The sequence below is a fragment of the Myodes glareolus genome, chromosome 22 (genome assembly GCF_982192425.1).
Source record: "Myodes glareolus chromosome 22, mMyoGla1.1, whole genome shotgun sequence".
In the NCBI taxonomy this organism is placed as follows: Eukaryota; Metazoa; Chordata; class Mammalia; order Rodentia; family Cricetidae; genus Myodes; species Myodes glareolus.
This window is the reverse complement of record NC_142047.1, coordinates 59,895,364-59,967,452: the sequence shown is the minus strand read 5'-3', so window position 1 is coordinate 59,967,452 and position 72,089 is coordinate 59,895,364. Positions and strand designations below refer to the sequence as shown.

The window sequence follows — 72,089 nt, the reverse complement described above, 5'->3', positions numbered from 1 at the left end:
TGTAGCTAAAATGACAAGGAAAGTCAGTTGATGTAGTAATGGCAGGTTCATGGATAAAGGACCACACTTTTAAAATTGTCCACATAGGACTCAACCAGCACATCCATTCCATTACTATGGGAAGCAGTGGGAATGCTCATTTCACTGTCCCTATGCAGGTTTGATGGAGCCTGAAAACAGTACAGACTGAGGATAAGGAGATGGCCGTCCATGTGCTGCCTTCTGAGAAAGCATGGGGACCTAAAATGGAAACCCAGCATTCATATTTTCAAAAAATGGCACAGTTGAATGCATCTGTGACCCTATATGCTAGAACTTTCTATCTATCTATCTATCTATCTATCTATCTATCTATCTATCTATCTATCTATCTTCCTTCCTTCCTTCCTTCCTTCCTTCCTTCCTTTCTTTCTTTCTTTTTTTCTTTCTTTGTCTTCAACTCAATACAAAGTAAGGTCAGTTGGGAAGACGGAACCTTAGTTGAGAAAATGCCTCCATCAGAGTGACCTGAAGGGAAATATGTGGCGTGTTTTCTTGATCAGTGCTTGATTTGGGAAGGAGAGCCCTCTGTTGGTAGTGCCATCCTGTACTGGTTATTTTGGGTGGTATAAGAAAGTAAGCTAGGTAAACCATGAGGAGCAATCCAGTATACAGTGTTCCTCCATGACCTCTGCTTCTGTTCCTTTCTTCCTCCAGGTTTCTTTCTGAGCTTCTGTCCTGGCCTCCCTTCATGGTAGACATTTATCTGCAATTTGAAAGATATGTCTGCTTTTCTGAAGGTATTTGTGGTCAGTATTCTATCACAGCAAGAAGAAAGAAGGCAAAGACACCTGACAAGACAGCAGGGCACCAGAGTTCACTGGTAAGACAGTTTTCCCAATTGGTGAGCTGTTTAGTGACAGAATGTGGTTCATTGAAAACTAAGAGCAGACAAAACAACCAATTTTAGTCAGTGTTCACCAAGGACAGCGCTACTGGAAATAATACCCATGCAAACAGACACAGAAACACATACAGACACAAACACAACATGCATGCGTACACATAGCATACATCCACAAATGCAGAAACATATATATTTTGGGCTGTTTATATTAGTGGTTCACAAGTAGGGGTTCAGCTAGTCTTACACTTGTGGTCTCCTGATGGAAAGGACAAGCACATGGCAGTTCTTCAGTCTAGGAACCTGAATGTCTCAGCAGTCCCTGTCAGTTGCAGGACTCCCAAATGAGTTCCAGAGAGCTGCTAGACTTCAGTGTGCATTGAAATCCCAAAGAAGGGTCTAACAGCAGTGAAGGAATGCCTCAGGAGAGATGAATTTGCTGAAGAGGGCAAGGACAAATAGACAAAAATATGGAAGCTTCCCTCTTCCATGTTCTTTTCTGTGAGCTGACTACAGATGGTGTTTGCAAGATTAAGGGTGGGTCTTGCCACCTCAATTTACCCAATCAATCAAATCCCTCACCAGTGCCTGAATGCATGCATTAGAGATGTAGTGGAAATGACAATCAAAATTAGCCTCCACAAACCTACATATATGAAATAATAAGGAAATTTTAAAGACAACTTCAAGGTTAAGCAAGGACTCTCCATCTAGGTGGAGACTTGCCCTACCTCTGCCCTTAAGGATTGCTCCAGGGTGGCAGGTCAGGAAGTCAGCTAGGAGACCGCCTGTAGGAATGCGGGTTCACCTGCCAATCAAGCACTTTTCTCTTTCAGGGGGCCACTAGCCCCCTCCCCACCTCTATCCGTACCCAGTATGGTCCCTACAAGCCAGCCTGTCACCATGAGGTTCTACTGGGTTGACTGCCTTTCTGAGTGTTGACTTTGTAAGGCACAGCTGTCTTCTCCTCCCATCTTCTTCTTTAGGTTGTGGGCCAGAGCTCAGTGAGCTTTTAAATTCTCCCAACTGTTTGGGCTTCCTCTTTTTCTAAAGTTCTATTCACCACCAAACAAACCCATCCCTAGAAAGGATGACAAGGACGTGGGAACTTGCCCAACTCTCCTTTCCCTGCACTTCAGCCAGGAGATGATCCCCACAGCACAACTGCACCCAAGGCTTTATCCCACCAGCAGGTGACCAATACTTAGAAGTTCACGAAAGCACAAAGGCAGGCACCCCTCTAGTGCAAATCTAGGTGCTTTCCAAACCAGCTGAAGCTGGAACATTAGCCACCTCACAGGGTTTGACCTGGATATTTTCTGAGAGAACATGTTCCGCACACTGACTGTAATACATGCTATGGTCAGTAGAAGGCACTGACACTCAAAGAACTTCTGAAAATCATACTAACTGCAAGACAGGAAGGAGTCTAATTCACCATCAATACCACAGGAATAAAAGAATTCCTAGTTGACTCACACACACACACACACACATGCACAAATGCCATGCGTTTGGACTGGACAGGGGAGTCATTGAGAGGAGTGTCAGGCAAGCCTGCCAAGACAAGTGACAGATAGTCTACCACCATATAGTGGGGACAGCACCCTGAGGACATCAGCAGAGATAACTATACAGATACCTGGGGGACGGCTGCTTGTTTTCAAGGGTCACCCAGGTTTTCTGTGTGTCTCTTACGTAGTATTATTGTAACAACAGATAAATATATGTCAGAGCCAGGACTGTATTAAAGATTGTGTGTTTCTATGGGTTGCGTTCATCTCCTATGTCCCTCCCCTGTTTCTCTTAGACTCTTGTTGGGTGGAAGAACTATTGCATGGCCTGCTGTAAAAATTCTTATTGAGACTGATGAATCACGTTCTTGCTAATTCTTTTCCTATGAGCGCCTTCTCTGGGTATCATCCACTGACCATACTGGGCAGAGCTCTGTCAATCTCATCCTGAAGTTTCTTCTGCACATCATGGTGGGTTGCCAGTGTTGCACAATAAAGGAAATAGATGTTCTGGTGGGCTTACAGCCAGGGAAAATAAAAACAAATGATTGGGATGTGGTCTCAATATCAGATTGAGATCAAAAGAAAAGAATATTGTAGATAATGAAGATCAAAGCAGAACATCCCAGTGGAGCTCTCAACTGTCTAGGAAAGAACAGAGAAAGGAGATGCAGAGTCACTGGGACTGAATTCTACTTGGATGCCCACCTGTGGCCCATCTGTCCTGTTGGATCAGAGTCAACCACCACAAATGTGTTGCTCTACCCACCAAACCCTGTCCTTTCATACATACTTATAAACATAAATAAATGCAGTGGTTAATGCTGACTGACAACTTGACAGGATCTAGGATGGCCTAGGAGTCAAGACTGAACATTACCATGTGGGATTATATTCATTGATGTGGGGAGACCCACACCACTAGAAATGAATGCATATATTTTTGAATGACTTTTTTAAAAAGTCATTTTTTAAAAAAGCAAATAAGTAAGGCTTGAAAAACTTTCCCATACTGGATAATAACTGGAAATATGAAATAAATATGAGAATTTAAAAATTCTTCTGTAGTTATAACACTAATTATAGTTGTGTCACAGACCTAGCATCGACAATGTTATCAAAACAGGGGCCTGAAGAATAAAAAAGAAAAGGGCATATAGTTTCCCAGATGCTATTTACACAGAGCAGAATAAATTGCAGACTAAACTGTTAATCACAGTTCAATCACTTACTCCCTCCCACTGCTGGAGAGTGCTCTTCCTGTTTGGAGCCCAGATGTGAATTCCCAGGTAGAAATCCAGAATTAGTGGGACTGGAAAGGACTGAGAATCAGACAGATGACCTAACACCACTGAAGACTCTGAGCATGAAATTGTCTCTGTGACTGTTCTAGAAACTCTGGTCCATTTACACCAGTAGATGTCTAGAAAGCTCCAGTGGACACCTACGATATTTCCATGTGCACATCTTAATGGAATTTGGCAGAAATGCTTCCATCCTTTAAACCCACCCCATACATATCTGCTGATAATCTCTTCTTTCTGGACTCTTTTATGGGTAGAAAATCAATTTTTAATAAAGAAACCTTTCAGCCAGTCCTCAAAATTAACATAAAAATGATAAATTCTAATTTCATCATTACCACCACTGTGTAACAAGCCCTTTTTACAATACCCATCTACTGTCTCCAAAAAATCCAATAAAAGCCCACACATTCATTCATCTAATTATCTACCAACAGATAAAATTTTGACCAAATTTATACCAGAAAACTGTTACCAGGGATATGTCAATCACATTGCTGAAAATATGGAGAAAGGACAGGTAAAAAAAAATCATTTACTGGTAATAGTCTTTTTGCTCTTTGAAAATTTCTATAAAATACACCAATTTGTGAAAGTAAAGAATATAATGACATGTTGGTGTCAACTCACACAGATGAAAACTGATGTCAGCTCATTTTCAAACTAAAGTCCATGTCTCCAAACATTATTATGTTATCTGGATATTCAAATAAAGTATCATTTAATTCCACACAAAGGAATGTAATATGCAGTGATTTTATATTAAAAATGGTTAGCAGGAATGATTCCTCTTCCAATCACATTACACATGTTTTTAAGACAATGGAATCTATTGCCTTTACTTGATTCTTCAATTCATGTGACTATTTTCCAGAATAGGAAAAGGTATGTTGACTTCCTTACTTAACTTACCCACAAGAGAACTGTGGAACAGTCTCATTCACTCCCAGGTTGTCTTTCCTCCAGCTCTTTCCAGGACTATACAAACCCTTGTCTGAGATGAACTGGAAGAAGACACCACCAGATGTCACAGGATTTCTATAAAGAGATGAACTTGATAACCCTAAAATGGCTCTCTTAATTAAGATATCTTCTTCCCTGCTTCCATATCCAAACTTCCTCCATCCCAACCATCCCATTCTCCCAGGGTCTCCCCATCCTCCCCTCCTCACTTTTCTCTCCCCATGTTCCCTCACCCTCACCCTACCCCCACCCCCAAGATCCCAATTTTTGCCTGACAATCTAGTCTACTTCCAATATTCATGAGGGTAACTATATGTTTTTCTTTGGGTTCACCTTCTTATTTAGCTTCTCTAGGACCATGAATTATAGGCTCACTGACCTTTATTTATGGCTAGAATCCACTTATGAGTGAGTACATACCATATTCATCTTTTTGGGTCTTGGTTACCTCATTCAGAATAGTGTTTTCTATTTCCATTCATTTGCTTGCAAAATTCAAGATGTCATTGTTTTTTACCACTGAGTAGTACCCTAATGTGTATATGTTCCACACCTTCTTTAGCCATTTTAGGGTTGGCAAGAGACTTGACAGTGGAAGGGTTCCCAGGTGTCCATCTATTTGTCCCCAGCTAATTCCTTGGGCATCTGAGGAGAGGGAGCCTGAAGTGGTCCTATCTTATAGCCACACTGATGAATATCTTGCATATCATTATAGAAATTTCATCTGGTGATAGATGGAGATAGAAACAGAGACTCACATTGGAGCACTGGACTGAACTTCAAAGACCCAAATGAGGAGCAGAAGGAGGAAGAACATGAGCAAGGTAGTCAGGACCATGAGATTTGTGCCCACCCACTCAGACAGTGAGGCTGATCTAATAGGAACTCACCAAGGCCAGCTGGACTGGGACTGAAAAAAAAAAGCATAAGATCAAACTGGACTCTCTGAACGTGGCAGACAATGAGGACTGACTGAGAAGCCAAGGACAATGTCACTGGGTTTTGATCCAACTGCATGGACTGGTTTTGTGGAGCCTAGTCTGTTTGGATGCTCACCTTACTGGACCTGGACTTCCCACAGGGCAGGGAACCCTGACTGCTCTTTGGACTGGAGAGGGAAGGGGAGGGGAGTGGGGGGAGTGGGAGAGAATTGGGATGTAGGGAGGAGGCAAAAATTTTTTCATGTTACAGATGGCACCCATGTGGATATCTGAATCCACAGAAAGCTTGAGAAATCTTGGAAAAGAATAGAGTAAAGCATGTTTTCTTGGTAGCAGCAATTTCTCAGGTCTGCACTGCTTGCTAGAGGCAAGCAAGCACTCTCATTTAAGAGAGGCTTCCTGGCTCGGCTTTAGCTGCAAAACCTTGCAGCTCTTTTAAAAGGTCCGGCCACAAAACACTTAAATGGTGTTGATGAAAAGCTGAAGGCATGCTTTTCAGTTTTTAATCACAGCAAGAAAAAAGCTGTGCTGTTTTAAAATGCTGACTTTCTGGGCAAACTCTGACTCTTTCAGGCAAGTAGTCCAACTAAGAGTGGTCTGTGAGCAGAATGCTTGTTGGCAGAACCTTGAACCACCACAGAGTTGTGGCAATAAAAATAGCTTCAGCTGTCCTGTGCCATGAGGGTAGAATGCTAAAGAATGGGCTGGATCTAGTTGTCAAAGCCATGTCTTTACCCCTACTGATATTGCTTGGTAAATTAAAGACTCATGTTGTCAGAAAAAGAGAGATAGATATACAGTAGTGATTCAAAGATGGAAAAAATCTAAATGGTTTATTATGTGTTAAAAATATATGCAGGCAAAAGGTTAAAGTTCTTAGGGTAAAAAAGGAAAAAAGACAGTAGTTGGGTGTGGTGGTACACACCTTTAATCCCAATGCCTGGGAGGCAGATACACACAGATCTCTGTGAGTTCAAGGTGTTGTAGCACACACCTTTAATCCCAGCACTTGGGAGGCAGAGACAAGTGGATCTCTGTGAGTTCAAGGACAGCCTGGTCTACAGAGTTATTCCAGGACAAAGATATACAGAGAACCTGTCTCAAAAAGTAAAAGTTAAAATAAAAGAAATAGAGGTTAAAATAAAACTGGACAAAGATGGAAAATACACAGAGAATCTTGATACTGTGTACTATTATGGTCTCTTTAAATTATTTGAATTCTGAGGAAGGAGCAACAGCTGCTAAAAAATATTTGCTTATAAATGCTGCTGAATTAATCCAAGATAGATATTTTGAAAATAACCTTGGCTTCAAAACTGAATCAAAAGGTATGCTACTTTGGAGAAGAGATTTTGCTTTTGTTTCCACAGAAAATGAGAGGCTGTAGATTCATTCTGAGTTAAGAAAAATCGATTTGATGAAGGAAGACCACCCAAGAAATCCCAGGTAGGAACAGATGGCCTGGATGTCTGAGTTCCACATCCAGAACTGATTCAAGACTGCTGCCTGAGATGACCCAGACTCACAGGACACTCCAGTCAGGACTTGATTATAACTCTAAAATTTCTTTAGTTCCCCATAAGATTATCAGTGCCCCCAATCAGCAGGAAGTAGCCTGGAAAACTACGCCCACAATCCCAAAAAATGGACTATTGCTACGGACCGGCTCAGGGGAGCCACTCAGACTGTAAGGGAATCAGGGCGAAGGCACAGGAGAAATCAGGATACGGCGAGGAAAGTGACACACAGACACTCTCAATGTTGAGACATGCTGCTGTGATTTACTTACTTCAGTGCAGGATTATATATTTTTTTACAATCAAAGAACTTGATAAAGGCATACATCATCAAATCATAAAACAGAAAAGAACAGCATAAAATAGTTTACAAAAAGAATCTTTGAAGATGCTTTGACTTGGGCACAAGGACTTCTGCTTTCTCACACTTTTCAAAACAAACTCTCTCCTCTTGCCTTCAAAGAGATCACTGCCCTTGAGCTAGACCATCTTTATCAGCTTGCAGGTGGCTGGTTGGTTTGAGCTAAGTGACCTTGTGTGCCTGGGTGAGAAAGAAAAAGGCTACTATCTCCCTGGGAAAGCTTTCTGCTAGGAAAATTCTAATACATAGTCTTGAATCTTTCTGAAGTTTACTTTATATCACTAACTTCAACTTTCCTCCCTTCTCAATTCTCAGGCTCAGATATTGTCAATTTAGACTAGGTCTTTTTCTTCCCATAAGAAAGGTTTCATAGGCCTTCTGTTTACAATTGCACATATTTCTCAGGCAAATGCCTAAAGCTTCTAAGGTTTTTTCTAGTAAAATTAACTCCTTTCGTTTCACATCATCAAGCAATTGTCCTAATGATGATTCTGGCAATTCCCAGAACTGGCTACTTTTTCAAGGCTTTAATTAATAGCGGAGCAGAATTCAAAAATGTCCTTAGCAGTCTTATTTGTATCCGCAACTGCCTGGAATAGTCTAATCTGTTAGCAATATGCAAGAATCACAAAGAACACACAGACAAGGGAAAAGACACACATATGGCTCCAAGGACAGCCAGGTCGAGTCAATACTAATGGTGACTCAGGTAGCATTACACCACAACTGGTTGCCAAGGGACCGCCTGGAACACACAGCTCCTAGAAGCGCAAATCCCAATCCTGCCGGCAATATTTGCCCATCCAGTCAGCATTTCTGCTACACTGGCGAGACAGCCGTGGATGTAGCAGACTATGGATATTTTCCTTTGTTAAAAAAAGAAGGGGAAATGGTGCAGGAGAATTGTCTGTAATCTGTCAATCATTTAAAATAAATGCTTATTAGTCAGGCAGGAAGTATAGATGGGAAAACCAGACAGGAAGTAGAGGTGATGTAATGAGAACAGGAGAATTCTGGGAAGCAGGACATTTCCTCTGCCATTCCTGCCCAGACAACTGAAGAAGCAAAATATGAGCGGACAGCTGGAAAAGGTACCAAGCCATATGGCTAACACAGACAAGAACTATGGGTTACTGTAAGATGTAAGAATTAGTTAACAAGAAGCCAGAGCTAATGGGCCAATCAGGTTATAACCTAATGTAGACTCTGTGTGATTTTCTTTGGGAATTTCCAGCTGTGGGGTACTGGGCAGGACAGATACACCAATAAGCTGGCCCTTCATTTACAAACAGTGATTGCAGGAACATCAGTTTAGGAGGCTGGCAGAACTGTGGCAATGTCATGGATGGTTCACCACCTCAGTGAATATACCCATGGCACTGTGTGTAAAGTGGTTCATGAGGTCAGAATATATTTGCACACATAGGGACCAGCACACAACCAGTGTAATACGTATAACCTAGCTCATGAGATCTAAGGATGTGGGACATACTGAACCTGCCCCACCAAATATCCCATCACAGTTCCCAAAGCCTGGTTTGTGAGGTCAGAAGGATTGCACCTCTTGCTCATTCCATGTCAGTCCTCTCTCCATCTACAATCCTACCAGAGCCATGTGTCTCCAATCTGAGCTAAAGCAAAACACAGATGAGCCAAGAAGAACACAACTGGGAACACCAAACAGTAATCCAAAACTCCATGAACACAAAGGTATCAGAAACACTTCACTAGCAAACTAAATCCAGATAAACAAGCCCCATCACAAAAATGGAAGTTACATGGAAAACCCAGGAAAACATAGTTTGCCCCAACATGGTCAATCTCACAGTAGTGGCAAACAGTAAGAGTGACATAAATAAAATTAAACACAAAAAATACAAAAGAATGATTTTGAATGTGCTCAGGAAATTCACCAATGAATTTATCAGGGCACAAATAATTTGGGGATACACATAATTTTATGAATTAATTCAGAAAACAAAATCTTAAATGAAAAATTAAAGATATGGAAACAGAACTTATTAGACAGACATAAAGAATTAAACAATCCTAAAATCTAGAAAAATAAACAACCCAAGAAATGAAAAATACATAAACCTAACTAAAAACAGAATAAGAGCAACAAAATTAGAATGTATTCTACAGAAAACTGGGCAATAAGACAAGAGAAATTCAATCATTCAAATAAAAGGCTTATGATGATTTCATTTTTTTAGTATGAAGGAAGTATGTGAGCTCTTTGGAAACCATGAAAAAAATGCAGCTATGAATTATGAGAACAGAAGAATGAGAAGAATCCTTCATGGAAAATATGTTCAGTAAAAAGCATAGAAGAAAATTTCCACAGACAAGGGAAAGACATGCACATGCAGACAAGTGGCATACAAAAACACCAAAGAGAAAAGGACAGAAAAGCCACTTCCCCACTTCCCTGTTCATAGGCCATTCCCCAGAATCACAGGGCTGTACTTACCCTAACCCATGAAAGAGGCCTTTGTCCCCCATGCATGAAGGCCAGAAGTATACCATGCCCCCTCAAGGACATGGTACTCTCCAAGACAAGAACAGGAAACAAGGACACACAGAAGTCATTTTGTCCCATGTGGCAGGATAGTTCCTCAGTATTATCTTAGCATACCCCATGCATCTCTGTTTTCTAAGGATCACAGTTGGAGTTTTCCTGTGGTGCCCCATTTCTTCCCTTGTGGGGGCTCATGGCTGAATTCTCATGGCTCCCATAAGCTCCTAGGGAGTGGCACTATTAGAAGGTGTGTTTTGTTGGATTTGGAATGTCCTATTTGGAGGAAGTGTGTCACTGTGGAAGACAGCTTTGAAAACTTATATATGCTCAAGCCACACCAGTGAGACAGACCACTTTCTGTTGGCTACACAAGATGTAGAACTCTCAGCTACCTCTCCAACACCATGTCTGCCTGCATGTTGCCATGTTCCACCATGAGGACAAGGGACTGAACCTCTGAAACTGGAAAGCCAGCCCATGAAATACTTTCCTTTATAAGTGTTGCTGTAGTCATGGTGTCTCCTCACAGCAAAAGAAACCCTAAGACAAAATGTAATAATATGCTTTTCCCACCAAACATGAAACAGCCTAATCGGTATTTTAGGAGTATCTGGAGGACACCATTCCCAGGTGTGGCACCCCCATTCTGATTAGTTCAGACAATGGACCTGTTTTTACAGCATGGGTAATTCAGGGGCTAGCCCCCTTGGGGCAGAATGGAAATTATAGGCTCCAGAGTTCTGGCCAGGTGGAGCATATAAATCAGACCATAAACGAGACCCTTACTATATTGATCATGGAAATTGGCAGTGGCCCTCTCTCAAAACTGGTGCATGGAGCAGAGCAAAACTTGGGAAAGCAGGCCTGCTGCTCTGGAATTACTGAAGGGGCCCCACTTGAACAATCTTTTAGGGAATTTGGGCATAGTCAAACTGTCTATCTACTTCCTGCTGAGTGGGGGTGCTGCATTCTTGGGGTTATTTTAATAACAAAATCCAGGTGTTCTTGGTGAATCAAACCACAAGAATCTGGAATGACTCCACAGGCACTCATCCTCTGTGGAGACAAAAACAGAACCTCTTTTCCAAAGCACCAAATCCTTAGGTCCATATTTAAAAGCCAAAATACCTTTTTTAGCAGTTCCCAGAATTAAGTGTCATTCCCCAGTCCAGGACACAAAAGACAACACAATCAACACAATAACATATATCTGTATACATTCTATCTTTTTGAGGCCCTCAATTCACCATCCTGCCTCCTCTTTATTACTTTCCTACTGGCTAGTCTTGTAGAGGGTGTCCCTCGGAGCAGACTGATCAACAAAATGTCAATTGCTCTCAGGACACAGACAGTTATTTTCTTTCTTAAGAACAATGTTGATCAAGAAAGTGAGCTATAAATGTGTTCCATTTTAGTTAAATATTGAAAGCTCTCTTAGAAATTGTGTTGTGAAGTTATGATAAGCAATGGCCATGGAGCCATTTCTCTATTTCATAAGTATTTAGCATGTGTCATATTATGCCTCTTGGCCTTAGAATTATTTTAGTAAAGGCCATATACATAATAAAGTTAGTATTGCTTGCTCTATCAAAAGAAAACAAAAATAATCAAATCACTATTTTTATGATTTCTCTTGGTAAAGATTCTCTTCTGATCAAAGTGATAACAATTTTATTGTGGGAGATGAAATGAATTCTGGTCTTGGTATTTTTGTTGTTGTTGTTTTCACTATAAAATCTAGGATTCCTTAGTGAAATTGCCTTCTTTACAAATTGATCACTCTCATTGGTAAAAGAGCTGGAAGAGAAAATAGATAACTATGGTTTTATACATGCTGTCACTGTGAATTAAACCAATATCTCATTAATGTTGAGATAGATTGAGAACTAGTGTTTCAATAAATTAGTTATTAAATACTCAGTAATTAGCTTTCTTTTCCTCATTCTCCAATTGTTCTTTGCCATTTGTTTGCCTTTCTTTTCTGTCATTCCATCCAAAGAAAAATGCTGGTGTAACTCTATTCATAATTGATTGTGTGAATTACTTTTGGATTTTCTTTCAACTACTTAGACATTTTGAGTTATCAACTGTTCCATGAAATTTCAATAGCAAGGCAAGTGAGGTCCAGAAGGTATACTCAATAAACTTATTAGCAAGGTTATGTTGGGTAGTTAGGTATGGAGAGAATACAGTGCTGATGTCATAGAAATTTGCCTGTTTGAAGAAAAGCACAAATTCCAATGGGGAAGTATGATGCAATTAGAAAAGTCATTGTAGCTCTCGCGAGACTCGACGCCCGACTTGTGCGCCCGGGAAACCCCGTAGTTCCCTTTCCCCTGGCTAGCAGCGCGGAGGCCGCACGATGCCTGGAGTTACTGTAAAAGACGTTAACCAGCAGGAGTTCGTCAGAGCTCTGGCAGCCTTCCTCAAAAAGTCGGGGAAGCTGAAAGTCCCCGAATGGGTGGACACAGTCAAGCTGGCCAAACATAAAGAGCTTGCCCCCTATGATGAAAATTGGTTCTACACACGAGCTGCTTCTACAGCACGGCACCTGTACCTGCGTGGTGGTGCCGGGGTTGGCTCCATGACAAAGATCTATGGAGGACGGCAGAGAAACGGTGTCAGGCCCAGCCACTTCAGCAGAGGCTCCAAGAGTGTGGCCCGCCGCGTTCTCCAAGCCCTGGAGGGGCTGAAAATGGTGGAAAAGGACCAAGATGGGGGCCGCAAGCTAACACCTCAGGGACAGAGAGATCTGGACAGGATTGCCGGACAGGTGGCAGCTGCCAACAAGAAGCATTAGAACAAAGGATGCTGGGTTAATAAATTGCCTCATTCATAAAAAAAAAAAAAAGAAAAGTCATTGTAGCAAGAAGGAAGCGCAGGTGCTTGTCTGTTGATTTTTTTTTAGCATCAAGTAGCACCAGAAAGTTCCCGAGGAGGTGGATGGTCATAAACTCACTAGTGCAATGCACAGCTATGCCTTCCTATGTATCCATTTGTTCCTTTTAGTATCTTTGTGCACTATTTCTGTTGTTGTTGTTGAAAACTGAAGAAATAAAGACTTAGGTATATGATGTGTCCACGATTCCTCCATTTAGTGCCCATTTAGACTGGGGTAAGGAGGTTGGAAAAGAGTTCAGAATGACTCCCCATTTTCTGTCAAAGACGGTTGAAGTGAAATAGAATGTTTAGTTTTATACTAAATTTAAACACCAATTCAAGTGAGTTATCACAAAGAATGCTCCATAAATCTGGACTTGGGATAATTAGTGTAAAAGTAGAAAAATGCACAGTCAAATTACAGACATAAAGGGCAAAGGTTAAGATCCCTTAAGAAATATAGGAGGAAGACAAAGACCAGAGACACTTCCCACCCTTAAATGTCAGACACAACTAAGGATGTTGGGAAGGAACAGCTAGTGGGTAGGGAATCATTTAACAAATGTGCAAGGTAAGTTATGTGTAAGTGACAGACAAGGCCAAACTTTCAGCCAGGCAGATGCTGCTGATGTGCTATGTGCTGACAGGTATCCATTGAGTTAAGCACACAGAAGACAGTTTACCAGTGTTCTGGGACAAGGCTTGGTTGTAGCGGGCTTCTAGAAAATCATGGAGAAGAAAAGTTAGAGATTATATGCAGGCAACTCTTTGAAGGGTTTTACTGTGTAAGACGAGCACTGTGGTTCTTGGTCTTTTGTTTAAATGGGAAAACAAGCATATTTGCAATATTTAACCTCCCATTATGGTCTCTCCCCTGCCCTCTTTAGATTCTATTATTTATTCCTGATATATTGATGATATGTTCCTTATTCAATTTTCCTTTGGTTTCTCGACACAGGGTTTCTCTGTACTTTTGGAGCCTGTCCTGGAACTAGCTCTTTGTAGACCAGGCTGGCCTTGAACTCACAGAGATCCAATGAACTCTGCCCCCAAGTTCTAGGATTAAACGTGTGCACCACCACCGCCTGGCTTATTTTATTATTACTGTATGTGTATAATGTATATGATTGAGCCTGCCACACCATATGTGGATGTCGGAGGTCAACTTTCAGGAGTCAGCTCTTTCCTTCCACTGAGTGCCAGTGATAAAACCCAGGACCTCAGACTTGCATGAAAAGTAGTTTTACCTGCTAAGCCATTTCCTCACCATGATGATATATTCTTGTTGCATTTTTAAACTGGTGAGAAAAACAAATCCATTAGAAAGGAGGATCTGCAATTCTGATGCTTAAACAGCAGCAGAGACATGTGACATACATGAAGCATGAAAGTGTGACAGTGGCCTTTGCTACACAGTTCCTGATACATGGGTGCCCCCAGACTAATTGGTGTGAGCAGAACTCCTAACTGCAGTTAAGAAAAAGTCAGAAGAGTAAAGTCCTATAGTTGACTTTAACTAGACTTTCACTAGGGTGAAAGGTGGGAGGTTTACAAGCTTGATCTAGAAGAGGACTACACATGGTGACTTCTGTGTATCTTACATCTTTCCTACTACTCCTGAATCACCAACCATCTAAAACCTTCCCATACTCAGCATTAAGAGTCTTAAGAACTCCAGTTCCTAGGTACTTGAGAAATGTCTGTGTAAAGCTGACCTATGCACAGAGACTTAAAGTTCAAAATAATTGAACTCTTGGCCAATGAATAATTAAGGTTTCTCTTTACAAAAGTGAAGTTCTAGCTTTCTAACAAATAAGATAAGTAATTTCACTATTTTTTTTTCTTCTGAATTCATAGGTAGGTCTTTCATTTTCTATTTTAGAATGTCTGGAAAAAGAATCCAATGACAAGGATGAGAAAAAGTAAGATAAAAACTAGCTGCTGTGAGAGCAAAGAAAGAACTGATTCTAAGAGGAAAGAGGTAATCCAATGTAAAGCAGAAGGCTTTAGAATCCTGTGTTGAGGAAAATCAAGTGTTTCTGTGCATGAAAACCCCTCTCCATGTTTACAGCAGGCCCAGAGAATAAGGGAAAAACTTGAATCTGTCTGGTCAGAAAAGGATGCCTGTCTGCTTCTGTGAAGGAGTTCATCCAAGGAACAGAAAACTATAAGGTATCTCGGCAACAAAGGTTCATGGTTTGTGTGTTTGTTCATCCACCCCACTTCTGCTCCTGCTCAGGGCTGTCAGGATAATCAAAGCTCCCGTGTCTTTGTCCTGAAGCCCTGATTGATCAGTGACCCACTTATGCAGTGATATTAAGATCTTTGAACTCTGAAGTGTCTCCCTTCTTCCTGTGGCATATAACTGGCTAGGTTAACAGTTGGAAGCTGCACCAAGATGCCCCATTGAGGATCAGAATCAAGATGTCCAATAGGTAAAGTCAGAGATCTCTGGAGGTTGTTAAGGTTTCAGTTCCAGTGTTTGGACTCAATAAGGAGGCCAGACAGGGTAGCACTCCTTGAGTCCAGGGAAAAGAAGGAACACCTCTCTTTCCCCAGGGGGTTCCTAGTTGTGGTTATGTGAGAGACTACATCTGTCCCAGGTGGTGCAGTGTCCAGGGATCAGTGTCCCAGGTGGAGCAGGATCTCAGGGTTCCCTGGCTTAGACCTGGATCCCAGGTCACAAGAACAGGGATCCTGTCTTTATTGAATTATGTCTTATTTGTCAGTCTTTTCTCTTTGTCTCATTGTTGTCTCATATGTCTAATTAATTCATTTGCATCTCTGTTGTCTGCATTCACTTTCTCTTTCTCATTGTTCTGTTGATGTTGCTTTTCCCTGTTGGTCTCTGTCTTGTATTATAGTTTGAGATTATGGGGGAAAATACCTCAAGTTCTCTTATGCCCCTAGATCTCATACTACTGCACATCAAAAATTTAAAAAAGAAAGGAAGACCGAGACAGAGAGAGAGAGAGAGAGAGAGAGAGAGAGAGAGAGAGAGAAGGAAAGAGACAGAGAGAGAATGTGCTACTCTTGGAGGACTACACTTTGACTTCTGTAAACTGAGACTGGAGCCCATGGGCAGCTTAAAAATCCAGTTTTCAGCAGGGAAGGAGGCAGCCACATCTACTACAACACCATGGGAATAAGATTCTGTGCTGCCCCCTTGAAATTACAGCTGGAAGAAGTAAGAAATGGTTTGTCTGTCTGTCTTTAATGCATGAATTTGGCCACTGCATGTTTATGTCCGATTTATCTTGAATATATGAGTTGGCTATGTTCTGTTTCTTAGTTACAGCTCAACTGTTACTTTTGCAACTGTCAGAGCCCATAGGCCCCAACAGAGAAACTATCTTTCCCTATCTTGACCACTATGGAGGTATGAGAAATTAGCAAGACACAGTTTACACAGTCATCACAGAAGGGCATCTCAGGCTTCCTCCATTCTGAAGATCTACCTACATTTATTTTACAAAACACCTTTTATCCCCCAGGTAAACCAAGGTGGAAGCTCATTAACATTTTCTTTCTGGAAGATGTGGGGCTAGGGAAACACCTGCAACTTAGTCACCAGCTTTGGCAAACACCTCTCCCCAGGCAATCTACATTTCTAACAAAGAAAAAAGGAGAAATACATCCCAGCCTTTGTTAGGCAACTGCCTTACTTGTTTGGCAGGGATTCATCTGCCTAGTGGCCAGTGAGTCTCCCTGTAAATTATTTTATGTAAAATATGGGTACACAGCACCCAGATGCCCAGGCTCAGAATTTATATCTGGATATTCTGGCCACTGAAACTAATGTAATAGGAACTTAAATGTCAATAGGGTATGAGTAATATTATAATTGTTTTGTTCTGTTAAGTTTAATTGGAAAGCTGGCTCTGGAATTGGGTTATGGTCCACCCTTTTTCAGAACCCAGGCTTGCTTTTAATGTTTCTTTGTGTGGGTCAGATATTGGCAGGCAGAAGAGGCAAGAGCACAGCAGCTGAGAAATGATTGGCTTATAAATTACTGGATATGGCTAAAAATCTGCAGTATTTATGCCAAAAAGTTAACTTAAAACTTAAACACGAAATTAATAATCAGAAGGCTACACAAGCAAATCTTAAAACAAAGACATAATTCATCATCGTCTATAGATCTGGGTAATTATTTAAATGTATTAACCTTTTTTTAACTCCTGTAGTTCTGCTTATGACTAACCATACATGTTAAATGAAATATGTCAGCCCAAAACATGGCTTTTATGCTTAAAAGCTCATGTTGAGGAAGGCTCAAGACTATACTGGAATCCAAAGACCCAGTGTAGTCACTGGCCAACTAAAGTTAGGGGCACAACTAATAAGTAACAGAAACTGGGATGTTTCTATCTTATGATGCAATAAGAAGTTGACCTGAAACAGTCTGACAAAAAACTTGGTGTTATAGATTAAGTAAAACTGCTACAGGTCCCTGAGTGGCTGCAGCTGGCAGCTGGACTCGAGACCAGGTTGCATGTCCCAAAGTGACAGCAGGCAGTGGGTTGTGGGTCTGAAGAACAACCAGGACCAGGGAGGGATGGAGCAGTTCCCCAAGTGGCTGCAGTGGGCCATGAGAGGCAGCAAGTCCCAAGCAGGGAGCCATGTGGTAGGTGAGAGAGACCAATTGGGCAGCCAGTCCCATAAGGAGAGACAGAATATGGGCATGCCATGAGACCACTCCGCAGTTCTCTGAAGATGGCTAGTCCTGGGCGGGAAGCCACGTGGCAGGTGAGAGACAAATGTATAGGCACACCATGCATAGTGAGGTTGGATATTTATTTAATGAGTATGGAAGAGAAAGGGAAGAAGGGGAGAAAAACAAAGAGAAAGGCTAAGAGAAAGAGAGGGGGAAAGGGGAGAAGTGGGGAAAAGGGAGAGACAGAAACTGCCTCTTCAAGAGAGAGAAAGGACCCTTCTGGGTGGAAGCTGAAGATCAGCTTGCCTCAGAGGATGGGGGAGTGGACATGGCTTGTCTCTTATAAGGGACAGAGCAGACAATCACATTTGGAACAGTTTCTCAACCTATGGGCCTTAAATCACCTGCATGTCAGACATTACATAACAATGCACCAACCCCCCACCAAAAAAAAATCTATTGGTTTAGAAAATGTCTCTCCTTACTTAAAGCCCATTCAAGTTAAAAAAAAAAAACTGGTTTAAAGATATGTGTCTAACTTCTTTGTTTTTTCTAACATTGTTAAGCTGTAACTATTTTTGTAAACTGAGTCATACAAGAAACTAATATCCTATAATTATACACTCTGAAAGGATAAGGAAAAAAAATTCCCAGTCCCTTGTAGACTATGTTTATCAGTTCAAAGTCTTATCTTGATACTGAAAGAGCTTTAATTCAGAAATTTAATTTATTTTAATTATAAACAGTTAAAGATGATTAAGCCTTGAGATGAACAAAACTATACTTATGAATCATGCTAAGTACTAATGTAATCAAGTACAGGAAAAATTTACTAACCTCTCAAATGTTTTAAAGGTATAGCTTATAACAAATAACTAAGAATAAATAAAGGTGGTTTGACTCAAGTCCTGAAAGTGTCAGAGATTTGCTGAATGTGGAATTTGGATACTTACATTTATATGACAGACTCTCAGATCTTAGCAGTGACCCAGAAGACCTCCAAAAAGACAATGGACACACAACTGGACAATTCTACCTGGACGATCATAAACTAACCACTGGAAAAGACTGCCCCAATCTTTGCCTTCAACCAGGGCTTGGCCCAAACCACAGACAAGCAGGCACCGGAGAGCTGAAGGCTCACTTTGCCTAGACAAGTTGAGGCCAACAAGAAAACCTCTCATTCTCTGGGGCTGGCAGACCAGACTGCTGTCCTGGTACTGCTAGGATCTGGGGTTGCACAAATAATGGGGATCAGACTACCGAAGAATATTAAGCAAAAGCAAACTTTATTCAAACACAGTGGGTATAAAACTTATAACTAGTTAGGGCCACAGGCAAAAATCAGTCTTGTGACCCAGGAAAGGGGCCATAAGCATCCTTTTATAGCAAAAGATTATGTGTGGGGTGGGTGGGAGTGCATTCCTGGGGTTAGGAGTTACTACCCCTGATGTTGCTGTGCTACAGTAGGGATTCATGTCCCCTGGGGAGTGCATCTTTCTGTAAGGATTTACAACATACAATACGTGGTGTTAGTTCAAGATGTTTACAGAGACATGAATTTCTTTTAATTGTCTTTTACATATCCGGGGAGAGTGAATGGCAAAGGGGGTCAGGTGGCTTATTTAAGGCATTTATCAGTCCCTAGACCCTTAGAAATATGCTTATGGACTATTGGCATACAAATTTTCATATTCCTGTGCTCCTCAGTACCTCTGCCCTCCATGTCATGGAGACCACAGGAGCCTGGGGTAACTGTCTGGGTAAAGGACTATGGACTAGTCTCTGTCATTTTGTTGAGTTCTTCTCAGACCTTTTACATTGACAGCTAATCTTACTGTAGCTTTGTCAGCTGGGCAGCAACAGCAAATCAGCTCCATCCCCCAAGGCTACAGCAACCATGGTAGTACATTAGTCATCCATCAGTTAGTTAAAGATTTTAGGTATCTTGTTAAGAAAAGGCAAACAGGTTTGCCTTCCTTCATATTACCCATGTCTCTGGTAAATGATTAAAAAAATAGGTCAAAGTACATGCAAGGCCTAAGAATGTAAAAACTAAAGTTCTAAGGGTCTCAGAAAATAAACTTAAAATAAATAAATACAAGCTACTAATGTATATTGTTATGCTAATATTTCAAAGATACAGAATTTTAGCATTAGTCAGCAGAGTTCTGATAACCTAGTACTGACTACTTGTTTTTCAATCATAATCTCAAGATTTTAAATTTCCTCTGGTTGTCTCTAAATATAGAATTAAAGGTGTTTTTCATTAGGCTAACCTATCAAGGTTTACTCTGGGGTTAAGCCCCATTAAACTTCTCAGGATCCAGCTAAGATTTTTTAAATTGGGCAATAACCTGTCTAATTGTATCAAAGGTAAATGAAATAAATCAACTCAGTAAATTGCCTCTGCCTGTTCTTTATTCTTTTCAAAGAAGCAGAAAAAAAGAGAAGGGCAATATCCTCCAAATTTTTACTTTTTATGGATGTAGTTAAGAAAAATTCCATATGAAAAAGCAATGATATCAATATGCAATTCAGAACCACAGACACACACACACACACACACACACACACACACACACACACACACACACATACACAGAAAAGGTAGACCATGCCAAAGGAGTGCTCCTGGAAAAGGTTAACACTATCCAAGATGAGCCAGTGTCTAAGGGGAAATACTTGATGTTCAAAACCATTAGATAAAGTTACTAAAGGTCCCAAAGAAAGAGCATTTGTCTAGAAAAGGTGTCTCCCTATCTTTTTGAAATCCCTACTTGGTCTATTAGCAAAGGTAACTGTAGGGAGACTGACTTTATGTCAATTTGACTATTGGAACAAAGAGTGAATGTAATTTCTCTATGGCCTAATGGAACGTCATTCTGTTGCCTGTGCAGGATGAAGTTACACTGCTGAGGTGTTTTGGGAATGAATCCCATCTTGAAGGGAGAAATGCCATGATTTCACAAGATTTTTTTCAGAAATGACAGTGACTTATCCAAAAGACAAGTGTTCCTGCAGCTGTGCAAACAAGTTCCTCATAAGTTGTATACTTGTGGGTCTAAGAATTTCTCAGCTGTACATTACTGTATAATAAATGTGGTTCCAAGACTAACCCAAAGCCACACTCTTGCTATGTCTCCTGATAAAACAATTACCTTTCGCTATGTCCCTTGACAAACTTAAAGGTGTTTTGCATCAGGCTAACCCAAAGTCATACTTTTGTTATGTCCCCAAATCTGTCTCAGCTCTTTACAGGCACCTGTTAACTGCCTTTTCTACAATGCGGATTTCAATGCAATGAAAAGGCTACTAGAACTTTTTGTCTCCTTTAAAAAACTAAAAATTCATGAGAGATTAGGGGAATCCTGAAGGTCACATGGCTTGAATCCAGCTGTCACAGTTCAAAGACTTCAGATAAGTAAAAGTCCTGAAACATATAAGGTTCTCTTTTAAACTCCTAAATTTTTAACTTGTCCTTGGTCTGTTTTTGTCATAGCAGATTTAAAACACACCACCCAGGGAGCTCCTGCAGACTACTGAGCTCTGGACTTGCTGAAAGCTGACATGAACCAGTCCAGCTGATGTGATTGTTCTCTGTCCCTTCACCTGGAACAGCTAATCAGATGCATCTGATAAATGCTCCATTGCCCAGTCTTTGACTTGCCTTTTTGCCTTCCTTGACCCTGACAACCATTACACTGATTTTAGCTGGAAGCAGTTACAGAAAAGAGTACATTGTCCCTGCCCCATCACTAGCCTGAGATTGTTAGATCATAGACAAGTTCCCTTTGGGGGACACCTGTTGCTTACATGTCAATCATTCTGGAATAGTCCAGCAGAAGGAGGATAGAGAGAAACAAAGGTGACCTTCACTAAGTTAACTCTAGACGCTGATGAGGACTGGACCACACTCCTTCCCTTTGCCCTCCTTTAGGTCAGCAATGCCCCTTACATGGAGGGTCTATGCGGTGCCAGAATGGCAACTGTAGTTCTTCTGGGTGAGGGACATTGGGATTCACACAGAACACAACTTCAGGTCCTGCAGACAAGCATTTATGCTACTTTCTCACACAGTATACATAGCCCTCAGCAGGGGAGGCCAAGCCAACAAAAGCAGGAATCTCATCACCATAAGTCACATGGCTTAGGGGTAAACATCCTTAGAAACATTGCTGAAAACAACAGAGTGTTCTGTTTTTGTTCCTGGTTTTGGAACAACCAACCACAAGAGTGCAAAGCAGATCAAGTGGGGGTGCGAAGGCCTGTTCTCAATGGACCAAACAATTCCCCCCTTTTTATTTGAAAAGCACAAGAGCCATGTCTTAGGACTCCCCCAGATAGAGACTCTTGCCCATCTACAGGAGGTCTTAATCCCCGTCTTAGGCCAGCTCTCTATATCAGGACAGTTGCCCATTGTAGGGATCCCTCATGACTTCTGCAGAATCTGCAGCCAGACTTGGGGCACTTCCTGATTACCGGAAGACAGCCCGAGCAACACTTGTTGAGTCACAATGTGCTATACATGGGATTGCCACATAAAGCTTCAGAGAATCCAAAAACAGATAACACCAATAGCAATATCAGCTCAGTCCATTGATCCAAACTCAAAAGTCCAAATCCAATATGAGAGTCCAGAGCACTCCTTGTCCACAGGGCCCCACGAAACTCCCCAGACAGCACAGTCTCTGCAGTCACAGCCGTCTGGGAAATGGTAACTCCAGCAACCTTAGCTGCAGTGGCAGTGAGAGCAATAGCAGCAACAATTGCAGCTGTTATCCCAAAGTCTCGCCACTGTCCATAATGGATGACATTCTGATGTTCTTGAGACACCAGTACTGGAAGAGGAATCACAACAGACACTCGAACAATAGAAGCTCCATCAGAACCGTCCCAACAATTACTCAGCTTGCAGATACTGGAAGAACAATTAAGAATATCACCCTCCAAAGGGCCATTCCACAATACAAAGAAAAATGGGGCAAGAATGCAAGCAAAGGATCGAATAGTCATATTGTGTCCAGCAGTATAATTTATCTTTAGCAAGATTTCAAAAAGATCTGTTTGGTTAAAACTGGCAGTGACATTAAAAACAATTACTCATTCGCGGGAAAGGTGGAATTTTTCAATGTGGGCTTATGGCCATACCACCACATCTTTCCTACCTTTTACCAAAATCAGACTCTTGAGAGATACATTCTCCCCACATAAGTGTAGAGTGGAGATTAAAATATCTATCAAATCCTTTTTCAGGATGACAATATGAGGAGGCTTAGTCAATAACACACATGTCATGTAAGCAAGGATAAGGAGCCTAATATCATCACCAGAACCACGTAAATGAGTCAGACAAGGAGATGTGCACTTGCCATTCCAATGTGTGGACAATGAGGTCCCTGCACTGGCCAGCAAGGGAGCATAGTCTCCTTGGTGAGTTCCAATGCAATGCAACCCAAATGTCAAGGAGACAGCACTTGAGGAGTATAGCATTCTGTGTTGATCACACACACACACACACACACACACACACGAGGCCAGTAGGATGAGAGAGCTAAAGCCACTGACTCAAGGATGATCAGCTAAGGAGATGTGGGGCTGGGATACCCATGGACTCAGAAGTAAGTGCTCAGGTCCATGAAACGGCTCATATTCCCTATCTCATTGTCATGTGACCCATGAGACTCAGCAGGACTGTGTCACAGTCACAACGTGGCACAGAGGGACCTACACTTGAACCTTTCCTCTCCTGGGGCAGGGTTTTTCTGATGCTAGGGAACACATGATATCATTTATGGCCTCAGGATTGAGCTTAGAATGGGTGCAAGGATGTGGGAAGCAAACTTCAGAAGGTCAGAAAGGAAAGGAGAATGGACCCAGGAGGGAGACACCTGTGACTGCTGTGACTTTTAGGACTGTCACACAGCAGAAAGGTGGCTTGGCTCTCTCTCCCATTTTGGCAGATCTGTTACTGAATGAGGGGAACTCAGGTAGGGCTATGTACACTTTCAACGGGCTAAGTCCCCACATCCCCAAAAGTCCTAACTGCCATCATCACAACATGCAGATATGCTGCCCCTTCTTCTGAGGGGATCCAGGTAGCCAGTCATGGTGCCCTACCCCCAGGCTTATTTGCATACCCTTCCAAGTACCAATATGGGCTCATGACATGATCATGAGTTTTCTGTTACAGACCAAAGTTCCTGTGCTACAATAACAGGTTAGCTATTTTTTGTTGTTTTGGTTTATCTTGAAGTGGCCTTATGCTGTTTAGGCCTTGGTGGCCTGGTCATTGCCATCCTCCTGCCTTAGTGTTGAGATAATTGTAGACCTGATGTTCTCTGCCTTCCTTCCATCCTCAGGTAGACAAGAACTGGAATTATGTCCTCCTATGAGCACAGCAGCATCTGCCCAGAAGGGTCCAGAGTCAGGGGATGTGCTCCTTTGCTGCAGGCCTTGACCAGAGAGGGCAGGATGCTGCCCAAGGCCCCAAAGTAGGAGTGTCCAAGCTAGGATCAGACTCCAGGCTTCTGACCCCTGCCCGCCCACCCTTCCATCTTGTCCCATTACAGACAGTATTCCTCACGGCCTGCTTCATCTGCCTTATGCTCTACCAGTATCCTCTGTGGGACAAGAGATTCAGAAGGGGCGGGAGAACTCAAGCTTGACTTCTGTCTGTATATGTAATGGGAATATCTGTCCAATGTCTCATCAATAAGAATAAACCACAGCAGATGCCATGAGAGTGTGTGAGATGTACCAAAGAGGTATAAGTATGTATGTGTGTGTAGATGTGTGGATGTGTGTGCGCATGTATGTGTGTGTGCATGTATATGTGTGTATCTGTGTGTGCATGTATGTGTGTGTGTTTATAGTTAACTAGATGCATTTATTGAGCACTTGCTACATGCCACCCATGAGTCCCGGCACTGAGTACTCAGTCCTAGACAGAGCAGAATCAACCCACTACAGCTGTGATGTCACAAGGTGTGGGTTCCCCAGGTCACTTATACATCATCCCAAGCCAGGAATTTTTGGTTCCTCTTGTCCATGTCCCCAGGACAAGACTCGGGACCTGCCCCATCTGACTCTGCAACTGCACATGGCTACAGAGATCGGGGAGTGTGAACAGTGCCCATGAAGATACATGGTGGCTGCAACATGCAGGCTGGGGTTTGAAGAGGTGCATGACAAAAATGAACTGAATCTGTGAGCCTGGTGGTCACAAAAACAGACATATGGTTGTCCGTGGTGACGATGAACTTTTGATACACTGAGTTAAATCACAGTGGGTGTCTGCTTCCTTTTTCTCTTTTTGAGACAAGACCTCATTATATGGCATAATCTGACCTGGAACTCATAGGCATCCTCCTGCCTGAGTCTCCCGAGCTCTGGAATCACACACACATACACACACACACACACACACACACACTCCACACAGAGAGACCTAACGGTTCCATAGTTCAGTGTTGTGAACCAGTGGCTCATTTGTCAGATACCAAAACACACATGTGACCTCAACTCTTGTACCCTGCTTACTTAAGAGTTCAGCGCTTGCACAGGGCACATGTTCCCAAAGTCTGCTCCTGTCCCCAGTGCTCAGTTTCTTAATAACTGTGTGTGTGTATGTGTGTGTGTGTGTGTGTGTGTGTGTGTGTGTGTATGAGAGAGAGAGAGAGAGAGAAAGAAAGAGAAAGAAAGAGAGAGACCTTCCAGCCGTCATTCATTCATTAAGTTCTTACTCTAATAACCCTGAGAACCAGGAGCCCCAGTGTCCTGGAGTGTGAGAAGATGCATGTCCCCTAGACCTATGAACAAATCACACTGTACAGGGTCATCAGGGGCTCAGATAGAGCACACTGAATACTTTCAAAGACTACAGTGTATGGCATTTAAAATGTTTTAAGAACTTAGGACTTTTCATGACAGTGAGACACATATGCTCTTGGCAGCAACAATTACTTCAAGAGGAAGATGGGCATTTAAGAGGCTCCTGATTGAGTTTGTAAGACATTTGGGCAAGAAACTTCTCTTGCCCGGACTGCTTGATGAACTGGAACCACAGAGAAATGACTGCTGAACTCCCTAAAGGTGAGACGATCCTTCAAGGTTCCTGCTTCATGGAAGAGTCTGCCAGACATTCTGCAGGACACAGAAGAAAGTCACTGACCAATATAGGTGGAACTGTCTTTGACATTTTCTGTCTCATTGAAATGTCTGCTGGATACTATGGGCCTGTGGGCTGAAGATGGATGCTCCAATGATACAGAAGAACTTTGGGTTACTGTCCAGGCAGAGAGATGTCTCTGTCAATTCTAGAGTTTTAGAAGTTGCTTGCAGTGAACTTCATGTTAACTTAGGTAATATTATACTTCTGGAGACTTTGATGGAGTTGAAGAATAGATAGTTATTATCATAGTTTTCCTTGGTTTTGCTAAAAGATAAAGTAGATACAAATGTTAAAATAAAAAAAAATAAAAGTATAATTCTTCTTTGGTACCTGTTTTTGTTTTTAAAGATTTATTTATTAAGTATACAGTGTTCTGCCTGTATGCATGCCTGCAGGCCAGAAGAGAACACCAGATCTCATGACAGATGGTTGTGAGCCACCATGTGGTTGCTGGGAATTGAACTCAGGACCTTTGGAAGAGCAGGCAGTGCTCTTAAGCACTGAGCTATCTCTCCAGCCAGATACTTGTTTTTATATGTAATTTTACTATGTTAAAGTTAAAACCTTCCTATTTATTTAAACAGAAAATGGAAGGTGATGTGGGATTCCCCTCTCTATGCTGTGAATACCATATGTTAATAAAGAAACTGTCTTTGGCCTATACAGGGAATAGAGGTAGGCAGGAAAAATGAAACTGAATGCTGGGAGAAAGAAAGGCAGAATTTAGAGAGAAGCCATGTAGCCCCTGCCAGAGGCAGCTGCTGGCTGGAACTTTATCTGGTAAACCACAGCCTTGTGATGATACACAGATTAATGGGGATGGGTTAAATTAAGATGTTAAATTAAAATTAACCCAATAAGTAACTAGAGTTAATGGACCAAGCAGAGATTTAAATAATATGGTTTTTGTATGATTATTTCAGGAGTCTGGGCAGCCAGGAAACAAACAAGTGGTCTCCCACAACAGTGGCCCTACTTCCCTACTCCATCTTGAGCTGACTCAAGCTAGGCAAGTCCTTGACCAATACAGGTTCTGGGAACGCCCTCCTAGCTCATTTCTGGGTCATCCCTTCTAAGTCCCCTCCATTCAGCGGGGGTCTAAGCACCTTGCAGCTTCTCACAGCATGCTGTCCTGCTCCTAATCCCAGGCTGGCCTCTCATTCTCTGCTGCCTGTATTGTGTCCATGGCTCTCCTCATGGGCAAGTGGTCATACCTGTAAGTTAATAGTAGCAGTTCACACAGTGGCCATGAGGGGGAGATGTGTCTCCCAAAATGTAAAGCCTCCACCATTCTCTAAGCCTCCCTGTGCATGGCTGTGTGCAGCTGTGAGTCGAGTTCCTTCCATGTGACCTGCTTTTGCCTTTCTTTTGTGACTTTGTTGAATTGTTTACTAGTTCTAAAAACGTTCTGTCAATTCCTCCAAATTTTTCACCACATATTGATTGATCATTATGGTGGTTTGATAGAAAATGGCACCCACAGGGTATGGCACTATTACCAGGGGTGGCTTTTTTGAAATAGGTGTGGCCTTGTTGAAGATGTGTCTCAGTGTGGAGGTGGATTTTAAGGAGGTTGTTGCTAAAGCTACACAAATGTGTAACACACAGTTGTTTATGTCCCCTGCTTATCAAGATGTGGAACTCTCACCTCCTTCTTCAGCATGATGTTTAAATGAAGGAGGACTGGAATCACACACACACACACACACACACACACACACACACAGACACACACACCCTCTACACAGAAACCTAATGGTTTGGTAGTTCAGTGTTATGAACCAGTGGCTCATTTGTCAGACACAAAAAACCACGCATGTGACCTCAACTCTTGTACCCTGCTTACTTAAGAGTTCAGGGAATTGCACAGGGCATCTGCTCCTGAAGCCTGTTCCTGTCCCTGGTGCCCACTTTCTTAATAACTGGTTGTGTCTTGTGTGTGTGTGTGTCCTTCCAGTCATCATTCATTCAGCTCTTACTCTAATAGCCCTGAGAACCAGGAGCCCCAGTGTCCCAGAGTGTGAGAAGATACATGTCCCCTAGACCTCAGAATACATAACACTCTGCATTGTGCGCTATCTGAGCCCCTGGTGACCCTCGTGATGCTGGTCTACTAATTCAGTCTTGCCCTAGACACACAGAGAAGGTTTTAACAACCAATGGCCACGGGTCCCTCATATATCCTGCCAACCTGAGGGTACCCATCATGTAACCCACACTATAAACTAAGTTTATATATCTTACTGTATATATATAGACAGGGGATGTGGCCATTATATATCACGCGTAATATATATATATATACATATATATATATGTATATATATATATATCAAGATATATAATGGCCACATCCCCTGTCTCTATGAAGGAGTGACCCTTCCCAATGATAAGGACCATGGAGGCTAACAACAGGCTACAGGAATATTAACCTTTGGGAGGAGCCATAAGGTGGCTGGGTTAGGTTTCCATGACAACAGGATGACTGAAAATCATCTCTCAGATAGAGTTAGATGACCACAAATGACACTTTCATACAACTGTGACAGCCATGTAGAGTTGTATCATACTGGATCCAGACTGGACCTGCCCAAGAACCCTTTGGCCCTCAGCACAGTGCTCATCCATGTTCTTCCTGTGGGTGCCATCATGGTTCTGATTTAGTATTCACCCTGGGCAGGTGAATGCAAGGCTTGATGACAGACACTTTGGGTTTTCAAGCCCAGTGTTCAACTTTAATCTTCTACCTAAGGTTGGTAACTCCCTCCTCTCCAGGGCCCACTCACTGAGTAAGGAGTGTGTGTCCACTGGGGGAAACATGACTCTGTCCACCATTTGACCACAGGATTCTGTTCCCCAGGAAGTCACTTTATCTGTAGTTAATAGGTTCAAGTCTAAAACTCAACTCATGTCAGGAACCAGGGGTGTGGGGAGGAAGCTGCTGTGACAGTCACTGCCTTCACCCTCTAGCTATCTCTTGTGGTTCCTTCTAATGGCCCCCTATGGCTCATCTTCATGACCAACTTCACCAATCTTAGACCCTCTATGGAAACACCTCTGGGCATGTCGAGGACATTTATAGAAATGTCTGCTGACCACTTTCTTCACTCCAGAGCCTGCCGTCAGTACTCCTCCCCATCTGTGGAGTTTCCTCTGGAGTCACACGGCCTGAACGATGTTTGAGAAGAACAACTATAAAAATGGATAAATGGCTTCTGACCAGGTTACTAAGAACACATAACTGGGAAGAAGGGCTCTTCTGCAAATGGAATTGAGAAAGGTGGATCTCCATTGAGAGGAATAAATCCCACCCTCATCTTGGATATGTATGGAAGGCCATCCAAAATGGAAGCAGAGAATCCCTAGAAAACACAGAATAGCTTAGCCATAATGACCTCATCTGTTTTCTCGGTTCTGACATCAAAACCACAGACAATTCAGGATGATTCTTTTATGTCAGGCCTCATGCATGCTGGGTAAGCACTCTGCAACTGATCCACAAACACAGTTTCTCACTGGGACACTCTAGACAAGTTCTTCCCAGCTGAGACACACCCCTGCTACCACTCTGCTCTCACACAAGGAAGCCATTCCTTCAAGGAGACATGTCTCCTGTGGACTTGCTTTAGCATGGAGTACATGATGAGTTATAATATGGGAGCTCTCAGCTTGGTAGGAGGACATGGGAGACCCCTATACATTGTTTATTTAAACATTTGTGTATCTGGGGGTGTTTAAGAAGGGGCAAGACTGGAATCATAGGCAGCATCATCTAATTGTGACCATGTCTTGGTTCTTCCGTCTTGGAATAAAGAAGTATTTAACTTGTTTTTAATGTTATAGGAGCCCACAATTGAGAGACTAATCTTTATAAGTGTTGAAATTAAAAAGAATAAAACATTTTGGGATTTTTAAAGATATGTTGTGTTTTATGATATGATACTGATGAGATCTTAAGGAGAAGTAAGAAAGGAAAGGTTATGGCTTAGTAGTAATGTGTTCGAGTATCAGACTAATAGTTATATGTTTGAGTCTCAAATTGAAAGGGAATTATTTGTGAGGGTGAGTTTTTTCAATTAGACATCTATTAGGAGGGATTTCTTAATCAAGAAAATGACTCTACTATACTCGGTATGGGTAGTCTGTGTGGGTATGTTCCTGATTAGTGATTGATGTGGGTAGTGCCATGCCAGGGCAGGATGCCATAGGTTGTATAAAAGAGCAAGCTCAGTGACCATGGAGAGGAAGTCAGTGAGCAGATTTCCTCCATGGTCTCTGCTTCAGGTACTGACTGTTGTTCCCTTAGTGAAGGACTGTGACTAGGATGTATAATCTAATAAGACATTTTCTACCCAGGAGATTTGAATTGGTATGGATCTTAGTATATTGATCAAAAATCAAGTTCAATTTTGTTAAATATGTATATTTATGCTCTTGATTAAGGTATTGTGCTTCTGCATCTCATTTAAAAATGTAATGTATAACTGGGCGGTGATGGTGCATAACTTTAACCCCAACACATGGGAGGCAGAGCCGGGTGGATCTTTATGAGTTTGAGGCCAATCTGATCTACAAAAGCTGGTCCAGGTAAGACTACAAATCTTCAGAGAAAATCTGTCTCGAAAATCCACAAAAGATGTAATGTATAATTAAGAAATTTAGGTTAATAGATAATCACATATACTAGTCATCTTTTAGTTATATGGATTTTTGGTATCTTAGAGGTTCTATTGCTGTGAAGAGACACCATGACCATAGCAAAACTTATAAAGAAAAATATTTGATTGAGGCTGGCTTACAGTTTCAGGGGGTTTAGTCCATTATCATCATGACAGAAAACATGAGGGATACGGGCAGACCAGTGCTGGAGAAAGAACTGAGAGTTCTACATCCAGATCAATAGGCAACAGAAAGTGACAATGACATACTTCCTCCAACAAGGCTACACCTCCTAATAGTGACACTCTCCATGGGACATTGGGGGTCATTTTGACTAAAACTACTACAGTATCAAAATCCTTGTAAGCATCTTTTCACCCATGCTCAGTAAGTAAGCTCAACAAACTCCTTGGTTCCTCAGAATGGACATTGGTGAAATGATACTTTGCATCTTCACTGGGACTTACAGTTGGGATAGACATTGCTTCCTCCCTCTCTTCAGGGGAGAAAAATCTCACAACAGATCATAAACATATTTGTCAATGTTTCTATTTCTCATATTAGAAAAAGGAAGCAGTACAAAATGGTGTGGGAGAATCGTCTGTATTCTGTCAATCATGTATTTTAATAAAACTCTGATTGGCCAGGCAGGAAATATAGGAGGGTCAATGAGACAGGAAGTAGAGGCGGGGCAATGAGAATAGGAGAAGGCTAGGGAGGAGGAAGCTCCCTCAGTCATTCCCGCCCAGATCACTGAAGAGGCAACATGTGAGCTGCCATGCTGAGAAAGGTATCAAGCCTTATGGCTAACATAGATCAGAATAACGGGTTAATATAAATTACAAGGGCTAATAAGAAACCTGACCTAATGGGCCAATGAGCTTTATAACTTACAGAGATCTCTGTGTGATTGATTTTCTTTGGGGCTTGCTGGTTGTGGGGTACTGGGCAGGACAGATACCCCAACAAGCCAGTCCCTTCATTCTACAGATATAACATGAAAAGGCTGGGCCTGCTTGTTTGTGGGTTTTTCTGTCCTGCCCGGCCCCTGCCCCCAACTGTTTAGTCCCAGAGAAAAATTACACAAAGAAATCTCTGTAAGTTATAATGCTGATTGGCCCATTAGATCAGGTTACTTATTAGCTAATTCTCATATCTTGATTAACCCATTTTTCTGATCTATGTTAGCCATGTGGCTCAGTACTTCTTTTAGTGGGGCAGCTCACATCCTGCTGCTTCGGTGATCTGGGCAGGAGTGGGAGGAATCAACTTCCTCCTCCCCAGAATTCTCCTGCTCTCTTTGCATCATTTCCACTTCCTGTCTGGTTTTCCCACCTACACCTCCTGCCTGGCCAATCAGCATTTATTTAAAACATGATTGACAGAATACAAACAATTCTCCCACACCACTTCCCCCTCTTTTTTTTTAAAAAAAAGGAAAATGTCCATAGTCCATTTTTTTGGGAATGTGGGCATAGTATTCCAGGCTACTTCCTGCTGGTTGGGGGTGCTGATAATCTTATGGGGACCTAAAGAAAATTTAGAGTTATGATCAAGTCCTGACTGAAGTATCCTGTGAGTCTTGTTCATCTCAGGCAGCAGTCTTAAACCTGTTCTGGATAAAGAACTCAGACATCTGGGCCATCTGTTCCTACTGGAGATTGCTCAAGTGGTCTCCCTTGGTCAAAGATGATTTTTCTTAACTCTGAATAAATCCACAGCCTCTCATTTTCTATGGAAACAAAAACAAAATATCTTCTCCAAAGTAACATACCTTTTGACTTCAATTCTGAAGCCAAGGTATTTTCAAAATACCTATCTTGGATTAATTTTGCAGCATTTATAAGGAAGTATCTTTTAGCAGCTGTTGCTCCATCCTCAGCATTTAAACAATTCAAAGAGAGCATAATAGCATACAGTATCAAGATTCCCTGTGTAGTTTCCATCTTTATGTGACTTTATTTTAACCTCTATTTCTTTTATTTTTACTTTTAACTTTTGGCTTATTGAGACAGGTTCTCTGCATATCTTTGTCCTGGAATTCCCTCTGTAAACCAGGCTATCCTTAAACTCCGAGAGATCCATCTGTCTCTGCCTCCCCAGTGCTGGGATTAAAGGTGTGTACCACCACACTCAACTGCTCTCTTTCTTTCTTTTTCTTTTTATTTCTTTTAAGGACTTTAAACCATTTAGAGGTTTTTTTCGTTGAATCTCTCTTTACTGTATATCTCTCTCTTTCTGACCATGTGGGTCTTTAATTTGCTAAGGAATATGGAGAAAACAACAGTCAAAAGCTCTTAAGGCATTTCAAGGTCCTTGCCAGGAAGCAAGCTGCAACATTGTATCCATCGGGACAGCCTGCTTGAAAGAGACAGAGTTTTCCCTGGCAGGACGGCCCAGAAAGCCAGCATTTTAAAAGAGTGTGGCTTTTTTACTGCTACGGCTGAAAACCCAAATGCTTTACTCTAGTCTTTCCCAAGCTTTCTCAGGCTTTCTTTGGTTGCAGTTATCCACATGGGCGCCATGCCTCTACAATGGTTGACTGAGAAACCAATATGGACTAAACAGTGGCCTTTAGCTGAGGAAAAGTGACAGGCTTTAGAACAGCTGGTACAAAAGTAATTAGAAGCTGGACATGTAGAAGAATCTACCAGCCCTTGGAACTCTCCTGTATTTGTTGTTAAGAAAAAATCTGGTAAATGGAGAATGGTGACAGATTTTAGAGTTATCAACAAGGTTATTCAACCTATGGGCCCTCTGCAATCTGGAATTCCTCTGCCCTCCCTGTTTCCAAAGGGATGACCTCTTATAGTTATTGATCTGAAAGATTGTTTCTTCACCATCCCATTACAAGAAAAAGATAGAGAAAAGTTTGCCTTCACAGTGCCTACTTATAATAACTCTCAGCCTGCAAGGAGGTGCCAGTGGACCATCCTCCCACAGGGAATGTTAAACTCTCCCACCCTGTGCCAATATTTTGTAAGCCAACCATTGAAAATTGTAAGCAAGCAATTTCCTAAGTCCATAATATACCACTATATGGATGATATCCTGATATCTGATCAAAATAAAGACACCTTAGAAAGGCTGTTTGAAGAAGTAAAAATAGTATTACCTAAATGGGGATTGCAAATTGCTCCTGAAAAAAATCAGAGAGGAGATTCTGTTAATTATTTAGGTTATAAAATAGGTTTATAAAGAATTAAGACTCAAAAGGCACAAATCAGGAGAGACTGGTTACGAACTCTTAATAACTTTCAAAGATTATTAGGAGACATTTCCAGTCTATGACCAGCTGTTGGGATAACACCTGATCTAATAATTTATTTAAACAAAACCATAGATGGTGACAAAGATTTGAATAGTCCCAGAGAGTTAACAGCTGAAGCAGAATAGGAACTTATGATGATTGAGGAAAAATTACAGGAGGCACATGTAGATAGGGTGGATCCAAATCTTAGTTGCATTCTAGTCATTGCCTTCCAGAATTTCTCCTACGGGAATTTTAATGCAGAGGGAAGATACTATTTTAGAATGGATCTTTTTACCACACAAACCTAGTAAAAAATTGAAAACATATGTAGAAAAGGTCTCTGAATTAATTATAAAAGGTAAACTGAGACTTCGTCAACTAGCAGGTATAGACCTAGCAGAAATTATAGTGCCTTTCACTACTGATGACATAAAAAAGCTATGGGAAGACAATGAACCATGGCAAAGAGCTTGTGCTATTTTTTTGGGAGAAATCAATAACAATAACCCCAAAAACAAGAGACTTAACTTTATAAAGAGAACTTCTTGGATCCTTCCTCGAATTGTCCGTGATACTCCAATAACCGGAGCCTGTACATTTTATACTGATGCTAATAAATCAGGGAAAGCAGGTTACAAATCAGAAGAATTCAGTAAAGTGGAACAAAGCCCTTATGATTCTGTCCAGAAGGCAGAATTATATGCCATCCTTATGGTGCTTAGGGATTTTAAAGAACTTCTTAATATAATTACTGACTCACAATATGAAGAAAGAGTTATTTTGCATATTGAAACTGCTGAATTTATACCTGATAATACAGAACTGACCTCATTGTTTATCCAGGTACAAGACATGATCAGGAACAGGCTCTGCCCTATGTATATAACACATATCCGATCACATACAGGTCTGCCAGGTCCTCTAGCACAAGGTAATGCAGATATTGATCACTTATTGATTGGTAGTGTGCTGCAGGCATCTGAATTTCATAAAAAAAATCATGTCAAAGGCAAAGGCTTGAAAAAAGAGTTTTCTATTACATGGCAACAAGCTAAGGAGATTGTAAAGAAATGCCCTACTTGCTCTTTTTATAACCAAACACCATTGCCTGCAGGGACTAATCCAAAGGGTATTAAAAGGAATGAAATTTGGCAGATGGATGTGTTCCACTTTGCAGAATTTGGAAAATTAAAATATGTACATCACACCATTGAAACTTATTCAGGCTTTCAGTGGGTAACTGCTTTAAGCTCAGAAAAAGCTGACTCAGTAATCACACATTTATTAGAAGTTATAGCCATTATGGGTATACCTGCACAAATAAAAAACAGATAATGGTCTAGCTTATGTCTCCAGGAAAATGAAACAGTTTTTTGCTTATTATAATATTAAGCATGTTACAGGTATACTATACAATCCTACAGGTCAAGCAGTCATAGAAAGATCAAATTGAACTATAAAGGATATGCTAAATAAACAGAAAGGGGTGGAAAATGCCCCCAGAAATAGATTACATAATGCCTTATTAACCTTGAATTTTCTTAACGCTAATGAGAAGGAAACAACAGTGGCAGAAAGACACTGGATAATAGAAAAGTCTGCTGAACTAAATCAACCGGTTTATATCAAGGATGTGCTGACCTCTCAATGGAAGCCAGGAGATATGCTACGTTGAGGAAGGGGTTTTACTCTTGTTTCCACAGGAGAAGAAAAATTGTGGATACCATCAAAATTAATAAAGGTTAGATCTGAAGAGAAGAAACCACTGGGAAAGGAGAAATGACAGCATCTACAATGATGATGACCATACAGGTGGTAAGAAAAACATAGAATGAGGGCAGGGTTCTGTTCTTGTATCCACAGGAAAACACTAGTCTTTGAAAAATTCAAAGGACCCTGGATGTTTGAATACTGACAGATGGAAAAATAACTTCCCAATATGGATTATCAAGAAAACTGAATAGGTTCTGTGAGTATGAAGCTCTGGAATATACTAAATCATATTTCTGAATTTATAGAGCTGGTTTTGGAGTTACACTCTTGGCTTGGTCCCTCTCTAATTCCAAGCCTGTTGTTAGGAGAAAAACCCAGAGTTTTTGGAGTTTCTGTCTTATGTCAAAAGCCATGATATGAGACAGAAAGAATTATGAATTTAGAAAACATCTTTGCTTTTCGTCATATCTATCATACTTTTCATTGAATATGTCTAACATACCTTTCATTAAATATATGTTTGTATATGTCTATATAATTAATGTTTAAGTTTTCCACAATGAACAATGAGTTCTTTCTGCACTGACATTTGAAGTTTCCAGGAAGAAGATGGGACCCCCATAACAACAACTCCACTCAGTTGATATGACGTCATGATACTGATAGTGCTACTACAAGTCCTGTTTAGGGTATCAGCTGCACAGATGATTCCAACTTGGTTAGCTGAAATGGTGCACATCTTGTACAACATTCTGGCCAGACCTCCACAAAATACTCAGAGACTGTTTGCAATTTTAAAAGACATTGACCTTGAAATTTAACCATCATTTTACTTTCACAGGATCCTCCAGAAAGAATCATACCCCCATGACAGCTGGAAGTAATTCTAGAGGACAATGTCCCCTCTCTCAGCTAAGTTTGTCCTCAGGATTAGGAACAGTATTTAGGGATTGATTATAATTAGTATACGGTTGAGAGTTGGGAAAGGAATTTTATAAGCTCAGGGGTCTTTTTGGAAAAAAAAAACAAGGGATAATTGGATAGATAATAATGGTATTTGTGAGTTATTGTTTATAGATAATTACATTGGCATATATTGAATATTGTATGTATGCATGCATCTACCTGTTTAAAGCATTTTTATGTATTGATATATGTATACCATATTGCAGTGTACATTTTTACCTCTAATTAAGATACTCATATATTGTTTATGTATTGATATTTATTGTTTACATTTGGAGGTCATTGTCCTCATTTATTGCACAGTTGCTTATTCTCTTAATCTTTAAGTTAGATACATGTTAAGAATTGTAGATCAATAGTCATCTATGTCTGTCATATTTATGGTTAGACTAATCAGGTTCTTTAGATACATAGAGATTATATATAAATAGTCTTCAACCTCTTTGAAGAGCTGTAGAAAATGGCATTTAATTTAATCTTAGAGTTCTGTGTAGTGAGACACAATCACTCCTGGCAACACTGACCTATTCCCGAGAGATTGTTGAGCACCAAAGACAGTCCACTTGGATCTTGTCTTCTTGACAAAACTGGCTTCTGGGCAAGGAACTGCCCATACCTCAGCTACTGACAAATACACGGTATCCAGAAATGGATAAACAGAACTGTCAAATCTTGCCAAGACAGGGTAAGATGGTTTTGGAAAATCTCTTGCCTGTTAAAATCCGGAAATGGATAAAATCTGGAAATGGATAAACAGAATTGTTAAATCTTGCCAAGACAGGGTAAGATGGTTTTGAAAAATCCCTTGTCTGTTAAAAATAATCTGTCAGTTATTCTAGGCCTTAGTCAAAGTTGGTTGCTTCAACGCTGCAAACAGGTCTTTGGTGATTGCCCAGGTAGCCAGTTGTCTCTGTGATTTGTTGCATGTTTTGGAAGTTCTTTGATTGCATTTCCTAATTACTCAGGTAACATTATTTCCCTTCTCGGATCTTCTATGTGATTGAAGACTAAATAAATGTAGCTACTTTCCTCTCATGACTTGGCCAAGTTATTTATTATACAAGACTTTAGCTAGTTGCAATAGGATATTTGTATTTATCATATATAATTGTGTAGGTTTGTACTTACTGTACATAATTTTGTAGTAGGCTTAGAACTCTCTTACTTAAACAAAAGGGGGAGGTGCTGTGGGAGTACCTTTTGCTGCTTCAGCCAATAGCCGCTGAAATACCAGCTCACTGGGGCATGGTATATTTCTCTTTAAAAGAAGAGCGGCAAGCTCGGCTTGGCCTCTTGGTTCTGGCACTTGGTTCCGGCTCCTGCTCCCGGCTCCTGCTCCAGCGACTAGGCTCCCTTCCTGACAGTTTATGGTATATGTAAGTTTTACCCCCCAAAATAAATACCCCTTTAAAACATAACTGGTGTGGAATTGATTCGCCATTACTGGGACTATACCTGATTTACAGTTTGTCAGTGAACTCAGTGCTTACACGAGTCCCTCTTCATTTGCAAGTTCACAATAAAATACAGATTAGTTGGAGGACAATCATCTATTTTCCTTCTCACTGACCACTGAAGGCCTATCCTTAAAGCAGTTGAAGGACTTTCTTTCCAGCACTGAGCAACAGAAGCAGGATTAGGTGTTCAAAACAATTCCAGAATACATAGTGTGAGAAAGGTAGGGCTCTATAAATTCAAGGTCAGACTGCTCCTCAACAATAGTTGCAGCACAGTCAAAGATACACAAAAAACTCTGTCTTGAACAACAAAAATGTACTAATTTAGTTGTCTGTGATGTGCCTAACTATAATCCAGGTACATTGGAGATAAGGTGGCTAAATCTCTCTGATTATCTACAAGATCCTAGTCTATACACTGAGTTCCAAGACAGCCAGAGATTCATAACCAGGCTATTATTTAAGATAAAAAAATAGAAAAGAAAAAAGAACAAATTATTAATAGAAGTAATAAACATGATATTTTTTGGTGTGACTAATTTGGAAAAGTAATGAAGATATAAGGTGATTAATTTATCCTTGGGGTCCTAACAGGTTTAGATAGATGGCAAGGGATATATACAACTAAGTTAATATAACTAAGTCATAAAATGAAAGCATTCCCATCTCTAAAACCCTCCCCAAACTTCAGCTCCTATCTGTCCTGTAAGGTGGTCAGATAAGGAGTAAATATTTCTTCAGTAGACACAGTCTCAACTGTAGGAGTCAGTCTTTTTCCCCAGTAAAATTCCCAGGGAAACTAGAATTTCATAGTGTGTATTATTTCACTAGTTGTTAGCCAAAGGCAGAAATTTAAATGTATCTTAGAATTCCTGCCAGGTAGACAAGTATTGGGGATTGATGGGGTGGAGACTAAAGACCTTTATGTTCCCATGGAGACTGCAAAATGGGGGCTGTAGGATACTATCACTGACAGTTACACGAGTTGCCAAAAAAGTAAATAGTGGAAGACCTGAAGGAGGCTGAACAACCAAAGTAGAGTGCATACAAAGTACAGATGGTGCCAACTTACTTAAGTGTATGCTATGCACTTCTCTTTGGCATTTGATTCATGGGCTTTTGCAAAGCTTCCTCCCTAACAATTCTTTCAACCACAGCTCCATGTAAGTATCTTAATAACTTAGCCTTACAGTGACTTCAGTTCAAGTCACAGGATCTCCCCACAACCTGGATATCATCTGGTCACCACCATTCAAAACTCCTAACTAGAGATTTTGTAGGCATCAGGGAAGCACAATATGGTTCCATTTAGATAAGTCAGACTTTATGCCTGCAAGTTCCTTTTCTCTTCTTCACAGGAGGTAAAAACCTGGGGTCCATCTGACATGTGAGCTTATGGGTTCCAATAGATGCCTATTTACTACATTGGAGACAAACTCATTATTTTGGCTTTGGTTAAATGGTCAACTATTTTCTATAGATTTTTATTGTCAGTTTCCCTCCTGATCATTTTTGTACTTGACCCTCATTTTATGGAGTTATGGGCTCAGAAAATTCTTCAAGCACCAAGTCTAAGTTTCTGATTCAATCAATCTTTTATTTTATTTCTTCTGGATCATCAGCCACTTTCTTCAAAGATTTCATCTTAGATCAGCCACTCACATCTTACTGCTACTAATGAGTAGAAGGCTCAGCACTCAGAACAATGGCTGTTCATTACCAGGACCTGACTTTGATTCCAAGTACCTACAAGATAGCTCATAACTATCTGTACCACCAGTTTCAGGGGATCAGACATCATCTTTTGGTTACCGCTGGTACCTGGCATGCACTTGGTATGCTCAATGGCAAAACTTACATACCTATATTAAATTTAATTCTTTTTTAAGATGCATGAAGAACACCTTTTTACAATATGGAATCACATACATACCTTTATTTTCACCATTTGCATATTTGGTGCCCTAAGAGACCAGAAGAATGCACCAGATCTCTAGGACCTGGAAATACAAGAAGTTCTGACCAATCTGAGATGGTGCTAGGAATCAAACTTGGGTACCCAAGAGAAGCAGTAATATGGAGTCAATAATCCAGGTCCCAAATATGTCATTATAATACTGAAGACGAAGAAGTTGCAGTGTTCCTTCTGTTTCCTATCACTTGAAGGTGAAGAAAGTTCCTCTAGATGGTTGTCAAAGGATTCAATGGATTTCTATACCTTTGTGAATGGACTCTCTTTATTACTCCTTATTTTCATTGTTAACACGGTTATGTTAATGTGAGTAAAAATAACAAAAGCTTTTGTTGGAATCTGTCAGAGTCCATTCACATTATATTAAGAAAATTTCCATAATGAGATATGATTTTTTTCTTTTTGGAATTCGTTTGAGACAGGATGTATCCACGTGGCCATGGCTTCCCTGGAATTTACTATAGGAACCAATCTAGCCTCAAACACACAGAGATTTGCCCAACACAGGCTCCCACATGCTGGGATTACAGCTATGAGCCTCTAATTCCAGCTGAGGTATGTGTTTTTAAATGACCTGTCATCAAATCACAGAATGAAGGGATACACCAATAACCAGTTGCCATGCCACATTCATGGTAATCCCATATCTCTCTGAAACCAGGGGTCATATTAAAATTTATAAATTGACTTAGACATTATATTACAACAACAGAAAAGGAACTAATTCAATAAAGTTTTATGCTTGAATCAGTGTTTTATTTAACTGAGGAGAAAGAAAATCTAAGAAGGCTACATTATCATTTAAATTCATAGTGCAAGTGTTACAGATCTGGAGAGAAAGTTATTCTGACTGTTGAAAGTAAGACTACACTTACAACTAAGAAAGGAAGGTAACATGGATATCTACAGCTGTATGGAATAAGATATCCTGATTATCAGAAGTCTGTCTATGCTTACAGCTGTGAAGGGCAGGTATTCTGTGATGTGTGGTTCCCCCCTGTATGCTGTGAAATAGTTTTATTACTATTGGTTAATAAAGAAATTCTTTCAGCCTACAGCAGGACAAAATATAGTCAGGCTGAAGGAGATATATAGAGTAGGTGGAGTCAAAGAGATGCCATGTAGCTGCTGAAGTAGAAAGACACCAGAACACAACTTTAACAGGTTAGCCACAACCTTGTAGCAATATGCAGGTTAATAGAAATGGGTTCACTTAAGATGGAGGAGTTAGTTAATAAGAATCCTGAGCTAATAGGACAAACAGTGTTGTAATTAATATTCTTTCTGTGTGATTAGTTGGGTCTAGGCAGCCAGGAACAAACAAGCAGTCTCTGACTGCAATCTTGAATATCTACAGCTGATAGGAAAGCTATGCTGACTGTTGTTAAGTTGGGCTATACCTAAAGCTGTGGAGGAAAGGTATCCTGCATACCTACAGCTCTGAATAGAAAGGTATCCTGACTGTCATGTCAGGACATACCTACAGCTGTGAAAGGAAAGTATACTGGATACTGTATACTATATACAGCTATAAGGAGAAAGGAATCCTGACTGTTGAGAAGTCTGGCTATAGCTAAAGCTGTGGAGGAAAAGTATCCTGATACTTAGGGCTATGAAGAAAGTGCTATCCTGACTATAAGTAAGGCCATACATATAGTTGTGAAGGGAAAGTGTACTGGACACTTAAAGCTATGAGGAAAATGGTATCATTGTGAAAGCCCAAAAATGTGAGTCTGTTTTCACCTTGTGAAGGTCAGAGAGTTAGACACACCATGACCCAAGGAGTTTTCCACTCTTTATATTTTAAGAAAGCAAGAACATCCAAAGTCCATTTTTTTGGGAATTTGGGCATAGTTTTCCAGGCTACTTCTGGCTGGTTGGGGGCACTAATAATCTTATGGGGATGCAAAAAAATTAAAATTATAAAAAAGTCCTGACTGAAGTATCCTGTGAGTCTTGACTCAGGCAGCAGTCTTGAATCTGTTCTGGATGAAGAACTCAGACATCCAGGCCTTCTGGATGTTCCTACTGGAGATTTCTCAGGTGGTCTTCCTTGATGAAAACTGATTTTTCTTAACTCAGAATGAATCCACAGCCTCACATTTTCTAACCTTAATCACTAACCCTAACTCTAACCACTTAACCCTAATGCTAATAACCCTAACCATAATCCCTAAACCCTAACTCTAATAACCCTAACCCTAAACCCTAACTCTAAAAACCCTAACCCCCAACCCCTAAGCCCCTATCACCTAAACACGTAAACCCTAACCCTAACCCTAAACCCTATACCCTAACCCTAACCCTTCCTATTGTAGTAGCTTGTTGCTTCTAGAAGCTGACGTGTCTTATTGTCATGAAAAGCCATAAGTTATTAAAACATTTAAAATGTTTTGTTCTGTAGTCATTGAAAGATATGAAGAATGTCTATTTAACTGAAATATAACTCTATATATCTAGAAAATGTAACTAACATAACTACAAGCTTGACTATTATTGCTGATTATCCATTAACAATCTATATTTCCTAATTATACATTACATTTTAATACCTTAATCAATATTAGAAATACATATACATATAATAAAATTGACCTTAAAATCCATACCAGCGCAAATTATTAATATCTATATCATATTCCCTTTTTAATGTAAAAGAACATTTATAAGCAATATCTGGGAATATGGACATATTTATTTCTCTCCAAACTTCTTCCTGCTCTATGGGGCGCTGTTATTCAGGTCTTTCATGGTGTATCCTGTACATTTCAGTCAGCAGCAAAGTAAGTTTTTGAGGGTGTTCATTGCAACTTTTTCAGGAGGGCTTGGTCTATCATACCATATTGGGATAGAAGCAATCCACAGGGTCTCATCCTCTGTGAAAACAAAAGAAGAACCTCTTTTCCATAGCATCATATCTTTAGATCCAAATTCTGAAGTCAAGATAGCTTTATAATACACATTTTGAATTAGCTTAGCAGATCACATAATGAAATGTCTCTCTGTATTTAGCTCATTCACAGTCAAAAAATTGAAAGAAAATACAATAATATACAGATTCCAAACTCTGTGAATTTTTCATTTTTACATGACTTTTTTCTTCTTTTAATCTATAACTATTTGTACTGTCTTTTTAAATACTTTACCCTTTTTTAAAGCATTAACTTTATTCTCACTATTCTTTTTCTTCTCTCTCCCAAGTCGACGTATGTCTATCTAACACTATAACCCATTTCAAGGTCTTTTATGTCTGAATCTGTCCTATTGCATTGTCTGACTCTTTGCTGTCGAGGAACATTTTTGCTTTGTGCTTTTAAATCACTAAGTGCTTAAGAATCTAAGCTGTGACATTCCTAGGTCAAAAACAGGTACTGCGGGCTTGCTCCATCCAGTCCAACATGGCATAGCCACTTAGACCTTTGAGTCTTGCACATTGCACCACTAGTATGGCGGAGCTGCTTGTGCCTCTGAGCTGAAGCATGCAATGTCCCCCTTTTAGGCACATAGTGAGTCTAGTTGCCATCAAACAAATCATAGCACTTTACTCCAAAACCCCATTCAAATGCTCTGTCTCCCGCATGAGCCAGACAGAGATAATGATGGCAGCACAGCCCAGAAACTGATATTTCAAAACCACCACTTTCTATTTGACCTGATCCCAATGCCTACCCAGGCAGGAAGAGCTGAGCCATGGGCATGGTCTCAGCTACGTTATTCCCGACCCCAAGTGGGCCCACCAATGCTCTATAGCCGTGAGTTTGCACCAGCAGCAGGGCCCAGGAAGCTTCACTTTAAAATGAAATGGCTTATTGTTTATAAGACTGCTGAGACAGGAAATTCTCTCTGCAGCAAGCAACCCACAAACAGCAAAAAGTTTAAACTCTATATTTGTGTCTAGAATTCCTTTTTAAGACCTCTTAGGTTTTATGTGGAGTTAGTTACCACATTGGAGGGCCAATGTATAGAAAAAGGAGTGGTGGGCCGGTGCCCGCCACCTGGCTGCCAGCCACCTGACTAGCATATACCCCAAAATAATTACAAGGAAACTGTGTTCATTTAAACACTGCTTGGCCCATTAGTTCTAGCCTCTTACTGGATAACTCTCACATCTTGATTCAACCCATTTCTAATAATCTATATGTCACAACAAGCTTGTTCCTTATCATGAAAGGTTTAACATGTCTGACCTGGCAGTTTCATGGCAGGAAGGTTTCTCTCCTTCCTTCCTTCCTCCCAGAATTCAGTTTAGTCTACCCGACCTACTTATGTTCTGACCTATCAGGCCAAGCAGTTGTTTTTTAATTAACCAATCAAAGCAACACAGAGATAGAGGAACCTCCTATACCAAAGTGTCTGCAGGAAGCAGTGTGCTCCTGGGATGCTCTGGAAGGAGCACAGCAGTGGTATAGCCTTGTGGGTGGTTGGCTGATTTTTTCTCCACACTTTGTGGAAACTCACTAACAGTTTTTGCCTGGTGACTGTATGCCTCTGGGTTTGTACACTGGTCATTATGGGCAGTAAAAGTACTTCTTTGGTCTCTCTCTCTCTCTTGTTCTAAGACAATCCCACTCTGAGGTGGTGTGTCCGTGAAATTCTGTTAGAGAGTTTCAGAAGGAGGCTTCCTCTCTGATTGGATTGGTAGGGCCTGTGAAGGCTCATGGTCAGCATTAGATGAAAATATCCTTGGAGTTCTCTCAATATCCTTACAGGAAGGAGAGGAGACAAGGAAGACTTCCTAGTAATGGAGAAGAATACTCAATTACCACCTCCCTCAAATATGCCTGGCATGGTTTTCTGAGGAACGTGATTACCTCAACAGCTCCCAGACAGAGAGGTCGTTGAGGGCGGCGAGTCACACAGTGCAATGGGCAAGGACTCAACTTTTTTCATCTTAAAGAGATTTTTATTTATGGGCTTGAGCATCTTGAGGCGTTCGCCCCACCTGTGCTTCACCTGAAACTGTACAATATGTTCCTCCAGGGCCTGGTGAGTGCTGGATCAAGAAAGGCAAGCTTCTGTGATGAGCTGATGGAGTTTTGTGATCTCTTAGAGGATGCTAAATCTTTAGTTTCCACTTGGATGGCAGACATGGAAAGACCATCGCTTATAACAGTCCAGGATCATCGCACACTCAGAGAGATCAGATGTCAATTGATTTGCTCTGACTTTGAGCCCACATGAGCTTTCAGGGTGCCTCCTAGATTTTTGTTTTTGTGTTTTGTGGAGTCAGTTCTGGAGCCTCTCTTCAAGCTCACACTGAATTACTTTCTGACTCCAAAAGATTTGTCCCTTGTAACTTTACTGGAGATTTTTTCCAAGTACCTGTTTGAATCTTTGGAGATCTTTCCTAGAATAGGTCCCAAATTCTTTACATGGAATAAGTTTTCTGTTCTCTCGATTATGCTTTCCTACTAGTAAAAACTAGAGAGGAATTTTCTAGTTGACTACAGATACATCTCCTAACAGTGCCTAGAACAGCAGAGATGGCAACTTGAAACCATTGGCACTATTGCTCCATGCTGGGAGAAATGTACTAGATTCAAAGTTGTGTTCAGGGGCAAGAGGCTGGGATGATGAGGGGTCTGTGCTTCCTTATTAAATTGTACATTTTTCTGAGATTGTTGGTCTTGGATGTACCTCTCCTTTGTAGAAAACCTTTGCAGTAGAAATTGGGTGGGTGGCTGCGTGCTACACTTTTCTCTGAGTAAAAGACTGGCCTATGACAATAGGAAGACTGAAGGGTAGGGGGTAGAGGAGATCCCTGTGCTGTTTGAGTTTAGAAGCACAGAATTTACATTGCTGCATCATGTTCTTTTCTCACAGCTGTTCAACGGCTGTCATAAATTCCAGGGCTTCAGCAACGTTGCTGTCCATAGGAGGTTTCATTTTCACTGGCTTTCATTGACTCTGGGCAATAGCTGTTGTCGGCTTACTTATCTTAAGAGGAGATTCCTATCCTTTGATTGCTTGTGTAGGGTGAATCCATTGAAGAAAGCAGCTAACAGGTTGTTGGAAGGAGCTTTCTGGAGGAAGCTGTGTGGCTTTTGTAAGGGTGTGGTAGTGTTTTCTTCTAAATTTGTATTCTTCTTGAGACTGTTGTGCATGGACCCTTTTTCATGCTTTTCTTTACTCTTTCTCTTAGTTTCCTCACCTTGGTAAGTAGGTGCCTGTAGAAGGCCGCAACCACACTCTCCACCTTAGATGGTGCTGCACCGCCAGGTGAGCTAGAAAGCTCACACGTGTTGGTATTTTTCCACTACTGTCCCCGCCTACTCCCGAGGCATTCACCTGGGATTATGGACAATTGACCAATCCAAGAGTGACACGTCCAAAGCAGGGTCTGTTTCCTATATAAGGGATGAGTTCCATCTTATCTGGGTCTCCGCCATGTGGCTTATGCTCTAGCTCCCAAGAGACATAAAGCTTTTCTGCAGAAGGATCCTGTGTCCCGCGTGGTTCTTGCAGGCGAGAGGAAGCGCGGGACATCTGGTGCCATACCCGGGAAGAAAAAGAAGAACTTTGCACCACCGGAGACCCCTTGGACACAAGGAGGATTCAGAACTGCAGGCATGCGTGCTTAGAGAGGTACGCTCTAAAGTCCAGAGAGCATATCAGAAACTGAGCAGCAGTGGGAGGTTGTGCGCGCGCACTCAGATAAGTTAAAAAGGACCCCCCAGTGATTTTAAAAAAGTAAAAATGGGGGAGAAGGCTGATTTACAAGGTCAAAAGCTTTATGTTATGTTATATGTGTTGTCTGTTGTGTACTGGATAGGAGAAAGATATTTAAACTTAGAAACTGCTAAGGATATGATGTTTTGGGAAAGAGGTTCTGTTTTCGTCTCCACAGAAAAGGAGAGCCTAAGGGTGTACTTGGGATTTATGTGGTTTGAATCACCGAGACCTCCTGAAATGTTGTAGTGTATACCCCTAAAATGCAGCGGCCCAATAACAGCAGGAAGCATCCAAAGAGACTAAACGACGCCCAAATTCCCTAAAAGATTAAATGAGGTCCCTTCAAGCCTGCTTCTCTGAGTTCAGCTTTGCTCCATGCACCGGTTTGGGCGCGGAGTGGGTGCAGCTGGGGCTGGAGGGCGGCTGGAACGGAGCTTTGCTCTGTGGCTATGGTGGGGAGCACATTGCACCGGCTCAATTGGTGCGGTTCAGTTGGTACCTGGCCTGGAGGGGTGTCACGTACCGAGAATGAGAGCGGTGCCACAAGCTGCCAGGCCAGAATTGTACCTAATTGTACCTTGCAATGTACCTAAAACTGTGAGGGTCTCTGAGGCTAAAATGGCTTGGTTCCATTTGGCTACGCTAAACTATGCTGACTTCAGACAGGGCTGGTCGTATTTATCATAATAAAAGCGCAATTAAGGTTTAGACGCAGTAAACAGGCAGTACCGTATTACATCTACATAGTGCGACTTAAGTTTTTAAGAACAGCTTAACATTTTAAGAACTCAAGTCCTCCTGAAAGATTGCTGTGTATACGCTTGGCTTGTCTGGTGTTTCAGGTTCCGCAGGGAGATGGATGCGAAGGGCCCTTGAATTTTGGGGTGATTGGGTAGTTGGCTGGATCTGTGAGAGTTTACAGCCGCTTTTGCTGTGGCACAGGTGTTGAGAGTTGGCTAGTAGGAAAGCGGCCCTGTTCGCCGCCTCTTCCATCGGCCCCTTGAGCCGCAGGCTCTGGCGCGGACCTTGAGATGTTGCTGCCTGTGCCGCCTCAGTCTGGGTGTCGGCTCCCGCCACACTCCGCCACCAACACAGCCTCAGAGAACTAGGCTAGCCCCGCGGGAAAGGCAGGGGCGCCTGGGGGTGGAGCCACCACTTCCTGGCCCGGGACAGGCGGAGCCTCACAGCAAACAGGCCCAGGGCCGCGCACAGCCCTTGGATGGCGGGCGGGCTCTGGAGCCCGAGGCCACTGTACCAGCAAGAAATACGGGAGCCAATAAATCTTAAATCTAATATCAACAAACAGGGCCTGGGTTTTTCTTAGGCGCCACTGGGACAGCACGGCCTATACCATGAAAAACAGAGACCCTCAATCAGTTATCTACCACAGTGGCTACAGCCCTGGATCAACAGGCTACCATAGATACATCTATTAGAGATAGAATAAAGAACAGGTGGATAGCTTATGGCAGCTTGCCCAATTGGGCTGTGAATGGAAAACTCCAGCCTTATGTGTGACCAGTGTACCATATGAGAACTTTATAAAAGTGGCTAACTTGTTCCGAGAATTGTCTTTGTATCTTGCAGGAGAATTTTGATGATTTGCTGTCCTCCTTGAGATGGTCCATCGTGACAATCAACTCCATGCGAGTGGACATAAGCCTGGCCAAAGGATTCCAGTCCTGGATTGTGTCCTTCATCCCCTACTTCAAAGAATGGGTGGGGTTGGAATGTTTTGGAACGGTCCTACGCTATGGAATAGTGTTTCTCCTCTGGATGGTCTGCTGACTCAAATCCCAAAGCCATAGGGACAAAGTGGTTTTTGCACAGCGCTGGCTGCCCTGGAACAGGGAGCCTCTTCTGATATGTGGTTATCTATGTTAAAGCAGTAAGGTTTAAGCCAACCAGCTCCTGCACCCCTAGGACTGTGGTCCATTGCACAGGGTGGAGTGCTTGGCTTAGCTAGCCCTGAAGGTTGTGGAGCTGAAAAGCATCGCACAGAGAATGGCCCTCTCTGAGAGATAAGTCGCTCTGCATAAGGGTTTCCTGCCGTATGTTCCCTTTCCCAGAAAATTGGCAGAGGGCAGGCCGGATAGGTTCCAGGTGTCATGAGCCTAGGGACAGATTCCGTGTAAGCCCATTTTAATGTTTTCATTTTGGGAAGTGCGACCTCTATCTTTACCTTCCTAGGGAGTTGCCTTTCTGCAAAGAAGTAAAATTAGGGGGAGATGTAGAAGGCCGCAACCACACTCTCCACCTTAGATGGTGCTGCACCGCCAGGTGAGCTAGAAAGCTCACACATGTTGGTATTTTTCCACTACTGTCCCCGCCTACTCCCGAGGCATTCACCTGGGATTATGGACAATTGACCAATCCAAGAGTGACACGTCCAAAGCAGGGTCTGTTTCCTATATAAGGGATGGGTTCCATCTTATCTGGGTCTCCGCCATGTGGCTTATGCTCTAGCTCCCAAGAGACATAAAGCTTTTCTGCAGAAGGATCCTGTGTCCCGCGTGGTTCTTGCAGGCGAGAGGAAGCGCGGGACAGGTGCCAACACTTGGATTTGGCTCTTTGGTGAGACTTGATGCTTTGGAGTACTGGGCTTCTGCTGCACTGAACCAGGCTCTTGTCCCCTCCTGCCATCACAATGTCTCTTAACTCCTGGGAAGTCAAGTGTCTGCAGGAAGCAGTGTGCTCCTGGGATGCTCTGGAAGGAGCACAGCAGTGGTATAGCCTTGTGGCTGGCTGGCTGATTCTTTCTCCACACTTTGTGGAAACTCACTAACAGTTTTTGCCTGGTGACTGTGTGCCCCTGGGTTTTGGACACTGGTCCTCCTGGTCAGTAAAAGGACTTCTTGGGTCTCTCTCTCTTGCTCTAAGACAGTCCCACTCAGAGATGGTGTGTTTGTGAATTTCCATTGGAGAGTTTCAGAAGAAGGCTTCATCTCTGATTGGGTTGGCAGGGTTTGTGAAGGCTCATGGTCAGCACCAGATGGCAATGTTCTCAGGGCTCTCTCGATATCCTTACAGAAAGAGAAGACACAAGGAGAAGACTCCCTAGTGATGGAGAAGAATCCTAAATTACCACCTCTCTCAAACATGTCTGGCATGGTTTTCTTAGTAACCTGACTCCCTCAATGGCTGAACTGCTCCCAGATACAGAGGTGGTTGAGGGCAGCAAGTCACAGAGTCAATGGGCAAGGACTCACCTTTTTTCATCTTAAGGAGATTGTTTTGGGGGCTTGAGCATCTTGAGGGGTTCACCCCACCTGTGCTTCACCTGAAACTATACAATGCATTCCTCCAGGGCCTGGTGAGTGCTGGATCAAGAAAGGCAAGCTTCTGTGAAGAGCTGATAGAGTTGTCTGATCTCATAGAGGATGCTGAATCTTTAGTTTCCATTTGAATGCCAGACATGAAAAATCCACCATTCATATAAAAGCAGGATTGATGCACACTCAGAGGGATCAGACATTTTTTGATTTGCTCTGACTTTGAGCCCACATGAGCTTTCAGGGTGCCTTCTAGCTTATTGTTTATGTGTTTTGTGGAGTCAATTCTGGGGCCTTTCTTCAAGCTCTTCACTGGATTCCTTTCTGACTTCAAAAGATTTGCCCCTTGTAACTTTATCTGAGCTTTTTCCAGGGAACTGTTTTGATCTTTGGAGATCTTTCCAAGAATAGGTCCCTAATTCTTTACATGGAATAAGTTTTCTTTGTTCTCTCAATTATGCTTTCCTACTAGTAAAAACTAGACAGAAATTTTCTAGTTGGCTACAGATACTTCTCTGAACACCACAGTGCCTAGGACAGCAGAGAAGGCAACTTGAAACTGTTGGCACTATTTTTTCATCCTGGGAAGAACACACTAGTTTCAAAGTTTCCTTTCAGCTTTTTAAGGCTTTCTCTCTAAGCAGGAAATTAGGAGACTGGGTTATGGTGGTGTAAGGTAAGGCATGAGGTTTTTATTGTAAGCTAAATTTGTGTGTGTCATATTAGAAAAGATTTTGAGATTAGACTCTAGAGCCTGCTCATTAACATCCAAGGTCATGTAATCCATGATCAATATCATTCTCAAGGTAGATGGATGGACAACACTTAATCATTCATAAGCAGGTCCCATAGTTGTCACCCTCCCCGTGATCCTCTGACTGACCTCTGGGAGAAAGGATGGGGTCACCTCAGAAAATAATCAGTTTTACTCAAGGTCCTGTCTCCAAATCCTGGTAATGTTGCTCTTAATAGTCCAGTGACCTCCCTGTTAGGAACACCTGTTAGCTGGCTCATCACAGCTTTCTTCTAACACAAGAGCCTGAGTAGCGTATTCTTATTTCCTTCCCAGGAACCTCCCTCTTAGGCCTCTGCAACTCACCTTAGAAACATAGTACTAGCTTCTCACAGGCAAGTTAATGGCAGAAACTGACTTACCTTTGGGATCTTTCCTAGAATGAGTCCCAAACTTTTTCCTGTACTGACTCTGCCAGGTCATCTGCATTTGAGGCTGAGAGAGAAAGAGATGATAGATAGATAGATAGATAGATAGATAGATAGATAGATAGATAGATAGATAGACAGACAGACAGACAGACAGACAGATAGATAGATAGATAGATAGAATAGATAGATAGATAGATAGATAGATGTTCTCATTATCCTCTAGAGAAGCTGCAGATATTCAAGAATTTTTAAATTTGATACAGGATTAATGTTATTTTCTATATGTGTGTGTGCGGTTGTGTTGTGATGTGTGTGTGTGTGTGTGGTTGTTGGTGTGGTGTGTGTGGTTGTGTTGTATTGTGTGTGTGGTTGTTTGGTGTTGTGTGTGTGGTTGTGTTGTATTGTGTGTGTGGTTGTTTGGTGTTGTGTGTGTGGTTGTTTGGTGTTGTGTGTGTGGTTGTCTTGTGGTATATGTGTGTTTGGTTGTGTGGAATGTGTGGGGTGTGTGTTTGTGTTGTGTGTCTAGCCACTAGCATAGACCAGAATAGTGTTTTAGTGTATTGGATCTTCTGGGACTAGAGTATAGGTGGTTGTGAGCTATGCATTCTGGGAAGCGAACTTGTTTCCTCTGGAAGAACAGCAAGTGTTCTTAAATGCTAAGATATCTTTCCAGGCCAAAGACACAGCTTACACCATTATTAAGGAAGAGGGCATCTCAGGCTTCTTCCTCCTGAAGATCTCTCCTGAAGATCTCCCCATGTTTCTTCTCCAAACATCTTTTATACCAATACATAAACTAGGTGGGAAAATACATCAGCATTCTGTCTCCTAAGTAACCAGGCGATTGGCCTTTTGTCAAGTCTACAACTACCTGTCTGCTGAGTGTGCTAGCTGTCATGTAGGCTTGAATTAGTATCTCTATAAGGTATCCTCCAAATTACAAAGAAAGGAGCAACAAACTTCTTGACTTTTGTTAGGCAGAGACAACTTGTCTGCCAAGCTACTTGACCTCGGGTGGGCCTCTATGGCTTCAGTGCCTGGCAGCCATCATATAGAAATATGGGCTCACAGCCACCAAACTTGGTTGGTGGTTCTGTTCTGTTTTTGTTGATTTAACTTCACATTTTTAAAGTGAGTGAAAAAGTGCAAACATTTGTTCTCTCTCTATCTATCTATCTCTATCTCTCTCCTCTCTCTCATATGTATTCAAGTGTGTGTGAATATGGGAGACCAGAGATATGTGTCAGTATTCTTCCTGTCACTTTAATTTTTAATGACAGAATCTCTTACTAAACCTGGAACTTACTGATGCAATTAGACTGGTTGTCCAGGAAACTTCATGGATTCTTCTGTCTTTGTTTCCTTAGCACTAAGACTATAGGCACACGTCACTATGCCCAACTTTCTTCTAATTGAGTGCCGAGTATATAAACCCAGGTCTTCATGCTTGCAAAACAAGCACTTACCTACTGAGCACTTTTGTCAACCAGTTTTCTTTAAGAAATATAATAAGGGAGATGTGGAGATGGCCTAGTGGGTAAGAACATTGCTGTGTGAGAACCTAGGTTCATGTCCCCATCACTCATGTAAAAAGCCACATAGTTGCACATGTGCTTGTAACCCTAGTGTTATGGGAGGCAGACATAGTTGAGGAGCTGAACTTGGAGCTTGGCTAGAAGACACCAAATTCCAGGCACCCTTTCCTGTCACTGCCTTCCATAGAAATGGCTTTCAAGCTCTCTGTGTAACAAAACTAAGGAGAGGGTTATAGAGGAGAACATCTTACATTCTTCCCTGGTCTCCTGATAGATGCACAGGCCTATGCACTGTGAGACCAACCTTAGATTTCTACAGTAACTGTTCTTCTGCTCAAGAGTCAAATCTCTGTAGCTGCTTCATAGTTGACAGGTTGAATTCCACTGTTTGAAGCCAAAAGTCACTCAGGCCTCTGGTCTAATACCTTTTGAGACTCAGCACAGCACACCATCACAGAGGAAAGGATTGTACAGGAGAAGAGAACATATGAACCAGTACTTAAAGCTTGTATTATCCTTGATATAAAAGCCCTCGATTTATATGAAGAATGCAGATCATATCTGTGAAACCATGGCATTCAAGTTCACCCTGGCACACCAGCATACCTCACAGACATACTATACTGTAAGCTCCAGATAGATGCCCTGGTGACTACTCTCAACTCTGCTTCACCAGTTCCCAGGATGATAGATTTCTGTTCCTTTCCCAGCCATTTCTCTACTTGATTTGGAAAAGTGGAAATTTGTAGTAAAATGTGGGGTTGAGGCAGGAGAGACTGGCAAAAGGACCCATGTCACATGAAAGCCAAAAAGTGGCTTGTGGGTAGTAAAGAAACACAAGGTCGGGAGGGAGATGAGGGCGGAGAGGGGAATGGAAGACAGCAATCAACAAAAATGTTTGAAGAGCCCATCATTAAACCCAATAATTTGTATGCTAATTTAAAAATCAAGAAAGACACAGAGAAGGGAAGGATGGAGTGGGGGAAGGAAGAGAAAGAGGGAGAGAGAGGGAGACACGAAGGGAGGGAGGGAGGGAGGGAGAGAGAGAGAGAGAGAGAGAGTACTTGTTAGATTGAGAGTTTCTTACCTTCCTGGTGAACTTTATATTGGGTAGTGATAAAGAGAGATGACTATCAATGAAGGGGAGTAACAGAAGGTAGAGCCCCAGTCCACATACAATGGCAAATATTATGCCCATTGTGTCCATTGTGGAGCTGAGGCTCAGCCATGCAGCGTATATGCTTTCCAGAAGAGAGGGAAGATTCTCCATCCGAACTGATTGGGCTCTCTCTGAGGAGTGAAGGATAACCCATGCCCACTTCCTCACAGAACTTGGGACTCCACATCACAAAGCTAGGTCTCCACATCACAAAGGGCTTTTGAGACTGGGGGAGGGGCAATGTAGACAGATGAATTCTCCCTCATTCTTTTGGGTACTTCCTTTCAATTCCACCTACTCTATTTCTTTAATGTACTATCAACAGCTCCCTCATCCAAGGAATTCATATATTACCTAGTTCCTTTTCTCATTTGCAGATCTTAATTTGAGGTTTTTTAAAGTCAAGGTTTTTGTTTGTATTTTATTTTACTTTTTTATTTTACTTTTTTCTTTTTCAAGACAGGATTATACAATATAACTTCCTTGGCTGTCCTTAAATTAACTATGTAGAACAGGATAGCCTTGAACGCACAAGAATTGGCCTGCCTCAGCCTCCCTAGTGCTGAAATTAAAGGCATGCACCACCACTACCACACTTAATATCAGTATTGTCATCCTTAAAGTATCTTAGATTGGGGAGGATGGAGAGATAGCTCAAGGCTAAGAGCGCTTGTTCAATCATGAAGATTTGAGTTCAGGTACTAGTAGCTACATAACAAGCTAGGCCTCTCTGTTACTTCTTATAATCCCAGCTCAAAGGGGAGTAGACAGAGAAGAGCACTTGTTGGAGTGTAAAATAATGATTATTAGAGGCTGAGAAAGAATTGAGCAGAGTGGTGAAAAGGAGGCTGCTTTTGATTGTGTCTGCTACAAGTGTGTATTGAAATATAACACTGAGTTAAATTAATATGTATAACTAACACATGTTAATAAAATCTTTTATTTTTGTAGCACCCTTATTTGGGTTTCTTATCAGGATAATGATAATCTCCATTAGAGAAGTTTGAAAGTGTTCTTTTGTCTTCAAATTTTAGAAACATTTGTTCAAAATTACAAAAGGAAGTCTGTTCCTAGAAAGAAGCTCACAAAAATTACCCTCTAGTGAACATTAATAAGAGAGAGGAGGGGAGTAGGGAGAGAATCTCACAAGATGTGAAACTGTGATGGGGCTTTGAAGTTGGAAACCATTAGGAAGGATAGCTATCATGTATTGCTTGACCCTAAGGAAAAAAGACAGATAGTTTATTGCTGTACTATCAGGATATACAAGGCATCATGGCCATGTACAGCCATTTTTCAGCCTTACGGGGAGAAAGAAACTTCCTTTCAAATCTGAAGAACAGGGAAGTCTTTGATTACTATAGATTTTCAAGGAGGTAGGCAAATTTATACTATATGACCTACCAGTACCTGCCCAGTCTGTGTGCCAGGAATCCTAAGAAATCAGGAAAGCAGAAAAAAAACCCACAAAGTTGTAATTCAGAATCATCCTTGGTCTAGGATTATCAGGAGGCAGGACTTGCTCACAGTTGCAAGTGGGAGGGAGATAGCTGAATTCTTTAAAATCTGTGAAGTTGCAGTACGTTTTATCAACTCTTTTGAAGGACAGAGGCAACCAGGCTGAGAGACCAAGGTTAGGTCAAGTTTTGAGAGAGAGGAAAGGCAGATAGAGGTCTATCCAACATTTGTGAAATATTTCAAGTCTCCTTTAAATGTTTGGTAAAATGATAAAGAAAGGGTTTAGCAAATAAAAGCACTTGGTCTCAGAGAAGAATATAGTCCACTTACTATATTTGGGTTATTTGGGGTTTAATTCACATTGTTCTATTTTTTTGAGATATAAGGAATTTTGGGATTCTTGGGGTTTTTTCTCACAGACATTTTATCTTTGTACACTTTCCCCTTAGAGCTGCTTTTGCTACATTCTGGTGATAAGGGATTCCCCTCTGTATGGTGTGAACATCATTGGTTAATAAATAAACTGTCTTAAGCCTGTGATAGGGTAGAATTTAAGTAGGTGTGGAAAACTAAATGCTGGAAGAAAGGAGGCAGAGTCAGGGAGAAGCCTTGGAGCCACTGCCAGAGACACACATGCTGAAACTTTGATGGTAGGCCAAGACCTCATGATGATGCACAGATTAATATAAATGGGTTAAATTAATATGTAAGGGTTAGTCAAGAAGATGATAAAGCTAATGGGCCAAGCAGTGGTTTAATTAATACAGTTTTTGTATGATTATTTTGGGAGTCTGGACAGCTGGGAGCCAACAAGCAGCCTCCTCCAATATTCTTTAAGTTTCTATATGTTGTCTTTCTATAGCATGTTTTGAAACGGGCATGAAAAGTACTTATTCACCTTTTTAAAGGCAAGCACTCACATTTAGGAAAAAAATATGTTGCAGTGTAGTCTTGGCCAGGAGCACATTTTGTTAATCTGTTATCATTTCAGCCCAAAAGTTTGTTCAACATGGATAACAACATGAAATTAGTTTTAAATATCTAACATAAAATATCTCTTAATCCTGCACATACTGTGTTGCTTTCTTAAAGTTTAATCTGGGATTTAGAGCAAGGACAATAAATAAATTGACTGATAAAAGTGTTTCAGGTTCCTATTCCCTTTTCATATTTTTATTTCCTACCTTTATCCCTTTTTAAAATAATGCATGAAGGGATAGTATGAGGGAGAATGATGGTATGCCTTCAGACCTAATTGAAGAATACTTCTTTGTGTATTTGTCCCTAAGATAAACAACTTAGGGAGTTTTAGAAGTTTTATTTCATGCTTGGCTAATTCCATTACTTTCAGGCTGTAATGAGGCAGAACATCATAGTAGGGAGCATATGGTGGAAAAGAGTTGGTTATCTCACAACAGTTGAACTGTGGGTGGAGTAGTGGGAAGGACAAGGAATAGCCCTAAAAGGCACATCTACTCCTCCAGTTATCAGATCCTACCAGCTGTGAGTAGTGAGAGTAGTGCTCTCAGGATCCAGTCACTTCTTCATAGTCCTTCTAACCGCAAACTAAGTTTTTGGTAGACAAGTCTTTTTACAGGAATGCTTCATATTCAAACTGTCATTTTCAGATAGGGAAGCCAGAAATAAGGGTCTAACAATGGATAATTATGCCATTTTATTGAGAAAACTGACATGGCTGGACATTCTTGGATCATTAGACCTACCAGGAGAAAGCCAGTCAATTAAAGGAATAAATGGCTCTGTCTCCTTAATACCTTGATGGAACTTGGGCTTATTCCACAACTCTCAGAGAAGGGAGAACAAACTAGTGTTTTTTCTACATGTTTGAGTTCTGAAATTTGTTGCAATGGTGTACTGTGGTGTTCTTTGGGATGAAATCCTGCAGTTAGATTCCATAGAAATGATAGTCTTTCTTGGAGACAGTGAGATGTTCCCACAAAACACCTTCCAATCCCACAGGTGGTCCTATCTGCTTTACAGATGACATGCTAAAGTGCCTCCCCATATACAGGCTGGTCCCTTATGTAGCAAGGTCAGACTGTTATACACAGTCCCTCCAGAACCCTGGTATGGGGTAGCACTTTTTCCTGGAATGCAGGAAGGAATGAGGTGGGCAGATGGGTAAATGCTGGAGGCAACAACCTTGTGTTGGAGCTGAGAAGAAACAGGGCTTCCCAGAAAGAATGAGTGGACTAGGCTTGACAACTGGTGTAGGAGGGTCTCTGTCTATATGTTACTTTCATTGGTTAAATAAAGAGACTGCCTTGGCCTTTTGATAGGGCAGAAAATTAGGTGGGTGGAGTAGACAGAACGGGGTGCTGGGAAGAAGGCATGGTCAGAAAGCCGCCCGCCATGAAGCTGCCAGGTCAGACATGTTGAATCTTTCCTGGTAAGCCACGGTCTTGTGGTAACATACAGATTATTAGAAATGGTTGAATCCAGATGTGAGAAATAGCCAATAAGAGGCTAGAGCTAATGGGCCAGGCAGTGTTTAAATGAATACAATTTTTGTGTTGTTATTTCAGGTGTAATCTAGCTGGGTGGGACAGAACAAGAAGTGTTGCTTGAATGTATATTCTCACTGCAATTTTGTATAGATTATTAAGCAATTAATTTTTAATGAGGAAAAACACATTCAATGTGTTTTAATAACATATTTATTAAGGAAATTATGCCTGTTTCCAGACTTCTAGCTTCCCTGAGCACCTTTATGCTGTAGGAGGTTCTTCTGTCTGTTGTTGATTTCATTGGTTCTATAAAGAAACTGCCTTGGCCTTTTGATAGGGCAGACTTGGGTAGGTAAAGTAGACAGAAGTGAATGCTGGGAAGAAGGAGGTGGAGATAGTCATCATGAACCTGACAGGTCAGACATGCTGAATCTTTCCCGGTAAGCCACAACCTTGTGGTGACATGTAGATTTTTAGAAATGGGTTGAATCAAGATGTGAGAGTTAGCCAATAAGAGGCTAAAGCTTATTGGCCAAACAGTAATTTAATAAATACAATTTCTGTGTGGTTATTTTGGGGGTTAAGCTAGCCAGGCAGCCGGGAGCTGGGCTGCCAGGACCAAAAGCAGGCCCTCTCCTCATACAACAACTTTAATTCAACATAGTATCAATCATTTAAACTTGATAGAAATTATTGTCCTGTAGGAAAGTTTTCTTATAATTTTCACTTAACTGATTTAATTTGGTTCTGATCACTATGCTTAGTTTCATAGTTTTCACTGTTGAAACATGTATATAATCTGATTATGGCTAGAGGGCAACCATGCTGATACTCTGTCATCTATGTTTCAATGGCTTCACAAGGAAATAACATAGAAAAATAATTTAATTTTAAACTATAGAGAGCTAGGGAGAGTGCCTAGTACATAAAAAAAGGTCAAACATAGCTGTGAATGCCTATAACCCCAGCATTGTAGGGCAGATTCCAAGAGCTTGCTGAACAACCAGCCTACCCAACATGGTGACCTTCTGATTCGGTGAAAGACCGTGTCTCAAGGCAATAGTGTAGAAAGTGACATAGGAAAACACCCCATGATCTTCAGTTTGGTGTCATGCTTGTTGTGTGAGATATACTCACATGCATGTAACACACAACTACACACACACACACACACACACACAATAAAAAATGAATTTTTTAAATCAAAACTAATTAAAAATTTCTTCACATCAACTTTGTAACTCTTGAAGAAAGTACCATGATGGTGTGGTCTTGGTGGATCATCTAGTGACAAATACTTAACAGCTGTCATTAAAAGAGAATTTATCAAGGCAAGGATAATAGTTCATTCATGTGAGAAACATAAAGTCATACCAAAGTGTGTCCTTTAGAAAGTGATGGCCAGATAAGTCAGACATTGTATTAATTGCTATTATATAAATCTAATTAAATGTATACTTCCTTCAGTTCAGATATTAACAATCACAATAATCTTATCAGAAATTATATTAATACAAGTAAAGATTTTTTTCTTTAAATGCTTAAGCTCTGAATTAACAAAAATAAAATATATTGTCCTAATTAACTAACTTTTAACTTGACACAGCCTAGAGCAATGGTTCTCAACCTTCCTAGTGCTAAGGTCTTTTAATACAGTTTTTCATTTTGTGGTGATCCCTAACCATAAAATTATTTTTGTTGTTATTTTATGACTGTAATTTTGCTACTGTTATGAACATAATACAAATATCTTTGTTTTTCAATGGTCTTGGGCAACCCCTATCAAAGGATCATTTGATACCCCACAACACTGGATCAATGAATGTAGATCAGCAAAAGACAGACAAGGCAACCTGATAGCATTGAGAAACTCCTTGGGGGGGCCCTTGCAGGCTGCCATGACAAAGGTCCAATCATTCCCAGTTACTGTGGAGAACATGTCTCACCAGGAAAATTAAAAAAATGCAGTGCCTACTGTAAAAAAATCATACTGGTCTGGATAATGGAATAGATGTGGAAGATGAATCAAAAACTCCAATAGGAAATAGAAAACATATATACTGGCAGGCTTCTATAAATGATCAAAGACCAAAGCTAAGCGTGTGTATAAATGGCATTGTTATTGAAGGTTTGGATAGACATGGTGTGTGGATGTAAGTATCATTACTCCAGAATCTTGGCATCAGAACCAGCCTCTTCAAATGCAGATATTCAGTTCCTAGAAATTGGAACCCTATCTCAAATGAAACAAAACACAAAATGGGATAAAAGCATAGGGCCAGAAAAACAGAGAGGAAGGCTGAGGTCATATATAGCTAATATTGCAGTGAATTTGTGGGGTCATGACCTATTGCAGCAATGGAATATCCAGATTAATATTCCTATAATCCCCCCAAAATTTATATTTCTGGGGAAGATATTAGAAGATGTTATAGAAAAGGTCACCAGCCATTCAAGCTGTATAGGAGCACAAAGCAATTTGACAAACCTTCAGAGGTACTAACAGCCCTGCCTTTAAAATGGTTAACTGAGAAAGCAATATGTGTTAAACAATGGCCTTTAACAGAAAAAAAAATCTGCAGGCTTAAAAACAACTGGTACAAGAGCAACTAGATGCTCACCATGTGGAACAATCTACGAGCCTTTGGAATTCTCCAGTATTTGTTGTGGAAAATGAAACCTGGAAAACAGAAAATGGTGACAGACCTTAGAGCTATCAACAAGGTTATTGGACCTATGGGCCCCATACAATCTGGAATTCCTCTGCGGTCTATGTTACCAAAAGGATGGCTCTCATGGTTATTGATTTAAAGCATTGTTTCTTCAGTGTACCTTTTCAAGAAAAGGATAGAGAAAAATTTGCCTTCAGAGTGCCTACTTAAAATAGTTCTCAGCCTACTAGGAGATACCAATGGACCATCCTCCCACAGGGAATGCTCAATAGCTGCACCCTGTACCAATACTTTGTCAGTCAGACATTGGAAATAATACATAAGAAATTTCCTAAGTCTATAATCTATAGTCATTACATGGATGACATTTTGTTTTCTGATTCAAAAGCAGATACTTTAGGAAAAATGTTTGAAGAAGTAAAGAAAGTTTTGCCTAAATGGGGACTGCAAATTGTTCCTGAAAAGATTCAAAGAGAAGATTCTGTTAATTACCTAGGTTACAGAACAGGTTTACAGAAAATTAGAACACAAAAAGCACAAATTAGGAGAGACTGATTACAGACTCTTAATGGCTTTCATAGATTGTTAGGAGACATTTCCAGTCTATGACCGGCGGTTGGGATAACACCTGATCTAATATTTCATTGAAACAAAACCTTAGATGGTGGTAAAGATTTGAATAGTTCCAGAGAATTAACATTTGAAGCAGAAAAGGAATTGATGATGGTTGAGGAAAAATTACAAGAGGCACATGTGGATAGGGTGAATCCAAATCTTAGTTTTATCCTACTCATATTGCCTTCCAGAATTTCTCCTTTGGGAATTTTAATGCAGAGGGAAGATATTATCTTAGAATGAATCTTTATACCACATAAATCCAGTAAAAATTAAAAACTTATGAGGAAAAAAATGTCTGAATTAATTATAAAAGGTAAACTGAGACTTTGTCAACTAGCAGGTATAGACTCAGCAGAAATTATAATGCCTTTTACGACTGATAAAATAAAAAAGCTATGGGAAGACAATGAACCATGGCAAAGAGCTTGTGCTAATTCTTTGGGAGAAATTCATAGCAACTATCCCCAAAGCGATAGACTTAACTTTATAAAGAGAACTTCTTGGATTCTTCCTCAAATTGTATGTGATGCTCCAATAACTGGCACCCATACATTTTATACTGATGCAAATAAATCAGGAAAGGCATGTTACAAATTAGAAGAATTGAGTAAAGTGGAACAAAGCCCTTATAATTCTGTCCAGAAGACAGAATTATATGCCATTCTTATGGTGCTAAAGGATTTTAAAAAACCTCTTAATACAATTACTGATTTATAATATGCAGAAAGAGTTATCTTTCATATTGAAACTACTGAATTTATAACAGATGATACAGAATTGACTTCATTGTTTATCCAAGTACAAGATATAATCAGGAATAGGCTTTGTCCTATATACATAACACACATCCAATCCCTTACGGGTCTGCCAGGTCTTCTAGAACAAGGTAATGCAGAAATTCATCAATTACTGACTGGAAGTGTGTTGCAGGCCTCAGAATTTCATAAAAACACCACACCAATAGCAAAAGTTTAAAGAAAGAGTTTTCTATTAGCATCTTAAAGGGGCAGGCCGCTTATCTAATAGCTTTTAAAACACCTGTCGTACGAGCCAAAAAAAAAAGTCCAATAGGAAAGCTGAAACAGTAATGAATCCTTTTACCTCACTGCCATACTTAGCTCTTTTATATAGCTAAAATCTTATTTTGAAAGTTCTTTCGTTATAAACAAAAGCTGAAAATCACATTTCATAAAATTGTATAAAATATCACAAAGAGTGTCTATCTTTTCCTTATTTTTCTAGCTGGTCTATTTGTTTAATTGTTTTGACTGTGGTTCAAAGGAACATTATCCATCTTTTAGGCTACATAAAGTGCAAATATCAACTTTACTTATTTTATTCATGATACAATTACCTATGTATATATCGCCTCAAGTTACAGTGTTAGACTGCCCCCACATGATCCTAGGACCTATCTTGCCCTTAAATTCAAGAGTTTCAATCCCTAACTAGAAAGGTAAAGTACTCCAGTCCTTCTGGAAATATATGTCCTTTATCCTGATCCCATAAAGTCATTGAAAAGTCTCAGGGATGAATTTGTAAGTGACTAAGCCAGGTAGGTATTATTGGGAGTAAACTCATATTAATGTAGCTTCAAAATATCTTATTTTGGCTTAAATGTTATGGTACAGACTGAACATACCCAGGGGAACTTCTGTTTACCACTTTGATCATGAATTTGTTCTGAGATTTTGAGCTAAATATGGTCCCCAAAATGTGTCTACACACACACACACACACACACACACACGAAGCTCATCATGCTTTAGAACTGGCCTATCCACATGTACATATAGCCCCCACAATAAAATCCCATGCTTACCAGGCAGTGGTGATGCACGCCTTTATTCCCAGCATGCAGGAGGCAGAGGCTCCTGCTCTGTGAGTCTGAGGCCAAACTGGTCTACAAGAGTTAGTTCTAGGACAGGCTCCAAAGCTATGGAGAAACCCTGTCTCTCCATAAAATAAAATAAAAATAAAAATAAAATATTCCCATGCTTCCTTTGTTTAGTGGAAAACATTATTTTGGAAATTATGTTTATGCTGTACACCCTTGCTGCAGATAATTTTGTTCTACTCTGATATCATAGTTGTGCCTAATTTGACTTTGCCTTTACCAAGTTGGAAACTCAGTAGCATTTGGTTACATTCCCAGCACCATCTGTTCCAGATTGGAATGCAAAGCCTCTTACTGAAGTCAGTTCATTTCTTTTTACTCCAAAGCAAGACCAAGCTTTTCTTTGGTAGTATGAACAGTAACTATAGCATCATCCTGGAGCTCAGGGAAAATCATAGATCTTTCTGGTCTTTCCATCTGGTGAAACCCTTGTCTGGCAAGCCCAACCTCAGGCTTCCTGATCTTATACCATATATCTCCCTAAGTGGATGTCTGATGCTCATTCTTAGTATAGGTCAGACTAAGGCTTTACTAGAAGTCTGAGGCTTAAGCAGCAGTCATATAGGTACAGTCTATGACAAGCCTACATGTGTTCAAGCCCTCTCAAGAAGTCTCTGTGATTTGATTCCTGTTCCACTACTTACTACTGATACCCTTCCCTGTGTAGTTACTCACAAGGATATGAATAGTGAGTGAGTACTTCAGATGGCATTAAGTAACAGATAAATTAGGCTGAGCTAGAGCTGAGTTTTGATTTTATTCTTCAGTGGGATACTTATAAGTTGAGATCAGTGGTTTAGACTGTAAGAACATTGTGGTGGTTTGAATAAGAATGGCTCCCATAGGCTCATATTTTAGAATGCTTAGACACCAGGAAGTGGAAACTCTGAAAGGATTAGAATGATTAAGACATGCAGCTTTGTTGAAAATATTGTGTCATTGGGGTTTGTTTTTGAGGTTTTAAAAGCCCATGCCAGACCCAATGACACCCAGGTATCTAGAGTCCAGCAAGTCTGGGAGCATCATGGTAACTGTACAGTGAAGAAACTTATAATCCACACTGAGTCACCTGAGCTTCCCTTACCAACCACTGTCAGGCTAACTCTTCCCCAGACTTTAGAGTCTTCAATGAAAAGGAGGACTTGTTAACTGGCATCTCAGAGTCCTAACGACCTTTGCTGCAAGATCCCATAACCAAACTTGTTATTAAGTGAAGTGTTTGCGTTCTTAATTCCATAGACCTTGAATCATCAAAGTCTAATATGAATATAGATGTACAACCAGTTGTAGCAGTACCTCAGAAGTGGAGCTGTGGTCAGATGCAGGATCTTCCAAAAAAAAAACTCTCCAGAAAGAATGAATTAAGAAGATACTCTCATATATGTGTTGGGGGAGGTGTTAAGGTATGCTTTTATGTATCTCAGGCCCATTTGGAACTTATTATACAACTGAGAATGGTCTTAAACATCTGATCCTCCTGATTCTACCTCTTAACTCCTGGGATAACAGGTGTTTGTCATCATACCTTGTTTATGCAGCACTAGGGATCAAACTTGGGCTTTTTGTGATAGACAAGTACTCTATAGACCATCTCCTGTGACTGAGACTGTATGTAGCATACTTTTTTGAGTTTCCACAAGATCCTTTTGTGATGGAAGCCCTATTGCACAGGCAGCAAAAAATTCGAAACAAGGACACTGCTGCTAGTGAACACAAATCCATCAGACAACACCATGATTAGAAAGCATTTGTTATGAACCTCATAAGTGCTGTCTGGTTCTTATGGATCTGGGGTAAGCAGAAGCTCTCCTCTTTACTGAGTATTCTAAAGACTGGGGTGAGTAGCATTGTGAGGCCTCTTAACTCCTACTGGCCATATAAGTATTCTGTGCCTGGTACAATTGCCTAAAGAATGGGCCCAGAAGACCATTTCTGTTGTTTTAATTTTTCCTTGATTACTAAGTCCTGGGTCAACCAAATTGACAAGGTTATATCAAGTGTGGACAGAGGCAGGTGTGGTCTGGGCTTCAAACATTAGGGACCAGGTTCATAGGAAGAATGGGGCCCCTGGATGTAGGTGACGATGATGCTCAGTATTAACCTAGAGTAGAAACTTGAGCATGGTTGACTTCATGTTTGGTTTTCATCCAGCTACTACAACAGTTTTTATCTGCTTTCAACTAATGTTCTAGTCCCCCACATCCATTGAGACTTCTAGCCACAAGTCATGTTTCTATTCCTTTGACCTGATCCTAGCACCCCAAACCCACAAAATCACTTCAGTCTTTCAGGTTCTCTGTGCATCTATTCTTTCTCCTTGAAATTCCAGGAGTGCTGCCACCCCACCTCCAGAAAAAGGCCCTTATTCCCTTGTACTTGAAGGCCAGGTGTAAAATTCTACTTCCCTGAAGGATGTGGCATTCCTCACAGCAGGGACAAGGCCATAGCAATGTCACTCTCTTTTGGGGATGCATCCTTATTCCTCAGTATCCCTGTAGTGGGCATGCCCCCATTTTCCTACCCAATTAGGTAATCCCCATTTCCTTGCCTTTTCCTAAAGGAGAATTTCCTTGTGATGTTCCATCTCCTCCCTTTCAAGGTCTGATGGCTAACTCCAGGGTAAGTCTGGCCACCAAGAGATATGGGAACCCTACAAAGGTATGCAATCAGAGTTGAGTGAGGATGAGGCTTTATTGCTTGGCTTTTCTTCACTTGTTTTAGTAGTGGCAGTGAATGGGCAGATATGCTGAGGAAAAGATTCAGATGGTAAACTAAAGAGTGGAGGCTATAGCTTAGGGAAGCCTGAGCAAAGAATGTCCAAAGGCCTGGTGCTCACCCTGGGGCCTGGTCTTGAGCCTCAGGGATAAATACCAATAGGAACCAGATTTGTGCAACTATGAAGATGCTGCAGGTTTGTGGGAAGACAGCAGTTCTCAGAAGCCTAGGTTTTAGTTATGTGTGAGGAGACACAGATTCAGATTCTGTAAGTGGAGTAAGTCCCTTGACTTGGTTGATCCAGTCGGTGAAGTAGGTGACCCTGGTAAAGACGCTGGGGTAAATGGGATGCCAGCAGTCCAGACCTTAACTAGCCAGTCCTACCAGGACCAATGAACTGGTTTGGTAGCAGATTAATGGACCCCCAGAATCACCCCAAGGAGACAGAGAGAGAGAGAGAGAGAGAGAGAGAGAGAGAGAGAGAGAGAAGTTAGTGTTTGATTTGTTTAGGGTCACAAATACCAACTGCATGTTAGAATCCTACAGAGCCCAGACAGATGAGGACAAGCTGAAAACATATGGATTTTTCTTTTTGCTTGCCATGCCTCATGTCTAGAAGAGAAAATTTAGGGACTTGTAAGAAAGCTAGTTCTGCTAACCTATGTGTAGGCCCTGGCTCTATAAACCTTGAGCTGATGCAATATATTCAGTCAACTCCTCTGCCTTTGGTAACCTTGGTTAGGTCTATTTGCTCAACTTATTTCAAGAGTGAACTGGAACTCTTGAAAAAATATGCCCATCCCTTGGCTAGGTAAAGACAGCTCATATCACTGGGCAAAGGAGTCTTCAGAACACTTCTAAAAGTTACTGCATTGGTGTGGGAGAATTATCTGTATTCTGTCAGTCATGTATTTTAATAAAACGCTGATTGGCCAGGCAGGAAGTATAGGTGGGTCAACCAGACAGGAAGTAGAGGCAGGGCGATGAGAACAGGAGAAGGCTAGGAAGAAGGAAGCCCATTCCTCCCACTCCTGCCCAGACTCTGAAGAAGCAACATGTGAGCTGCCACCCTGAGAAAGCTACTGACCTGTGTGGCTAACATAGATAAAAATAATGGGCTAACATAAGTTGTAAGAGCTAATAAGTAGCCTGAGCTAATGGGCCAATCAGTTTATAATCTTATGTGTTCAATATTGTTAAGCAACCTTTATCACTAACCTTTATCCCATGTCTTTATCCACCCGCTCACCCACACACCCACTCATTATTTATTACCTTCCATCCATCCATTATTTCATTAGTGTCTCCATCTAGCCTGCTGACTCATACCTGCTAACATTTCTATCCACAACACCTTTGCACCCATCTTCCTTCCTTCCTTCCTTCCTTCCTTCCTTCCTTCCTTCCTTCCTTCCTTCCTTCCTTCTTCTCCCTTACTCACTTGACTCCACCTCACTCACCTATCCACTGACTATGTCACCAATAGCCTAGTTAAAGTGATACAAAGAACATTTTTCGTTGGGAAAACCAGAAAAACTAAGTTGATTTACTCATTTGTGTCAAAGAAATAACACAGGGAGAGGTGACAGTACAAATTGTCTACTTTAGTACACATAATTAAGGAAAATGCAGATGGGAGACTTTAAAAATAAATCTAAACCAATCATACCAAGACTGAAGGGGAGAGAAAATTGCAGAGAAAAAAGAGGTCCTGGGGTGGAAATGACCTAAAAATATTCAAGGAGAATTAAGAAAGCTGGGGTTCGGTAAATGAGGGAAGAAGTAGGTGGTGAAGCAGAAATGGATCAGGGTGCTATCATCATGTAAGACCTTGACAGGGATTTTTTTTTTAAATTTTGATTGAAAGCACAAGTGAGAAGGTAGTGGAGGGTTCTGAAAAGAAAAATGAAATGGCTATGTTATAAAGCAATGCTGACGGCCACATAGACTCATGTAGAAGCAATAAGAATAAAAGTAGAGGACCATTTTAGAAACTACACTTAAGAAATGGGAGTTAATTATGCCAGGCTATGTAACAGCAGCACTGTGCAGTATCCATCAGGTATTAGACTGGTATTGTAAAACAAAATGTGGACCCTGCTTTCAAGAATGTATGCATGGGTTGGGGGAGCAAACCTCCTCGGGAAGACATGTTCTTCCCAAAACACCTAAAATACATTTTTTGAGAAGAAATGTGTGAAATTATGATCTTACAAACAAGTAAAAATCTACATTCTTTTTTTATTTGCATTATTCCATATTTCTAAATCATAATCCCTTAATAAATACTTCTGGGTATGACTCTACATACATTTCTCTACTTTCAATCTAAAGTAATGAAAGCTAGGGGATCTTGGTAGAGCCTTTTCCAAGTATGTGCAAGGCACTGGGACCAATTCTCAACACCAGAAACAAACAAACAAACAAAATAAAACCAAAACAATTTCTCCATTATATAATTCATCTGTCAAGACTGTAAAAACAGGATAAAGCCAGTTGAGATTAAGTGAGACTAAACACTTTGGAGCTGCAATAGTTCTCATTTAACCATACATTCTCAATGGTCTCAAGCCACATGTGACTTTCCACTTTACTCAAGCACTCCCAAGATATCTGGTAATTACATGTATTATACTTGGATATTAAGTATTCAGGTCAGTGTCTTTGAGGCCTTGTCCTCAGCCTGTGACACTATTGGTAACTGAATATCCTATTAGGAAGGGGTAGAGCCTAGTGGTAGGAAGTTTGGTCATTGGACATGTGTGTCTGTTAAGAAGATACTAGTACACTGGCCTCTGATCTTCCTCTTTATTTGCTTTTGACCACCATAAGGTATGCATCATTATTCCACCACACATTTCCTCACACAATGTGCTGCTTCACCACAAGCCCAAAACAAAGGGGCCAAATATCATGGTCTGGAAGCTCTGAGCTAAATCTGTGAGCTAAAATCAACCTTACCTTTTAAGACTGATTACATAAGGTATTTTGTTACAGTGCTGGAAATTTGATTAACATGGAATGGGCTAGTCTCTATACATGACCTTTGAGTTTAATCAAATCACCTCAGATCCGTGATTGATTGAAATCTTAGTATAAAAAACAATTAATATTCAAAGAGCCTAGATTCTAAATGGCAAATGACAACAGTTCCCCACCTTCAGAACCTGGACTGCAGGGAAGTTTGTGGCTATGGACTCTTCACACTTTCAGGGTTATAAGACTCTATAATGGCCTTCTCATGTCATAGGCTATGGAAGTGAGGTACCAGCCTGGGCCTCTTGCCAGCTGAGAACATTTCCTTCCTCCCTGTGCACCTCTTGTCATCATCCTCTCCCTGCCCTCACTCCCTCTCCAACTTCCCGTTCCCTTACTGTCTGCAGAAAGCATTCCACATCCAGTTATCCAACAGGATGTGTGGTTGTGGAGCTGTGCATCTTTAGGTGGGAGGCAGGCAGGCACAACATAGAATGTGAAGTTCACTGTCAGACGCAGCTGCAGCATTGCAATGTCACTCCTAAAGGAATAAAACTTCTCAAAGTCTGGGAGTTTGATGATACGATTCACAGACATCTTCTGAGTGTGCTGTGTTTTCTGGTATGGCTGAGTATTCCCCAACAGAACCTGATAGTCCCCTGGGGCCTGGGATTTGCTAAAAGGTAAAGGAGTCCATCATCACCATCATCTCTCAGTGGGAGGATAGCCCCGTGTTCCTGAAACCTCACTTACCACTGGCCACTCTGCCCTGATTCCATGCAGAATGGTCTCTCCCTTCTGACAGTCACGTGTTGTAGGGGGTGGAATGAGAATGGCCTCCACAGGTTCATACATCTGAATGCTTGGTATCTAATTGGTAGAACTGTTTGGGAAGTACTAGAAGATGTGTTGTTGTTGGAGGAGCTGTGGCACTGGGATGGGTTTTGAGGTTTTAAAAGCCCAAGTAATTCCTAATTACATCCCATTTTCTGCCATGTGCCTGAAGATAAGATGTAAGCTCTCAGGTACTGCACTAGTGCCATGTCTACCTGCCTTCTGCTGTGCTCCCTGCCATGATGATCATGGGTTCTCATCCCCTAGAATAGGGAGTCTCAATAAACATTTTTGAACTGCTTTGAACATAGTATCTCATCATGGCAATAGTAAACTCTACTTAGTTGAAGAAATTCAAGGTGTCTTTAAGAGAAGCTATTGATGCTATGATGTCAGTCATAGGAAGTCAGTGCTGAAAGTGCCCTTACAGTTCCTGTCCTCAGCACTGTGTCAATGAATTATTTTTGTCATTTCATTGCACCGTGGCACTGAATGAGAATTGTGTATATAAGAATAGACAGGATTTACATCTTGTATACTCCATAAAGACCCTTAGCTTATTCTAAATCATGATATGAATTTGAATTAATTTTTCCTCTTCAGTATGATGACTCCAGGTAATTTAATTACCATAGAAGTGTTAGGATTTTCTCAAGCTTTTTTTTTTTTTTGCTGTTGTTGTTTTTGTTTTTTTTTCCTTTTTTAATTTTAATTTTTTTAGTTCTAGACCTTGGGATAGTACCTTAGCCAGTATTTTTGGTGCTGAGATGCTCTTGCTGTGTGAAAATATTTTTATTTGACTATCAGGAATTCTTGTTAAGTAAATTTTTTGGATACCATAATAATTTTACCTTCTACCAAGTAATCATTTTTTGTAGAATACTAATGCACCATGCCTTTCTTTTTTTAAAATCATCTTTGCTAGCATGATATTTATTTAAATCCTTAACATTTTATGGTTCTACTCTTATATATCCTATTCGCTTGTTGCAATACAAAATAGACTTTTATCCTAATTGCTTGATTTTCTAAGTATATTAATGTCATCTGTAAATAATTTTACCTCATTCCTTCTAGCTTTATGCTATTTACTGCCCTTTGAAACCTTAATAGCTAATGAATAATATTTAATTAAAGTTATGATTGTAGTGTTTTCTTCTATTTTGTAAAGACTGTTATAATTTTTCTTCATTAGCCTTTTCTTTTTTCCTTTTGTTTTTTAAATCTAATGTGTATGAATATTTTACCTTTATGTATGTCTATGCACCATGTATGTACGTGGTGCCTAAAGAGTCGGAAGAGGGTGTTGGATTCACTGGATTTGGAGTTACAGACAATTATGAGCAGCCATATGCGTATTGGGAATTGAGCCTGGGTCCTGGAAAAGCAGCCAGTACTCTTAACCATTGAGCTATGTCTTTAGCATTTTGTTTCTATTTTATTCAAGGATTTTCACTTTTAAAATAAAGACTTATTGATTAGATTCAGAATTGATTCATATCAAGACTTAGATATGAGATGTTATTAGATGGCTTTTAGCATAAATGGAGGGAGGATTTTTTTCCTGCTTTTGTTTTGTCTCCTTAAAAACTGTTATGATGCCCATAAAATGGCTCAGTGAGTAAAAGTACTTGATATGTAAGCATGAGGACCTGTGTTCAGTCCCTGGAATTCATAGTGGAAGGAGAGAACCAACTTTTGTCTGACCTGCCCAGGACATGATGCCACACGCATGGCTCTCTCATGCATCATGTATATAGAGAGCTACAATAACAGTAATAACAAAATTTGAACAATTTAAAGAACTATTCATAGATTAATTATGTTTCTGACTTTAATTAGTAACTTTTTAAATATTAAAATATTTTTATGTTATAAAATAAACTCTACTTTGTATTATGTAATATTCTGGCTTTTGCTATTTTAACTGTCTTTTCAGTGTATTTATGCATATTGTAGAAATTTTTGGTCTGAATAATATTAACATTTTTTGTTATACTGTTTTTGTATAGTTTTTTTGCATATAGCTATGTGAGGGGTTGTATTCCTTACAACTGGAGTTACAGTTGAGAGCTGCCGTGTGGGTACTGGGAATTTTACCTGGGTCATCTGAAAGACCAGCCACTGCTCTTAACTGCTGAGCTATCTCTCCAGCCCCATATAAAAGTACCTTTAAAAGTACAGCTATACCTAAAACTATAGCTTTCATTTAGTCTGTAATTTTTCTTTCTCTCCTGCCATTTCTAGGTCAACATGTACTCCTCATAATATTGACAAAACTCCAGTTAATTTTATATTTATCTTTAAACATATATGCAGATAAGGGAGTTTATTTTCATTAGTTTATAATAGTCACATGATATCTTTGACTTTGATTATAAAACTTGAGTAATTAAAATAATCTTTCAGCTAACAGAAGATGATGTTCTTAATCATATTCTTTTTAAAACAATTTTTTTTTAAAGGTGGTATTTTGGCATGATTTTTGTATGTGGAGTCTTCTCAGTTACATTCTCTGTAATATTTGCCTATGTAGCTGACTTCACTCAAGAGCACGAAAGAAGTACTGCTTATGGATGGGTAAGATGGTGAACTTTTTGTTTGATTATTTGTTTTGAAACAAAAACGTAAGTAGGCCAAGTTTACTTCAAACTTGGAATTTTCCTTTCATAATCTTTTGAGGGCTAGGGTTATATTTTTATATTGGCTAGATATTTATTATATTGTGTAGCAATTTACCTGTCTTAGAATTTTTTGTTATTTTGAGGTCTTAGGGCAGACTAGACTCAAACTCACTGAGTATCTTAGGATCACCTTGAACTTCATTCCTCCTCCCTTCATTTCCACAGTGCTAGGATTACAGGCATACACCATTATGTCCAGCTTGTAGACTTAGAAACTAGAGTAGTTAATAG

The 72,089-nt window shown here is 40.7% G+C and overlaps 1 protein-coding gene and 1 long non-coding RNA gene across 2 annotated transcripts; one reads left to right on the top strand and one right to left on the bottom strand.

Annotated features, from left to right (window-relative positions):
- Positions 1 to 12,314: 12,314 nt before the first annotated feature.
- LOC148118624 (small ribosomal subunit protein eS19) lies at positions 12,315 to 12,860 on the top strand. The gene has a single exon (XM_087900684.1). It carries the CDS (start codon positions 12,367 to 12,369, stop codon positions 12,802 to 12,804), a length of 438 nt encoding a protein of 145 aa, XP_087756810.1. The 5' UTR covers positions 12,315 to 12,366; the 3' UTR covers positions 12,805 to 12,860.
- A 29,549-nt stretch (positions 12,861 to 42,409) lies between these two features.
- On the bottom strand, positions 42,410 to 53,700 carry LOC148118623 (uncharacterized). The gene is made up of 3 exons (XR_015736006.1): positions 53,465 to 53,700; positions 50,834 to 50,906; positions 42,410 to 42,610 (listed from the first exon to the last, which is right to left on the bottom strand). It is a non-coding gene; the product is annotated as an uncharacterized LOC148118623 (long non-coding RNA).
- Positions 53,701 to 72,089: the final 18,389 nt, after the last annotated feature.

Excerpts from the sequence above, each read along its gene's own strand:
- LOC148118624 (XM_087900684.1), top strand. The coding sequence starts at position 12,367 with ATGCCTGGAGTTACTGTAAAAGACGTTAACCAGCAGGAGTTCGTCAGA.